Here is a 72,089-nt window from a genome sequence, read left to right on the forward strand (position 1 = left end):
TTTTTATTGCTTCACTTGTAAATAAGAAGGGTAATACATTTGTGGGATTTCAATGGGACTACGTACTAAATTGGGGAGAAACCATAACCAAAATTAGTGGTAGTTTTAGAATATCGATTTTTTGTTATTTTTATTTTTTTCATAATAATTATTTGATAAAATTTATATTTTATCAAATATTATGCTCAATTTATTAAGCTGCTGTTTTATTTTATTGATTTTTTTTATCTTTATAAAATTTTATTGAATATTAATTGTTTTGATGATTATAGCCTCTTAAATGTACGTAACGTAATCATTAATGATTTGCATTATATAGTACTTCAATAGTCAATACTCATAATTTATATTAATAACATTTCATAACTTTTAATCGTTTCAAATAAAGTGTATATAAAACTTTTGATATTAATAATTATCTTAATAATTTTATTTCAAATCTACAGTAAAACGATTAATGCCTTTAATAATTATCAATATTGTGTAATTCTCCAATTAAAGATATTTGAATATTTTATTACTGCTTTTCAATTTTGATATTTATTTTTACTTAATTTACTCTAGAGTTACTCTAGTCATAAAATGGGCAAAATTTTAAAAACTTTTAAAATATTCATTATAAAAGATAGATTATATTTTTAACGTGTTAGGAACTTATCACCACGTCACTACATCCTTTGAATATTATTGTGACAGAGCCACTTTAGTTCCATAGGCGAGTAGCAGTTAAAAATACCATTATATCCTTTGAAGACATCTTGCCTAATTCCGTTATAAGTGAATAGGCAGTTGATAAGTACCAAAGTCTGAGTCTGGCGAGACTATCATAGTAACACAGAATATGTTTTGCTGTTTTCTCTTCTTCTAAAAATTTTTTGTATATAAGTATGTGTTTAAGTTAGGTTAGATTAGGTTATATCGGATCCATTAAGGCCTATTGGCTGACCCATTGTAAGTATGTGTTTATACATACTATGTGTTCAAAACATAATGTTTTATTTCATTAGTTCGCTGAATATGACTATTCAATATTATCAAAAATTTTTTTAATATATAATTGAAAAATAATAATTCATGTTTTAATCAACTGAGCTATTAGCCCGGCTCTCTAGATTTTAAGTTATATAATTACTGTTGTGTATTATAACTTATTAATATATTTCTCTAAGCATAAAATTTCTATAATTTTAAATTTATTTAATTTTATTGTGTTATTTGATTTACAAAGATCTAAAGATCAATTTTTTTTAATAATATTTTAATAATTTTAATCATAGATTTTTAAAACTTGTGCTAATCTAAATAGTTTGGTTGATTACAATTTCCTGTTGCAAATTTTTATATTGATTACACAAAGAAAAAATAGTCACGCCATCTATTTAGTTATAGTATTTTTCACATAAAAATTTGTAAAATTAAAATCTGATATCTCGAGAATTCAGAAAAATAGTGTGGTTAGAGAAGTTGTTTTGAATAGTCGGATTTATCAAAATCCCTTGTCAAATCGTCACACCAATAAACAATTTTTTAACAATATTATTATTATTATTATAGTTTTTTTTTATTTTTATTTTTTTTTTCTATACTTTTTGAAGAATTTTTTTCGAAAATATCTATATTTTTACTTAACATTTTTTTAAATAAAGCTAAGAAATAAATATATATTACACTCTAATTAAAATAATGGCTGCAAAAATAAATTTGCTTTGCAAATTAATATAAAAGTTCTACAAACTATAATTTACTTTGTTTTGATAATTATAATTAAATATTTTTATTTTATTAATATATGCATACATGTGTGTATGAAGTAAATATCAAAAGTGCTTGTAACAATTTTCTCATTACAAAATAAAAAATTATGTCGTATTTATTAACATTTTTACAAATTGCTATAGAATTATATTTGCGAGAATACTGAACCTTGGACCCATAACTCGTGGGAACACTCATCCATTATCATACAATTAAAACAATTTAAAAAAATTTTTATCTAATAAGAAAACATATTTACTTTTAAATTTTTATACATATTTACATACCATATCATTATATTTATATAAATATATTTTATTGCTGTAGAAACTATAAAAGCATTGAGTTGTTTTTAAAAGGTTTTTTTGCGACCCCCTAAAGGTTTCCGATAAAACTATTGTACTTGATAATTCTTAGTGCAGTCAAGTTCCCTGTTTTTTACATTTGTAATTCCATAACAAAAACTAGACCATAAAAAATAATAGTTCATATCTAATCTTTGAATGTTCTAGAACTATTTACAAAATTTGCTATGTATTTGATATATGTATATATTTAAGTATATAAGCATGACCAAATATTGTTTTAAATTTTTAAATGGGTTTTTTCTCATTTTTTTTTTTTAAATTTAATGAACTTTGGCAAAAGTGTATGCTGTCATAAATTTATAGCGCGTGTACAGTTAATATTTTTTTTATCAAAACCCCTTTGAAGAGAAAACCCATTGATTGCATTATCAAAATGAAGTCAGAAACTGATGATCCGATCTACATATATACTTATATACAATACTTATCAAAATTTATTTCAGTGTAGATAAATAAATATGTAGTCATTATTAAAAACTTTTTTTAATTTAAATTCTATTTACCTTTTATATTCTTTTTTTATGAACTTGTTTAATATATATTTTCTACATTAAAAAAGTAATTTTTAATGTATTTTATCTAACTACTAGATCTCGTTTTATGTAATTATATCTGCATTTATAAACTTTTAAATATGAATTTCCATGAAATGATGAATACAGAATAAATTTAATTTTTTCAATGTTCAAACTATTCAATAAATACAGATATCCGAATTTACATCTAAAATTTCGAAATATTTGTATAATCATTTTGCATTAAATTAATATTAATACTGTTTTTACTAAATTAACAATAAATAAGTTGTGGATCTCAAAACTGGGGCCCCTTATATTACTATAGATAGTTAGATTGGAAACTAGTCATCATGTCACTGCATTCTTTGAGGATTATTGACAAACCCACTTTAGTTTCATAGGCAAGTAGCAGTAAAAATGTCATTATGTCCTGTCCTTTGGAGAAATGATGTCTAATTCCGTTATAAGTGTATATGCAGTTGATAAGTACCGAAATCTTAGTCTGGCGGTACAGAATGACACAGACTGTGTGCTGCTATTTCCTCTTCTTCGTAACAAAGTCTGCAGCTATTATCTCTTGAAATACCTAGGTTCGATAAATGCTTTTTGACTTCGCTATATCCAGTTAGAAACCCTGTTACAACTCGGATGCCTTTTCTGTTCAGCATTCAACATATTACTATAAATCTGTATTCTGTATTCTGTAAAATCGTAAAACTTTTCTTAAGCCGACAATATCTAGCATTGTCGATTCCTCGAAATAGAAATCTGTAAAGTAATTAATTTTTTGACTGGAGAATGGCGATAGTAACATAACAAATTTTCGAATTTTTCTTTCACAGTCTAATCCTAACAACTTGAGTAAAAGTCTCTTTTTGTGGAACACAAACTAGCACTTATTTATCAAACAGTGACTTTACTCCTTTTAAAATTTGGAAAATGTTTATACTTTTCTGGTAGGTTTGTTGAAATAGAATGTATTATTATTAATAGTTTAAATTATGTTATAAAACATAGCCTTATACTACAGTAAATAATTATATAAATACATAATGTATATAATATATTGAGATCCAGAACGTTATATATTCTACATACGCTGTTAGAATTGTTATAGTGCTTTGCGTTATTTATTTGGTATTTTTTATTTTTATATAAAATATTGTTATATAAAATATTGTTATATAATATTGTTTATATAATCTGTCTCCACTCTTTATCTAAGCAATGTCAAAATCTACCCTTTCATATGCTAAAACTAATGAATCCCTTTCCTATTCTCTTAATCTGAAGTACTTTATGTATTAAAAGTAGAATATACCACGTATTTCCTTCGAACAACTTAAAATTTGTTATTATAGAACTAAACTTAAAGGTAATTAGTGCGAATATTCATATATATATATATATATAACATATATATGACAGGTGATAATGAAATTGTTTTTATGACCTGTGACTTATGGTATATATGACGTTATATTTGTTAGTGAATATAGTTGGAATTCACTTTTCTTATCATATATAGGAAGTGTGTAGAAATACTTGAAGCGCATAAAATGCTCACCTTATCAGCATAGTTTTTACCCTCCTCTACAAATTGATTAACTATATTTTTGTTTTTAATAATGAAAACGACCACACATGAGGTATATGTGTATTTTTTTTTTATTCATAAATACGTCAATTTAAGAGGTTTTATAATGAAAACGTCCTTGATGTGCATATTAGTATTTGATAATTATTGAATTATGAATAATAAATTTGCGTATTTTAGTTTAAAGTAGAAAGTCAAGTACAATTTTAATAATACAATAAAATTTCCAACTATTGTATATTATGATCTCATGATCGCTATAATATTTGTACATTTATTATAGGCTTATAGGAGACTCCATAAAAATTCAAATCGGAAGATATTTTTTAAATAATCAGCAAAAATTTTATTACTAAATACATTTAAATAAATATTTTTATTTTTCCATAAAAATTGCAATATAAACTATTTACTTTGTTTTCCTTATTAAAAATCATTCATCTCTAATTATATATATTATCGCCTGATTTAGGTATTTTCGTTGCTATTACAAATTTAAATTGATGTCATTATTTTTGTATTGATTTCAAATATAAGCTAAAAAATTGTTATTACAAAGGCTGTTTTTTTTACTTTTATTAAAAATACTGATTACAACGTAAGTACGTCATACGGAATTCGATAAGAAATGTTATAGATGAGGGATTTATTATTTACAGCAAGGTAATTGACCTAGAAACAGAACTAAAAACTAGTAAATGAACCCATATTTTTTTACTCATAGTTTTCAACTATATTTATCAATCAATAAACAACTTTGCTATAAAAAATGTGAATGTGACCTACACATTCCATATGTGATTAATTTTTATTTATTATAATAGTTATAAAATATTTTTACATAAATAGATTTATTTATATATTAAAAAAAAAATTTTTTTTTTGTTTACAGGTAGCATGACTTCCGACTTTTTCCGTGTTGTTAATGAAGCCCGTCGCCATTCTTTAGGTCCATTCAGTCCATCTTTTAATATACAAACATGTCTATTCGAAGGTCTGCAAAAACACTTGCCCGAAGATGCACATAAACGTGTGAGCGGTCGTTTACATATATCACTAACACGCGTACATGATGGCAAGAACGTTATAGTATCAGATTTCAATTCCCGTGATGAATTGCTTCAAGCTCTACTATGTGCCTGTTTCATACCTGGTTTCTCTGGCATATTGCCACCACGCTTCCGTGGTGTACGCTATATGGATGGTGCATTCTCTGATAATCTGCCTATACTAGACGAGAATACTATCACTGTTAGCCCATTCTGTGGAGAGAGTGACATATGTCCACGTGATCAGAGTTCACAATTATTCCATCTTAATTGGGCCAATACAAGCATAGAAATTTCACGTCAAAATATTAATCGTTTCGTGCGCATCTTATTTCCACCACGTCCAGAATTTCTATCGAAATTTTGTCAACAGGGATTTGACGATGCAATGCAATTTTTACATCGCAATAATTTAATCAATTGCCGTCGTTGTGTTGCCGTCCAATCCACATTTGTTGTATCCGAGACTGTATCACATCCACAAGACTTTGATCCCGACTGCAGAGAATGCAAAAAACACAGAACTGTGAGTATTTCAATATTTAAATTTATTTATATTTTTCAGAGAAAATTATTAAAAATATTTCAATTATTATTTTGCAGGATGCATTAAGCTCTAATATGCCTCAAACCGTGCTCGATGTTATACAGGACTACATTGAACAAGCTAACAAGGGGTTAGCAAATTGGCTCTTCAAACATCGTGGAATTAAATTATTGTCACTGCCAGCAACAGTACCTATGGATTTCTTTTTAGCAACAGTTTCAAAGTAAGTTAATTTAAAAAGTTTATAGGCTTTAAAACAACAATTTTGAGAAGCATGGTTTAATGAACAACTAATAAATAAATTGTTATGTATATTTAATAAATTCTTTTAAAGTTATTACTTGCTTATACTAATGCTTATATTATAAATAACATTAAAAATATTATTGAAAAGAATTATATAAATTTATTTTAATTATAAAAATAAATTTATTAATTATAAATTGAATCATTTAGAATCATCTAGTATCATCTAGAATATATGCAATCATTTAATATTTTATATTAGTTTTTGCAATAGAAGATGTTTTGGGCACAATTGATAATATCTAACAGTTGAGCCCTAAGAGAGATTTTGAAAATAGAGAACATATTCAAAAAGTATAGAAATATCTATTTCTATCTATTGATAATATCTGTTTAACAGTTGAGACTTGTTATAAGAGAGATTTTGAAAATAGATATATAACTTCTGTTAATTGTTTTTTTTGCTGCATTAGTCTCTCATTCTTCAGATCTTCAGATTTTCACATCAAGTCTTGACATAATACAATATGAAACTAGTGCAGTTTTGCTTCTACATCTCCTATGTTTTACATACTGGACTCATGTGCAGCAACTAGTATCTTCAATTTATTTTTTGTGGTGCCAACTTATCCTTATCCTTTCGTAGACAAACAATATTTGATTTGTCTGTGGTCCCAATTCTAAAACAAAAACAAAAACTATAGCACAGTTATTGTTGTTATAACCCTCTGGAATCTAATTGTAAAATCCCTTTGAGGGATGGTAAACGACATTTGGGCGTAGTGGTTGACGAGTGACACCGCGACGTAGACCTGGCCTTTTTTGGAATTGCGACAAAGTATAGTATAACGCAGTGTTTTATCGTCTGTGATGAGTGGCGTCGTTGCAAAAACCCTGAGCTTAAAATAAAAATTTTAATTAAATTTAATGTACATTACATTTATTACTATTGTTTCTTCGTCTATATTCATGCTTCTTAAAATTTTTTCATCGTGTATCATTTATTGTATATAAATTATTTGTAGTTAATATCATTATTATCATTCTGCTTTTTATTTTTTATTTTTTAGAACCTTGAAGCAATTGCCAAAGCCATTTGGAAAAACTTTTGCAAGCGCCTAAACATTGATATTATATAGTTTATAAATTAATTTTTAAATACGTAATTAAATTTAATTTACTATAAAACTGGGTCACAAATATAAATAAGTTTACGAGCATAAGCATTAATTTAAAAATATCTCAATTTTTGTATGTGCTAAGAAAATTAAGACTAAATTAAAACTAAAATATAAAAATATTGTAAGAATCAAATAAATTAAGAAAGAATAGATAGTAAATTTTTTTAATTAAGTTTAACTGTTTAGTATTAATTTTAACAACGAATTTGTATTTTAAATTGTATTTTTTATTTTTATTTTTTTTTAATTTCAAATAAATAAATGATTTATATAAAAAAGAATTAAGATTTTTATTTCAAATATTTTTTTTAGTCTGGTTTGCAAATGTTTCTTCAAATATCAATTGGCAATAAATACTAAAAGCTTCTTCAAAACAAAAATTATTTTTTTTAAGTTTATTAATTTATTTTTTATATTTAATTTTATTTTTTATTCTTTATAATTTATTTTTATTTTATTTGTTATTTTATTATTTTTTCAAATTTTCTATTTTTATTATCATTTAATTTTTTTTATTATTTTTATAAATCTTTTATCTTTCTATTATTTAAATCTTTTGTTTGTTTTATTATTTAAAACTTTTATTTTTTTTATTATTTAAATCTTATGTTTTTTTAATATTTAAATATTTTTTTTTTCATTATATAAATTTTGCATATTTTTTATTTATTATTATTTTTTAATATTTTTTTATAATAAATTTACGTAACAAATTTAGTTACGTAAATAAAAAAAAACTAAAAAATATAATTTCCTTAATTATTTTTATTTTATTTACATTTTTATTCGCTTAACATTATGTTGCTATAATTTAATTGTAATTTATTGAAAATTTTTATTTGCTACTGATTATATACATTTTAAGTTTTAATGGATATAATTTATTTACAACTACGCTCAAATGTTCATATAATAGTATTAATTTTTTTTATTTTATTTTATTATTTACTTTAGAATTTCATCTTTGACGCCAAAATTAACAAAACAGATGCGTATATTGGTTGAAGAATTACTACAGCAATTAAATAATACAATACAAGCTCGAGTTTTTAACAAATTTACGGTAATTATATATTATAAATATATATAGAAATTATATATTAAATGTATTTTTTTTATGATTTACAGATTTGTGATCCACCTCATTTTGATACTACTGGTCTTTTACATTCCAGCCGACTTTATGGTCCACGAGTATCTATATTAGTAGATGAATAGTAAGTTTATAACTTAAATTAAATATTTTTCAATGCTTATTAATATTTCTATAACATTATTCCAGTGGTGCACCTCCACTTGAAACAGATGTGGATAATTACGAACATGTATTAAAAGTTACTACTCACAACGATGCGCTATACGCTTATTATTACACAGATGCACAAACTAATAAAGTAATTAAAAAAATGCTTAAATAAATCTAGTTTAATTAATAGTTTTTTTAAATTAAAGGTAAAAGTCACAGAAATATTTGATATGACTGAACATGATGAACTTGCAACTGATATGCAAGTATATGAAGGTTCTTGCGAAGATCTTCCAAATCCACATCAGCATCATCATAATGCCGTTGTCAGTGAATGGAATGGTGTAGAATCTGGTAGGTGCACAATAATAAAAATAATATAATATAATAATATATATAATATGTGATAATATATACTGTATACAATAAGTATTTTTTATCTAAAATTTAATTAATTTCTACTTTTATTAGCTTTATATAGTTCCTCTTACACGTCTCTCTGATTTCACAAATAAGTGAACATAATTTTTTTCTTTTCCAGTACAAATAATACCCTCAGCACCAGAATATCATGAAGATATCTTTTGATATCTAAAATATAAATTGAAACCCTCTTCGCTTTTTTAACTGCACATACAACTACTATTAGAAACACACAAATATATTAATAAATTTAATTTCAAAACATTTCACACACACAAATACAAAAAAGAAGCTAAATTTTGCAAAAATTAAATATAAAAAATAAATTTAAAATTTTTAAGGTAAATTGGCACATAAATTGGCATTTTTTATTTAAATTTGTTATTTAATTAAATTATTTTGTTTTAAATATAATACCGTCTGTAGCTCAATTGAAATATATATATTTTTTTCATTGCATATAAATTTAATAGAATAATGTAGATTACTAACTTATATATATTACTTTTTTTATATTTTAAAATAATAATAATTTTCCATTGTAGTTTTTTATTTTGTAGATGTCCTCAAATGTATATTTTTATATCACTTTTTTTGTTTTATTTTAAGTTTGGTGAAAAAAATATAATCTTATTTATTATTTTGTTTTATTTTTTTAATTTTTTTGTTTTGTTTTATAGTTTTAATTTTTTTTTTTTTGTTTAAATATATTTGTTTTAAAAGTTTTTATTACTTTTATTTTGATGATTCAGAAATTGTAATTCTAAGTTCCTTGTATATATTACCTTAAACATAATATTGTACATATAATTTCATAATTTTCAATAAAATAAATTTGATTTAATTAATAATTATTCTTTATTTTCCTTTGTAGATTTCTTTATTGATCAACAAACCGGATCTGCAGTACCAATAATAAATACTGAATTTAATAATGTCACAACACATTTTTCTGGAAACATTTATGAATTAAATGAACATATGGGACAAAATGTTGTAGATACTGGTATTTTTAATGATCAAAGAGAAACTAACATAGTATTTCCCCAAACCCCTGCCATTACACCTATGGCACTTTCATGCAGTAATGAATCCATACCATCAAACTCTCTAGCCGATACATTGAGAATAACGTATCAAAACTCTACGGATTTATGTATTGATATTGAATAATTAAATTAATTTTTAGATATATAAGTTAGGAAAATAAATACTATTATTAAATTTTAAATATTATATATATCATAAGTAATGTCTTAAGTATGTATAAAAATTAAATATATAGTTATTATTAATAAATAAAAAATTAAACCAAATATAATAAAAACCAAAAAGAAATTGAAATTTGAAATTTCAGAGAAAAAAAAATAGAAAAAAATAATATATACAAACACTAAAAACTTATTATGTATGCAAAAAAAAAATATTTTTAAATGCTTAAAAAAATATTTTCAGTTATTAAGCCTAAGTATCTATTTATTTATATATTAATATTAAAAACATCCTATCCAATAAATTTATGTATTTGCCATTATTATTTATATTTGAAACTCATTTTATGTTAAGTAGTATAGTATCATATATAAGAAACATATGTACCTAACTGCTGGCATATATATATGTATGTATATGTATATTCAAATATATTATTGTGTAATGTATGAATTACAAGTTAAACATAAAAGTGTGATTTTAATATATAGAAATATTTAAATTTTTATGTGTACTTTTATATAATTTAGTAATAAAGATAAATAAAAATATTGCACCTTGTTTTTATTTTAAAAAAAGTGAAATTTATATATATATATAAAATAAAAATATAAATTTTTAAATTACACTACTTTGCAGATAATAATTTCCAAAGACGAAACCTATATTTTATATAGTAAAATTTTCCATAGAATTCAATAATTATAATTTTTTCTGGAGTACCGTTTCATGTTATTTGCGACAAACATAATTTTTTTATTAATCAATTCATATGCGATGGCAATCATTTTACCTATTTGAAAATTTTATTCACAAAAACTGATATTAAAGCATTTGATATTAAAACGTAAACTATATAATATATATAATAATACATAATATATATAAAATAAAATAAATATATAAAAATAAAATAATGTGCAGTTATCTATACTTGCATTTTTCCCTATTGGATGTTATGTAGAAAAATAATAGTTTTGGCGCTAATAAGCATTTTGGAATAAGTTCAAACGTTAGGTTAGTATAAGATTTAGAATAGAAAATTAAATAAATTAGATTGTTCGACAAGAAATTATCTTTTTTAAGGCTGCTGAATGCAAATTTTAAGATATTTTTCTGCACCCTGCATTTTAATAAAAGATTTGATCATTAAAAATTTTCAGATTTGTTTTTACCATCGATAATTTGCGAAGTGTCTAATTCGCATCGAAATTCTTCCATGATAAAGCGTGGAAGAATTTTGACAACATATCCTTTGTAGTGGATATCGAGGTTTAAAATATTTTCGAGTTGTACTAATATATGCAGTCGTTAGCTGATGTGTGATTATCAAAGGTTTTTTGAAAGTTCTACTTACGTGTTCACATTATGCAAATCTATTCAAAAGTTCTTAAGTGCTTATTGTTTCTGTTGCAACTCAGTTCATCAACTAATTGTCGAGTTGAGTTTTGACTATTTTAATCAAGCAGTTTTCTATCTTGTGAGTGGTGAAATACAAGCTCAGGGTATTTGCAACAATAACGCCCGGTTTTCGAACAGTTAACATGTTGCACATTTCCCCTTAATTCCTTCTAATCTCATTTAAACTTGTTGAGTATTTCGGTTTCATCATTGCGAACACTATTATTCGAAAAAATTTACATCGTTATACATAGTATAGCTATTTATTATTTGTTTAATATATTTCTTGTGTTAATGTAGAGAGATATAAAATTACAGAACAACACTTTTCAAAGAAATTTAGCTGAGTCTATTAAAAACAATTTCCTGTGCGTCGATTTAGAATTTTGCATATACGTGCAATTTTTGATCTACGTGAAGACCGTTACCGAAACCAACTCAAATTTTGTGCCTGCTCTAAGTGCTAAATTTTCAATTCACATTTAGATTCACTGTCTACATAGCAGGGACTTTATTAAAGGTTCTACATAGTTGCAAACTTATAAGGTTTTCTACGATAATGCAATAGATCGAAAAATCTATTTGTATTTTTGAAACTAAATTATAATTAAAATAGATTATAAACTAAACCTAATTAAATAACATATCAAATAACATGAACAAATTATTAGAGCGTCATGTTTCATTTATTTTATATATCATATTTTTTATCGCACATTTATTTTGTATTGTATAATATATTTAAACAAAAATAAAATATTTAGTTTTACAACACTCAAGAATACTTCAAAAAGAAAATTAAATTACCCTCAACATTAAAATTTCCCATAGCACTCAGCTGATAACAAAAAAAATTTGTCAAAGTTTGCTGCACGCTGCTAGCTTTTAAAACAAAGTTTCACCCTTTAAAGTAAATAAATTGCATATATTTTATTTTCATAAATATATAAATTTCTTTTATTTCTGTAATTGAAAATTAGGCAACATGTTTCGTTTACCACCCAAAATTGATCCCGCTGAAGAAAGGAAACGTGTACGAGCAGATGTACGAAATAATTTAATATTTTTTGGTATTTTAGTTGGTGCTATTAGAATTGGTAAGTTAATCATGCATTTATTCTAAAATAAAATCAGTTTATTATTCAAATGATATAATTAATATCAATTATTTATGTAAAAATTTCATATAAGTTTTATTTATGTAATCAATAAAATGTGTTTTTTGTTTTTGTTGTTTCAGCTCCATTTCTTTTAAGTCGGCTAAACAGTCAATAGCCGGTCGAAGTCAATAATTAATACGGTTTAATTGTGAAAATAACTATTACAACTAATCATATTTACATTTATTTTCAAATGTTAAACAATTTAACTACCAAAATGTCTTCGGTTTAGTTTTAAGGTACTAAAGTTAATAAAGTTTAAATTAAAATAATTTTTTTTTGTGGAAGCTGAAGAGTTACGTAGCTTACGTTGAAAGGTAGTCTTGGAGAGTTTAGACAATAAATTTGAATTGATCTGAATTTAATACTTTGTAAAAACAAAAATGTTTTAAAACATATTTCTTTATTTCTATTTTATTTTGTGAAATTTATATTCCATTTATAAATAAATTACATAGTAGTTTTAAGCGCCACTTCGCGGTTTAAATAAATCTTTTGAAATATATGAAACATATCTTAATAGAGTAACTAATAAGAAACAATCACTGAATTAATTGATAAATTTTTAAAATATAATTTTTGACTTTCATAATTTGTAAAAATACTGTTACTAAATTCTTATAAACTTATGAGAATTATAAATTAAAATATATAAATACAATTTAATAAAAGATATGCTTTGGAATAGGTGGAATATAATTTAAAGAAAATTTACGTAGACGATATAAAAAATTATACGAAGACTGATGTGTAAAATATTCACATATATCGTGCTATAGTCACGAAACGATTTCAAATAAGATTATTACTATATTTACTTTAAGCATATGTAATATTAGTGTCTTTCTTTCTCAGTTTATAGTTCATTTCCATAATTACTCTCTATCTGTAAGCTTGAAAATTTTATCAAATTTATTAAGGGTATCACATATTTTCTCGTTATTTGCAGAACATTTCAATATTTATTTAAAAGTAAATTATTAACCTACGCACTGACATTTTTAAAATAGAAACAGACTAACGAAATAATTATATAAAATATATAAATGCAAATAATCACTATTTCCCGCTTTGATCAAGCTTTTTACACTTTCAGTTTTCGCACCAACGTTTTAAACTTAAAGAAACCGCTTTCAGAGCCAATCGATTAATTGAGTTACACAAAACAGAGAAAGTATGAATAAAAATTCCAAAAAGGCTTTTGAACCAAACTATTAATCAAGTCTTAATATTCAAACAATTATTATACATATTAATGACTAAAAATTGCTTCAGCACTTGAATTTAAAATTTTTAAAAATGTTGAATTCTTCGATATGTGCAATAAACGGTTTATGTGTATGCAGTGACCGTAAAACGATTAATTTTGAAATTATTTTCAATAAGGTTTGCGACAACACATGTCAGGAATAGCTTTCAAAAAATACATACAAATTTTTCTTATTTATGAGATATAAAGGCTCTTCATGACCTTATTTCAAGATACTATATGTGTTTAATGTGTTAAACTTTCTCGACGTTTAGCATACTATATTATAATTTTCCAAACCACATGTTATTTATGTATTTTTAAGTTGAATTGCTTTGAACAGCTGATATTTATTTTTGAAATTTTAATTTCCAATTTAAAAAGACGAATGCCATTAAAGTTAAAACTTAATATATAACGTATAAGAAAAAATAATAAATATAAAAATACGAACAAGGACAAATATTACTCTTAGCTAGCAAAATATTATGTGGTTATTCTAATAAATGCCATCATAGAAAATGTTAAAGATGTGCCTATAATCTTTAACAATTTAACAATTTTTAATCTATCCGTCAACTTTAAAATAAAGCACAACTCGGAGAAAAAATTAAGCACTTCAAAACGTAACGGAAATTTATATACATAACAACTATATACAATAAATTTAATATTTAAAACTAAAAAACAGTTCATTCATAGATCAAAAACAATATATTGTATGTTTATTAAAATTTATACGAAAATTAATCTTAGTACGTTTATACATTTATTTGAAAATGCATTCAATATAAAAAATTTTAATCAAGTCATTTTTTTGCTATATGCCAAAATTTGATATTAATTACAAAAGAAATTAATACACTTTTTTTTAATTATAATTACAAATAAATAATATTTCTGAATAATACAATAATTATATTCTATGGATAAATTTTTTAAATAAGAAAACTAGGTGTAGACTTAAGAAATTGGAGACTCTGATATAGCGCCATCTTACAATTTTCCAAAAATTTCTAGAAAACGTGTGAAAGAGAATTGAAAGAATTGTATCAGTTCATATAGAAACGCGCTTGGAAAAACACGCTGGTAATTGCACAGTTTCGTTAAAACGATTGACATTAGCTAAAAGGTAAAAGCTAATTATTTTTGTTTAACAAAATTAATCTCTGCTCAGTGAAAATTAAAATAATTATTTCTTACGCTATACGGTTATTAAAAATCACGAAAAAATATCAAGTACTTAAAAGAACTATTAACCGAATTATCTACGCCAATTAGTTAAAAATTGTTTCATTTTGAATTAATTAATTTTAATTAATTTTTTGCCTCCTAGTAATATAAATTTCACATCCTTAAAAATAATTAATTTTCAAATATATTGATTTTAAAATTGAACGGCATAAAATCGAATTTTCCTGAACTTTGTGTATTGTCGAAGAACAGATTCACATCGAAACTTCTGGATTGTTCTAAAAAAGTGGTTATATATTTTAACGTCTTTAACAAATTGTTAATTGTGATTTTAATTTCAAAGAATAAACTGAAAATCTATTAATTACAGTGGGACGGAAAGTATTCATAGAAAGCAGTTAATAAGTAAGAAATCGAAAAATGTCTGTGATTGGAATCGATTTTGGCAATGAATCTTGCTACGTTGCCGCTGCTAAGGCAGGCGGTATTGAGACATTAGCCAATGATTACAGTCTCCGAGCAACACCGTAAGTAAACCAATGCATTTTCAAATTAATTTTCTTTTTTATTATAATTGGAATAAGTGATTTTAAGATTTCTTTTAATTACATGTTTTGCAAATTGAGGTTAGGTGCAATATTTTCTCACTGCTGCGAATAAAATGAAAGAGAAATAAAAAGTTAGTGGTGGAAAGCGGTGATTCTGTTAAGTCATTTATTTGTTAACAGCTGTTAGGTTGTGTTGTAGAATGATGAGTTGTTGCCTTATGTGCACGTGCTAATTTTTTGACTGAGTTGTTCCAGACTTATTGGTGCTCTTAGCGTTTTATCCTAAATATACGAACACATTCATTTATCAATGTTTAATACATGATGCAAAAATTTGCCTAATTATGAAACTCCTTATAAGGGTTAACTAATTAATACATTTAAATACATTTAATATTTAAGGGATTTAACTTAAATAAGTCATTATAATATAAACTTATATAATATACATTTTATATATATAATTAAAATTTTATGTATATAATATAAATTTTATATATATAATATAAATTTTATATATAAAATATAAATTTTATATATATAATATTAGTTTTATATATATAATACAGATTTTATATATAAATATAGTTTAATATATTTTTACTATAAAATAAAAACAGAAGAAAATAATGCAACCATAATTTTACAATTTCCATTAAAACTTCTAGTGAGTTTTATAAAAAATATTTTATCTATAAACTCTTATATTTATACTTTAAAACTTTTAAATTTTTTACATACCATAATACATCATGATTAGAAAGTGAAATTAGATTATATCTCATTTACGTGAGTGCTTAATAGAGTTTTATAGCCTATTCACACCGCACAAGTAAATATAATTTTGCTCGTTTAGCTCACTTCGGTAAAATCATGTTCACACCATGAGTTATCATAATTTAGTTGCGTTAAGATATTTGTTTTTAAAGTTGTGTTTTTCAAAAAAAATGCGGACATTTATTTTGCATTACTTTGCTTTTAATTTTATTTTCTACAAATTACAATACAATTGTGATTTTGGTAGTTGTTTGTATTTGATTTTTGTCTGACTGTTATATCAAGTAGATCTTGTAACGAAGAGAGTCGAAGGACCCGAATAAGCATAAATGCAGTAAAAATTATGATAACTTGTGCAATGTTAATAAGTTAGAAAGAACTACATCTACAAGAGGGTGAAAAATCTACTGTTTTTGTAATTATGACAAAAACTTGTAGTTGTTGTATATGTTGTAATTAGGGTTAATATGAAGGTTTAGCTAAAATTAAAAACTATTCATATTTTAATAAGTTACATATGTCATAACTGATACAGATATTATCAAATCGATTAAAATACTATAGATATATTCAGATATAACTAACCTGTAAGGTTAATTATTAATTATTTACTTGATATTTAAATAATTATTAATTATTTACTTAATAATTAAATGATTATTAATTATTTATTTAATAATTAAATAATTATGATTGTTTCTCGGTAATATTTTAAAATTATATTACAGAAACAGCTGTCTTTGTTTTTTAATTATTTTTTACATAAAAACAAAAGGGAAAAAAATTGAAAAATTAAATTTATTTTTATTACTATCAATTTTCTTTATTTATTATTTTATTAAACACTTGAAATTAAAATTAAATTTTGCATAAAACTTCAAAATAATAAGAATCATTTGTATCTTGTATCTTGAACACTTATATTTCCATTTATCTTAAACACTTTGTCTACTAACCGTGTACGTCAAAATATTTATTTAAATTTTTAAAGAAGTATTTATTTTAAATTTCAAATTGATCCAACTCTTCAGCTAATGTTTGAGCGGAATACCAGAAAAGATTATAAAATCTGTTGCCTCGGTAATTTCTTAACTTGGTAATGTTGTAATGTTAGAAAAAGAAATATACTTAAAACGTTATCAATTTACCGATTTACCGAACACTTCTGAATATGTATAAACTTACAAGTAATTAAATCCCATAATACTTTTTTTTGTTTGAAGTTTGGTTTTTGTATTATAAAGTGTATTCATTACTTCACATTTGTAAAGTTGCGGGTTAGATTTTAAAGGTGTTATTGTTATCATTCACACCTATACTGGATTCACAAGAGACTTTTGTTCGTAATTTTAGTTGTCAAAAATTTTTAAAACACATCTGAAATCAAAAAACAATAATACACCTTTTTTTTTGTAAGCATATCACAAAAGAACAACCGCTTATTTTAAAAATAATATATGAAATAACAATACTGCTGGCTCAATTATTCCAACCTTTTTGAAATCGTTTAACTAATAAGCAGCTCAAATAGCATGGTTGCCAAGACTAAAAATTCTATTCTTTTTCTATTTATTATTACTTGTAAAAGGCATGAAAATTCATATTTTATTTACAATCATGTAAAAAAAATATTCTTACTAATAATTGCAAAGAACTATTATTCATTTTCGAAATTTTAACTTTAAATTTTATTACATGTTTTGCATATGTAAGCCTAACATAATTCTATTTTGTCTAGAGTTACCTCCGAAAGTAGTGCTTATTTTATTTGTTCTTTTGCGACTTTTTAACTATCCCAAAATATTTACTTTGCACATATGATATATACTTTACACATATGATTAATAACAGTTTTGTTTCATTTTGCATGAAAACTATTCATTCTTTCTTCAAAACTATTCACAATAACACAAGTTGGTACTGGACAATACTGTACTACAGTGAACTGTCAAATCAGTTTGATTTTGTGAAAATGTAAAAACTGTCAAGGTTCGCATAAAAATCTTCCTGATTTGAACTTGTTTTGCTGTCGAAATCAGAAATAATTTAAAATAACAGCTAAAATTAAAAACAAAACTCTCGTGAGAATCCAGTATTACACGCTGACACAACTATTACCCATTGTGATGCGACTAACAATTTTTTCCTATGCAACTTCACGTGTTATTCTTGTTAAACCATTTAATTTACCGAAATAACGCAGATTCGATAAGTCTATTTTCGTTAACTCTCTATCAGGTCAGCAAAGAAACGGTCTTCTAAACTTTGGAGCCGATCGTCATTTTTTTGGGTAGAGATATTAAAAGATATAGATAGATTCTAATTTTTCTTTATCATAACAACTTCTACATATGCACCTTGTTGTTATGTCCCAGAAATCACATTAACTTATCTAGGAATATATTATAGTAGAATGATAATATTTAAAATTTAAGATTCAGTTTATGAAATTTGATCGGAATTTTTATGCGAAATAGTTACTATTCCAATATTATTACTACTTTTATATGTTACATGAGATTTATAAATGGGATAAAATAATATGTAGTCATTTCTAAATGTATAGTTTTTTTCCTTAGCAAGTATAATAATATCTATGTGTTTTGAAATAAGATTATTATAATTTATCCTTATATTAACTAATATTAAGGTTTTATTTTTAATTTTGTTTATATTTTATTAACTCTCTGTACCGCTTACCCACTTGACTGCCTTTAAATTAATCAATATTGAATTTTATTTTTATATTGAAAATGTGAATGCAAAGGTTTTCTTCAAAAATTTTTAAGACCATAGCTACTTTTTCTTCGTTAGTTTATATTTTGTTTTAATTTTTTTTTAATCTTTCTTTCTTTTTATATAATTTTATTTTCTTTATATACCTATTTATTCCATTTTAATATTTTTCTTTTAAACATATTTTTTTTGGTGCTGTTAACTAGCACTTTGGCTTTCTTATTGTTTTTCTTTTTCTTTATATATTTTTTTATTTTATTTATTTTTCTTTATATATATTTTAATTTTATTTATTTTTCTTTATATATTTTTTTATATTTATTTTTTACATATATTTTTTTATTTTATTTATTTTTGTTTATATAATTTTTTATTTTATTTATTTTTCTTTATATATTTTTTTATTTTGTTTATTTTTCTTTATATATTTTTTTATTTTATTTATTTGTCTTTATATATTTTTTTATTTTATTTATTTTTCTTTTTTTGTTTTTTTTTTTATTTTATTTTTATTTTGTTTGTGTTTTTTTCTTTTTTATTTTTTCAATATTTTTTTATTTTTAATCTTTTTTACTTTTTTTTTTTCTTTATATATTTTTTTAATTTATTTATTTTTCTTTATATATTTTTTTATTTTATTTATTTTTCTTTATATATATTTTTATTGTATTCATTTTTCTTTTTTTTTTATTTTACTTTTTTTTTATTTTACTTTTTTTCTTTTTACTTTTTTTTTTTCTTTTTTTCTTTTTATTTTTTCTTTTTTTCTTTTTATTTTTGTTTGTCTTTTTATTTTTTTAATTTTTTTTCTTTTTAATCTTTTTTACTTTTTAATATTTTTCTTGTCAATATATTTTTTTGGTGCGGTTAGCTACCAATTTGACATTGATCAATTGTTGAGTTTTTATTCAATTCTAAAAAAGTTTTGTAAGAAACATCGTCTACATTTTTTTTGGTTTTACTTGCTTTTTACTAATTAATTTAATTTTTACTTATTTTAATATATTTAGATGAGTTGAGTTTTTGACTTTAATGTTTGATATGACTGAAGTGAAGGGGTTGACTTTGAAATTGATATGTAAATTATGGAACCCGAACATTTTGAGCTTGTCAAAATGTTTGGAACTCAAATATTAAGTTTAAGGTTTATTTTTGAAGTTATATTAAGTAGAACTTGTGTGAATGGTTGGAAAAATTTCACCAATCATAATTATATTCTAGTAATAAACATTTCACTTCTTCTCTTGAACTGGGAACGATCAAACATAAATGGCGCCCCACGTTGGGCGCAAATTCTATTTAATGTAACTTAACTATTAAACCTTAAACTTAATATTTGAGTTCCAAACATAACTTGTACTCAATTTATTAAGGCAATTCATTATGCAGTAGATGTCACCAACAATATATAATTAAATTACTTTAGTAAATATTGTTAAAAATTTATTTTTTTTTATTATTTATTACTCAATAAATTGTTTTGACCTAATTTTAACTCAGTTATGAATTTTGAAAATCAAGTACATAGTTTTCCTCCCCTCAAAGTTTAGTTTACCTAAACTAAATATTAATCACTCTTATTGACAATTAATATAATATTGAAATCAATTGTTTCCAAAGGCCTTATCGACCGAGCGAGTGGCGTGAAATCATGAGCAAAGTGTAACGGTCGATAAACTTATCTGTTCGTTATTACTTATTACTTTTATATGGAATTGATAATGTTTCATTAAATTCCGTTCAACAATGCATAATTGGGAATTAAATTGGCCAAACATGACACAACCGTCATCAAATGTTCTGCTTCTGCTTGCACATAACATGAAGCGTCGTTGCCTCGCCGCTATGTGCTATGTAAAGTGCCTACAATCGCAATCGCCTAGCGCTAAAGTCGTCTGTTTCTCTGTGTCTCCGTGTGCCTTTCTTTCTTTACTCTTTTTACCTTGTTTAATGTTAACCTTTTGTGTTTTTCTGTACACACTCCACACTCAGACTTTATTATGCAGACCGACGAAGAAGAAAACGAAAGATTACGTTGTGAATTGACATTGCTGTATAAATTGTTAAAAGTTCGAAACACGTTTTGTCTCTTTCTTCGAACCGTTCTTTTCATCTTTGCGTTACCAATGCCGGCTGCAAGTTTCTTTTTTTTGTTGTTTTGTTTTTATTTTCCTTTCAAAGCGATGAATCAATATTTCAGCACAAAAAGCAGCAGAGCAACGTGTGTGCATGTTTGATTATGGAAACCTCTAGACAATTCCGCCGTGCTTACATGATGTGGTGTTGTTTTTGTTGTTTTTTTGTACTTTTGTGTCTTTTTATCAATAAATATGATAAAATATCTAACGGTTTGTTTTGGAAGAGTATTTTCTAGAAAGTTTAAAAAAAATTTTTATTTTTTTATTTACAATTTGCTTGTACTTTTTTTTTTCGCAAATGTTCTGTTCACTAAGCAACGAATTTGTTTAACATTTTCATTTCTATGGCACCTAAGTGGTTGATTTCTATTTGGTTTGATGCCTTATTTGTCTATACTCATTATAAATAATTTTATAGATAAATTATATCAAAGCAATCAACTGTGAAATGCACTCTAGAACTGCAGCAGTCGCAGTGGCAGATGTGTTCCAATTTACAATGCAATGTTCATGTGAGCCACACGCATACATTGACACATTCATCAACTGTACAAAATGCGCGCATTATTTATTACATTTTAAGATTTTTTGTAGTTCTCTACTTTTTTAGTAAATTTTATATGAAACACAATAAAAAAATTAAAAAGTTTAAAAAAAATAACATTTAAAAATTAAAAAAAAAAAACAACTTAAAAAAAATACCTGTTGATGTCATCAGTTTACGCCATATCAGCATCGGCCGTCATTTTAACAGGTCGAATGAGGTGAATCGAAGGGAGAAGATTTACTTTAATTTCTCAGTCAATTTAGAAAAAAATAATTAAAATAGAATAGAATATAATATAATATAATAATACATTGATGGCATGAATATTTATTTGCATAGCAAATATGTATATATAATCTAATGTTTAGTTTATAATTAATGATTTGCATTTTTATTTTTATTTTGCTTTATGTTAATACCAGATGAGCAGAGATCCGAAGGGCCTTTCGGCGCTTTGTTAAAATAATATTTATTACTGTGACTTGGAAAACGCCATATTTTTCCGTATTCAAGATAATTAAAAATAATTTTTTATTGGCTTCACTTATGAGCATACAACACATTTTGTTGGACTATGTGCCAAAACCCATAAAAATATACTATAAATCTACCAGAAAAAATCTCAAAATTCCTTGAAACGTTAAAATACATCTTTGGATTTCACTGATAGATTTCATATCTCATGTGGTAAAAGACAGACGTATTTAAGAGCACCTTAGTGTACCAATTGATAACTTCATTGAAACATCTTTCATTTGCAGAAAAAAGGTAGAAAAAGCTTTAAATACCATAGATCTTAAAAAAATATGAATATTCTCGAGAGCCGCTATGAAATTATTTTTGAACCTTGTAGACCCAATTTTCATATATCGACGTCTATTTAAGTATTCCATTAAAAATTAAAATATATTAATTTAACAATAGCCATAATTTTTTCTTTTAGAGTAGCAAAAAAATACTTGCAACTTATAAAAGAAAATATGTGAAGCAACAATAATGCTCTTAAAAAATTTTTATTTAAACCGATATTTACTATACAGGGTACTAGTATCCATCCTAATGATGACTATAGATTATAGTCAAAATATTGATTTAAATAAAATTTTTTAAAAACCAAAAACTAGTTTTCAAAAAAGTGTATTATTTAACTATTGACCAATTAGCCCGTTAAAGAACAAAATTATTATTCGAAGTTTTCTTTACTTCATTTAACGTATTTTTAGTAAGGTCTTTAAGAGAATAAAAGTTTTGAAATGATATACAGATATTTAATGTTGTACATATTTCGTTAACAATTGAATTAACTATTTAAACATCTCTTGTTGAAGTGCCGTATTTAATTTATAATCACAAAATTTATAAAAATGACTTTGTCGTTATATTATACAAGGACCTTCATTCAGATAGTGACCCAATAATTACAAAAATAATTTTGATCACTCTTAACGTAAATTTGTTTTTATATAATTTTCATATCAAAATATATTACATTTTACCTTTTATTTCATTTTTTGTTTATTATACACCATTCACGTAAAATCAGCCTCTAAATGTCCATTAGCAGATTCAAATGTATTAGGATTTACTACTCATAACTTTAATCCCTTCAGAAGACTCGAACAGATTTACTTAACTATTTATAATAAAATAAAATTTTGAGATTGTTTGTCCCATATTCAGATTAAAGATAGAGAATATTGATCTATAGCAGATTTTCAGTCAATTCTATGCATCGTATCTAAAGGAATTCTTCTACTAATATAAATATATAATGTAAAATATAAAAGATATATATTTATACAATAGAAAGTTTTCTGTCCATCTATCGGCCTCCATTCCCATATTAATGCCATATAATTCCATTAAACCCAATTCCAGGTTCTGTTCAACCGTTGTTATAATGTATCTAAAAACACAATATACTAGATCTTATCTAACAGACCATTCATTTTTGATTCTCTTAGTGCAGCACCTTCTGCCTTTGTCACTAACCATTAGAGGCACATGGGATTTCAGTACTGCTAAGTTCAATTATACATATGCACATATGGTATTAATACTAAAATTTTTTGTTTAGCCGGAGTGGATGGATATTTAGGGAGAATAATTAGTTGGATCTAAAGAAGGTGATTAACATAGCGTATCACTCTTAATTTATTTGGATATAGAGTTCGTAAAAACTTTTATTGCAACATATATCCCTTATTTAATTTTTATATTGCCTCTAAAGAAATGAATTCAGTTGTAAAAATGGTTTATACTAAATATAAAATGTATTCCTTTATCAATATTTATATATAATAACTTAACAAATTTGTTAGTTGACTCATAGTAATTTCATATGAAGCATAATTTTAATAATATAATTTATGAACTATTCCAGATATTGTATTTAATCATATATAAAATTTTTTAAAAATGTTATCAGTGAAAGTAATCGTTTTCGAAAAAAATGATGAATAATTGATAATAGGAAATGCTTGTAATGACCTTTAAAGATAATTTCATATTATCCATTTTATTTAATTGGTTGTTAAGTGTGTTCGGGAACGTGGGCGATTTAAAAAAGATATTTTTTGCACAAATTTTATTTGCTGAACTTATGTATATATTTCGTGATTTCTTCCAACACCAAATTCAATAAAACATAATAATGTAGAGTGGGCGAAGTGAAGAGTAACAGTGTTGGGTGCTGCGTCATATCTATTAAGATTTATATAAAGAAAATATGTACTAATTTAATTAAAAACAAAATCACAAACAAAAAAAATTCTGAGTAATAATATCAAACGATCTCACAACTCTTAAAATTTAGACTACCCACTAATAATATTTTTCTTTGACATTTTTATATCTATTTATGGAAAAATATATAATTTTTTTGTCACTTGTTTATTTTTAAAATTTTAGTATTTAATGTTTAATATACAGTTTAATTTTTATTTTATGATTGAGTCTTTAGGAGATTATTAAATATTTTGAAAAAAAAAAAATTGTGTTCAAGACAACGAAATGCTTTAATTCTCTCTTAAATTAGCGACGTTTGAATAAGTATTTGTGCATATCTGTCAAACAAGGTGTTATTATAAGCTTTATAGACTTCATATTATTATGATATATTATATATATATATGTATACTATTACTCATATACGAGTTTATCATATGAATTCTGTAATATATGTTAGTGACTCTAAATTAATGCTATTTTTAAATAGCAAATGTTTTATATCTTTAGGAAACATACATTTATGTAAAAATTTCGAAAAATATTTACATTTCGAAAACAGAAAAAAAAAACAGATTATGAAAGAATCTTTATATTATTTTATTAGAAAATCAATAGAAATATATTTATAGTTTTTGGAAATAAAAATTACTCGTAAAAATTTTAGTGAATATAATACGGGATTGGTTAGGAATGTAAGTGCAATAAGTTTATTTTCAACAAATAATTAATAGAATATAGTTTTATTTATTTATATAGTTACATAGTTTTATATATATAGTTTACATAGTTTTATTTTATTTAGTTTTAGATTATTTTTTTATTATTCGTAAAATGTCAAGTTCATTTATAAAAATATTAAATAAATGTTATACAGAAAAACTTATGTTCTTAAGATTATGATATGTAAGAAAAGAAGAAAACCGATATCGTTTATGTTGAACCATATTTCCGGCCTTTTGGAGAAACGCTGTATATTACCAGCTAAATCTTTGGTCTAGTAATTATCGAGTGGTGTCCGTACACAAATTTATACCTGGTTGAACTATATTTCCGGCATAGTAGTTTTGGTAGAGAAACGCTGGCAATATATGTTTAATCTTTCTTCTAGTAATTATGGAGGATCGTTATACGGTCAGAAATAGAAAAATGTTTGTTTTTTCCTCCTCTGTCTTATCGTTACTGTATCTGTAGTTGTAATTAGATGCAAATCCCATTTTTAGATATGTTGTACTGTAAGACACTAAATGATGATGATACCTTTTCGAATAGAGATTTCATTTCTTCCAATTGAAAGAAACATCTGTGGGTTTTTTAAATTAATTAATAAATGTCCAATTTTAGTCTGTTGAGTATCATGAACATGTTATTCCTCCATTCCAATGTTCGTCTATTTCCATTTGAAACATAATCTGTTTTTAACTATTCAACCTGTTCATTTTCGGGAAGAATTGATACAGGAGCTCATATCTTGAATAGATCGTCTGCGTTATGAAAATAAAGAAAAAAATTAAAGTGTAATAAAAGAAACTTTATATTAATAAAATGTTATTAGCTCTTTCTTCCTGTATTTTATGTCGAGTATTGTACTATGGTTTTTCACAGACTCAAAATGCTTTTAAAAAATTTAATATGTAATTTTTTATTATCTTAGAGAAATATTCCATTTAAACAAAACAAAAAAAATATATAGTTTATTAAAATGGTGAATACTAAACCACATTTTATCTACAATTTTAAATTATACATACATTTGTATATAATTGAATTATCAATATATGCATATTTTCTTATATAATTTAAAATATTCTCAAAACTTGGCATTCTCTAATTAAATTTTTTATCAATAAAATTAATATTTTATATATATTTTTCTAACTACACAATCACGTGCTTATTTATTAAGTTTATCTGTAAGTTTTACATGACCGCTTATATAAAGAGATTACATGACTATTTTTGCGCGAAAAATAATTTTTTTAAAATAGTTGTTAATAACAGAATCAACCATAAAACCGGTTTTAAATAAACACGATTTAGCCGGTAAATAGTTAATATAAGTAAAATAAAATGACGTCACTGTACATTTTACTCATAATTTATGAGCCTAATTTTCGATTATTCATTGTGAGACTTCAGCGACGCATGAAATTATTTTAAAAAAATTAATGTATGTAAAAAATATTGTATCTAGAATTTTCGGTCAAAAATATTTATTCAAAGTTATTCTGCTCACAATGAAACTTTAAAGTAAGTCAATTATTTGGATTTAGATATTCCATATTAGTAGTAATACTTTTATTTGTTTAAAATATTAACAGGTTAATTTTGGCAATGATTTTTCAGCTCACCATACTCAAAAACCTTACAAAAGGTCGTTTGAAAGATCTTTTGTAAACTGGCAACAGTCTTTTGCGAGACTGACAGCTCTTTTTGGTCTTTCTAAAGAGCAAATAATATATCTGCTATTAATCGATCAGGTTTTTCAATTGTCAGCTTAGGTTTACTTTGTGTTTTTAGTGTATAAACCTTTTCTTTTTGCACATTCTTTCTTTTAATACTCATAATATTACCCTGAATTTTTTTGTAAATAAAGAATCTGGTTCCTCTTGTTCGTGTTCTGCGCTTAACTCCACTATAGTAAAATGAAAACGATTTCTTGTCGGTTTTCCTATAATCCGCCCATCTTACTTCTTCAACAGCGAGTATTTTGAGGTAATATCTGCGTTTTTCAGCAGCTATTTCCATCATTTTGAGTGATGTTGGCATAGTAAATACGTTTCATGTTCCAAATCTTGGAACTTTTGTTTATATAAAATAAAATATATAAATATTAATAATTAATTAAAATTTGTAAAAATGGAACAATTATTTCTAAATTCATTTTTACTATATAAACATTTTAAAATATATATTTAATATATTTATATATAATATATATATTTGTTATATATTTGCATTTTAATATTTATAAATATTTATTTTACATTGATTTATACATATATTTATATATATTTAACCTATAATTTTAAAACTAATTAATTTTTTTTGCCACTGCTGTGTTAAAGCAGCAATACCTGCTACCATTTCTTTCATGACACAAGTTCAATTTAGTAAATAATTATTTATGTATAAATAATAATAATAATGGAACATACATCTTGCGGCTTTCCATCAAATTTATATTAAAATCCAATTGTCAAATTGCATGTGGTAGCGATTAGCAGGTCTTTAAGATTTCACCACGAAAGAAATAGAACAAAATAGCTTTCTACCACGAATTACAAATTATAAAACTTTTTTTAAAGACTTTTTTACCAGAATAGCTAAAATTTTACTAACGGTTTTCTGATCGATCTTACAAAGTCCTTGCGAAAGACTTTTAACGATTTTTCCCAGGATTGCCCTGTAAATGTAATGAGCAGTTCTATTAACGTTTGACATTGAGAAAGCTTTTGATAAAGTTTAGCATGTGGAATTGGTTACGAAAATGCACAGCCAACATTTACACCCCAATTTATAAACATACTTGGAAAGTTTCTGATAAATTAAAAAAATTCGAGTTAAAATTAAGAATCATTCTTCCTTCATCGGGCTAATCGAATCTGGAGTTTCGTAAGGTTACTTCTCAATTTATACCACTGACATTTCCATATTGATACACTAATAATACACTAATGTGACATGTAAACTATATTTCTAAAACTAAAACTAAAACACATCAAGACAAAAAAAGCAATTTTTACACAAATCCTAATTCATATTTAAGCCTTCTTCAAAAGTAAATAGCTAAAACGGATAGATAGAATGTCCATATATTCTAGTCATCGGGCTATCTTTGCTGTTTGATTGTATCGGCCTTAGTAAGACACTTAATTCTAAGCTGTAGAAATTCCAAAATTTCCTGATAAGTCAGAAACTCTGATACACATAAATATCTCGCTATTAAAACCATTAGCATACCATTGGCAAGGTTATTGCGTTTAAGCCCTTCAGCAAAATAAATGGTCATCCCAACAATGGTTTAATCCCGCTTAAAAGAAGCGAAAGTGTGTCTATATTAGTTGTGTCATACAGAAAAAGATTGATTGTGCTGCAAGATTGATTTCTATTGTACTTTTCTCTATAAAATGTGAGTTTCTTATCTTCATATAGAATGTAAGATTATCAATGGGACATTATTTAGATAAAAGTGTTCTAAAAAAGAGTTTAAAAATGAGCGAAAGATCCTATATAGCCGTTTAATATTATTTTCAAATATTAAATAAACGTATTATATGTACACTGTACCGAAGGAGGACTTGTTTACTATTTTTGTGGAGAACCTCAATATATATGCTGTACTCAAACCTTCTTTGATAAATTTAAATTGAATATCGAAAAGATTTCTAAATGCTATTTGTTGTACCTCGCGGAGATTTATTTAGTATGAAACATGATTGTGTGAGTGTGAGTGGTAATAATAGAGTAAGAAGAAGAAGGGGTGTATGAGATATGGAAGAGATGAGGGTGAAGGAATCCAATTCAAATAAGTGTGTTTCGTTGAATTTGTTTATTGCACATATAATGCTTGCTTATAAGGTTCGTGATTATTCAATGACTGATTTAAGATCTGCGTACTCTCCCGTGCGGTTATTGATTACTCTGAAATTAGATAATGCTAAGAAGGGTTATTGTCGGTTTTCACATATAGCTTCAGGGCTCTGGGCCTTATGTATTTTTTGACCGGATCTATTCTACTATCTCTTAGCTTGTCATTCGTGCGGATGTACCATGTCACTTTGAAGAGTCTTCGGAGAGCCTGATTTTGAGCAACTTGTAGCTTCAGGATGCTAGAGTCGGTAGCTTTGCTATATGCGACACACCCATAAAGTAGCGCTGGTCTAATTATCTGGCTGTAGATCAGCTTTCTGTTCTTCGCATTAAGATTGTTGCATTTGAAAAGCGGTGGTAACCATTGAAGTGTTTTTGCGTAACTACTTTTTTTGACTTGTATGTGCTTGTGCCAAGTGAACTTATTAATATGTATTAAATATAGTTTTATTCTATTGTCATTTCTTTATAGATTTAATTACTTATAATTATATATACAATTATGTTTTTTTTAGATCTTTCGTGGCATTCGATGGAAAAAAACGAATTATTGGAGTTGCTGCAAAAAATCAGCAGGTCACAAATATGTCAAACACAGTCTGTGGCTTTAAGCGTCTATTAGGTCGCAAATTTAACGATCCGCATGTTCAGCGTGAATTAAATAACATTCCAACAACAGCCGAAGCACGCAATGATGGTAGCATTGGCATGCGTGTAAATTATTTAGACCAAGAACAGCATTTCACACCCGAGCAATTAACAGCTATGCTCTTTACGAAGCTTAAGGAAACATCAGTTGAGGCCTTACAGGCCCAGGTAAATTGAAGAGTTATCAATAGGCATTATGGTTTTTCTAATATATTTTATTTTTGTATACTTAAGGTGAACGATTGTGTTATTACTTGCCCCGTTTACTTCACGAATGCTGAACGTAAAGCTTTGTTGGATGCTGCTCAAATATCGGGATTGAATGTGCTACGTTTGATGAATGAAACAACCGCTACTGCATTGTCGTATGGTTTCTACAAGCAAGACTTGCCGGAAGATAAACCGCGATATGTTATTTTCGTTGATTGTGGTAATTCATCACTGCAGGTCAGTGCGTGTGCGTTTACTAAGGGTAAATTAAAAATGATTGCTAGTACCTGGGATCAAATCGGAGGACGTGATTTTGATTTTGCGCTAGCTGAGTATTTCACTAAAGAATTCAACGAACGTTTCAAGTTTAAAACCAATGCACGTGCACGTTTGAGGCTGCTTACAGAAGTCGAAAAACTGAAGAAACAGATGTCAGCGAATAGCACAAAGTTGCCATTAAATATTGAATGCTTTATGAATGACATTGATGTTTCTTCAAGCATGCAGCGATCTCAAATGGAAGAGCTATGTGCATCACTGTTTCAACGCGTCGAACATACCTTTAGAAGGTTGTTACAAGAATCCAAATTGACACTAGACGAAATTCATTCAGTAGAGGTAGTCGGTGGTAGCACACGTATACCTGGTATTAAATCCCTAATTGAAGAGGTTAGTATTTGCTAAAATTGTTGTATATATTATGAGTTATTATAGCGGGTAAATACTTTTGGTAGGTTTTCTGCAAACCAGCTAGTACAACATTGAATCAAGATGAATCAGTTTCCAGAGGAGCCGCATTGCAATGTGCAATTATGTCACCTGCTGTGCGCGTACGTGAATTCGGTGTTACAGACATACAAAATTATTCTGTAAAAGCTAGCTGGGACGGTGAAGGTAATATGGCTGGCGGTGAAATAGAAGTATTCCCAGCTTTTCATGCGGCACCTTTTAGCCGTCTATTGACACTTACACGCAAAGAACCATTTGTAATGACAGTGTCATATGCACAGCAAATCCCCTATACAGATCCAATTATTGGTAAATGGTATATTAAGGATATAAAACCAAACGAGAAGGGTGAACATCAAGAAGTTAAAGTCAAAGTTCGTATTAATCACCATGGCATTGTATTGATTTCAAGTGCATCACTTGTAGACAAAAAAGAAGTAGAAGATTTGGGAGCATCAGCTGGCGATCATAATGCCCCAGAAACTGGTAGCGAAGAAAATATTGGCGAATCACAACAACAGCAACAACAGCCACCAAATGTGGGTGAGCCCATGGATACTGCTCAAGAGGTGAGTTTTAAATATATTTTTTTTATAATTAAGTTAAAAATATTTATAATATATATAAATAGTATGTATGTACAAATTATATCGGTGTTAGTATTTCATGACTTTTTATGTCATGGTTATAGCAGTTGAAATCTCAGTTGTTTCTTTAATATAAAAGAAAGTATTTACGGTAAACTTAAAATAACGCTAAATAATAAATAAATAGTCTTATTATTATATGTAAATGTAAAAGTATGCTCATCACATTATTGGTTTATTATTATTTTATTTCATGTGAACATTTTAAAATATATTTTTATTTTGCTTTGTTTATTTTATAATTGTGTTATATTTTTAATAGTAACTTTGTGATCACAAAAAGTTTTTTCAGATATGTAAATTAATTAAACTTACTAATTTATTATATAACATCTTATAGTTTATTTATTATATGTAATTAAATAAAAATTATTTAGGTTGTATACTAAAAATTAAAATTATTTTTGTAGTTCAAGATTAATTTAAGTAGCCAAGTTTTTATATCATTCACATTATAAAAGAAAAAAACGTACTTAAACCTAATTCACTTGTTAAGTGATTGTTTTTATTCCAACTTTGTAAATATTAACTTTATAAGTAATCCTTGTACTAGTTAAGCTTAATTAACCTTTACCAATTTTAGTCAAGCTATTTGTATTAGATATATTTTCTTGTTAAATGAAATAAATGCAGAAAATGATTCTTTATCTCATACTCAGCAAGATATTTCTAACATTTCAACACAAATGTAGCTGATAACCCTTTAACTAAAATATCTCAAATTGATTTACTTTCTATTCTTTTATATAGTCTCACAAAGTTATTTAATATGTAATGCTAGATTAGGTTAGGTTATACCTGCAATCACAGGAGGATTCCATTTAGGTCTATAGCCCCATTGTGCTATCGTATTATTAAAAACTCAAGCACTAAACCCATCTAGAACCTTTGGGAAAGCTTATGATGTTATTTAAAGAGAGGCCTTGAAGTTAGTCAGGATCGTCAGAAAAGAAAGCTCTTAAAATTTTAAAGTGAATGTGCCGAGCAGAAATAAAGCAGGTGGTACTTTCATCATCCTCACCACAACTGCATCAGATATAGTTGCAAGGGAGATTTAGTCTTCTAGCATGGTTAGCTAGAATATAATGACCTGTTAGTAAGCTTACTGCAAGACTGATATCTGTACGGAACATCTCTATGAGAGAGCTCGATTTTCTTCTATTAGTATGTGGTCAAATATGAAATGTTACTCATACGACTTCTCTCGTTTATTATCGTAAAAATAAGTTAAACTTAGAAGCGTGTTGTGAGATAAGCAGAGATGATAGGTACATATATATATATATATATATATATATATATATATAGTTCGTGTATATCGTTTACGTTTATCGTTTAATTGATCGTTTAATTGATCGTTTAATTGATCGTTAAATGAAAGCAATTAATAAAAAAAGAGAAAAATATATGCATTTTGAGATAAGATTTCTTAAAAAAACGGATGGGCAATTTTGTAAAAAATTAATTTTAATAACTTTTGAACCCAAACGAACAAGTTATTCTAGGTCATTTGATGAACAATTACTTTTCTACTATACTATTGACATTTTTGGGTTCCTATATCACTTACTAAGAAAAATAAACCACTTTTTTTTCTGTTTTTATCATTCTTGGTTCAGATCAAGTAATCATCTGCATTTATAAAATTTAGCAAGAAAACAGTTAGTATATATAATTGCTATTAACTTCAAAGTACATATTGTACAAATAATAAATATTCTTTCTAACAATACTAGTAAGATATTTCTAATACAAGTTTGTTATGGTCATCGCTCTCTAGTACATTTTAAGTAAACTGATTTCTTCTTAATAATTAATTATTAAACAAATAGGAATAATGTCATTATTGTTATTTTTATTTACATATAATTTATGCGTAGGCTTGTTATGAAAATGAGGATTATAATAACCAAACAACAGCCTCATCACCTGGAGGACAAGGGTGGGCTCAGCGGGTCAAGGGCTGGTTTAGTTCGGTACGTTTGCTATAAAAAGAAATCAAGCAATTTTTCTTTTTTGAAATTCATTAAAAAAAACTCATTTTAAATGTTTTATTTTTATTTGCTTTTGTTCAAAAACTTCTTTAAGTGTAACGAAAGAAGACCGCTCATAAGCCTACCCTGAGTGCTCCACCATACATTATTATGTTATTATGTTAAGAAAACATAAGTTATTATAATAAATTTTTAGAACAATTATTTTATATTCTAATAAACATATTATTTTTTGTTTGTTAATTTTTTTATAAAGTTTGAAATGTGCAAGTGTGATGAAGCGCAGTTATGTTTTTTTATAAACAATTAATGTTTCTTAATTTATAATAACTGCAGGGCTGTTGCTTGAGCTGTTTCCTTTTTGCATTCTTTTCTGTTAATCTAAAATTTTAAATGAATTTTTTATTCAATATGATATTAATGTAAATATATTTATTGTATGATTGTTTTAGGGCGGTGAAAAGAAAAAGAAATCAACGAAACTTATTGAACTTCCTATGGATGTAAAAACTCATGGTTTCTCTCCAGCTGATATGAATAATTTAATACAACAAGAATCAAGAATGATTGCTAATGATGCTAAAGAAACACAAAGAGTTGACGCGAGGAATGCTTTGGAAGAATATGTCTATGACATGCGTAGTAAATTGATGGTAAGGCATTTAGAATTGTAAGACTATATTGTTGTATATTACTATTAAATAATCAATACTTTATGTATGTATTTTATTAAAAGACTTGAAAATGTTGTTAAACAAACTTATTTAATTTGTATTATAAACACATATTACATATTGGTTGATTCAAGGCCGCATTAACATATGGACTATTTCACATGAAGTGAACTTTAAAAATGTTCTTTTATTTTCAACTATGTTTAAGCGTTTTATAGTTTATACATATGTAATGTAATTGTGAGCCTTTTCCCAGTTAGTGCATCTGAGCACTTTTACTCTTTGATAGCTGGGGAATTGCTGCACAGTCCCACCCATCTTACTGAGTAATTTTAGTGTTCCTCATAATCTTCGCGATTATAACTTTTAAGAACACATTTAAATTTAATTTAATTTTAAATACTTAGTACTATTCTTTGTAGAACTTGAAATGTTATTCAACGTTATTGAAGCAGCAAATATTTTGATTTTCGAATATACGAGTAATCGAACAAGTCTGTCAAAAATTTTAAAACATCCTTGCAAATTTGTTCTTCGAGTTGCTTGGACATTTTTCAAAACTTAAGAGTTCGATACAAATGTTCCAATTCAAGTATAATTGTGCTGGACAAATATCTAAAAGCAATATGTTTCTTTCTTACAGTTTCGGAATCTAGCAAGTAAATACTAAATAACTTTACTTTCTTTATAGTCATGGTATGTGGCAATGTTTATGTCGGGACAGAAGAGCATTCAATGCCTAATATTTGTCAAAAATCTTATTTAGACTACTTTTTTTAAAGATGGTTTTGTAACATAGGTCTAATTAGGCTATTATATGACCTTAAATGAACTTTTATGTACAAAATAGCCACTTCCACCTAGTCTAGGTTTGAATTGTTAATTCGTAGTCTCAATTGTTTAAGTCTAGCAAATACCCTCCCAGTTTATTTCTCGTTTGGAAATAATAAATAAATTATCTGAAAGCACTGAACCTTATATAAATCAATTTCGTTGACATTTCCATGTGTAATCTAATATTCTTTGATATATTATAGTATTTTGTGTATATGTATATTTAATTACTACTACTAGTCTACTCTATAAGTAGAATTCTAAGTCTTTCCTTCTTGAATAGCAGAATTTTTTATAACAGTTGCTTAAAGTTTAATCCTTAAAACAGGTATAAATTTCATAGTTTATATAGGTATTCATAAAGTGCTAAGTTATAGTATATAACCTCTATATAGAACATAAGTTATGTAGTACTGTATATTTTAACTAAAATTAGACTTTGTTAGATAATTTTTTAATTTATAAAATATTTTACATATTTTGAAAAATTTTCTGGTACGACCAAAGCTACGTTAAGCAAAAAAGATATTCTAAAGATAAAAAAGATGTTTCTCCGAAGCTTAAGCAAAACACTTATATTTTTACACTTATTTTTTAAATTTAAAATATCCTTGATTATGACACACTTTTTAAAATTAAATTAAATATAAGACAATTGATTCATTTTGTTTGATTTTAATTTTAACTTATAATAATATTATTAATTTGATTAACTTTTTTAAATAGTAAAATATTATTAGATAAAAAATTTTAAGTCTTAATTAAATATATTTTCTTTAATTGTTTATTCGAAAATTATAGCTATACAATTATATAAATTACAATTTGTTAGAAATAATGATTTTGAAGTTCTCTTTGTCTCTAGCAGTATGTACCAAGTCTCCAATTGTTCTTGCCCCAGTCCATTCTCGCACATTCTATTTAAAAAAAAATATTTAATACCCAATTGCTTATATATATTAACCTACAAATAATTTTCTCTTTAAGGATGGACCACTTGAACGTTTTGTGAAGGAGGCGGAACGTAATGCATTATGCTCTGAACTAACTGAAGTAGAAAATTGGCTTTATGAAAGCGGTGAAAATTGTGATCGTGATACTTACGTTTCTAAACTTAAAAGCCTCTACACTCAAACTGATCCTATCAAGGAACGTGCAAACGATTATGAAAATTGTCCAGGAAAATTCGACGAACTAATGCAGGTTATCAGTTTTGCACGTGCCGCCATTGGTGAATTTAAAAAAGGGTCACCCAAATACGATCATCTAACCGAGACGGAATTCATTAACATTGCTGAGGCTGTTGATAAAACGCACGCTTGGTATGAAAACAATTTAAGTAAATTTAAACAAACTCCGCGCACTACGGACAGTCCCGTTAAAGTAATTGACATTTTAAATGAAATAAAAACACTTAAAACGTGCGTAAATTCCGTAATTAATCGTCCAAAACCAAAACCAGCAACTAAAACACCTCCTAAAGAAACTGGAACCGATCAAAATGGCGAAGACACGGAAAAGCATGATGCGGAAAAGGGCAATAGCAACAGGGCACCTGAAGATCCTACAATGGATGTGGAGTAATTGTAGGCATATAGAAACTCTAAAAGTTTATTAAGAAAGGATTCGGTGTTTGGCTGAAAACGCTGTTAACATAGGGCAGAATATTATATACATTTTTTAAAATATCTTTACAAAATATAAAAAACAATCGAAAAAAAAAATACGCAACATCTTAATTTTAAATTATTGCTAATAAATTAACAATTTACTTAATCATTAGAACAAAGAAGATCTAGTTGGCGCCACAAGAATAAACAAAACAAATGTTCTTTTATTAATTGCGTATTTTTTAAAAATTTTTGTTTAAACAATATTTATAAATATGAGTAATTCCAATTGCAAAAAAAAAAAAATTATTTAACGTTTCATGAGTGCATTTAATGTATTTCTCAAATATTGTATTATTATTTTTTTGATTTGTATTTTGTTTAAATATGTTTTTTTTTAAATATATTTTTTTCTTATATGGATTTTTTTCGACTCTTGGTTAATTTTTTGTACAAATGAAATTTAAATTTAAGAAACCACTTCAGTTTTTCTTTTGTTTTAATTTAGTACTATCAAATTAATTTTAGTTTTAAGCTGGATTTAAAATATTAAATTTAATAATTATACATAAAAAATGCGCATAATTATAAATAGATTTAATTCTTGTGGACAATTAAAAATACATTTCCTTACGCATTTTTTATATAAATAATTTCCGAATTATATATACCAATACAACTGCATTAACTGTTATATTACAATATAATATATATTTTAACCTCGTAAAAGTTCACAATGTATGAATTGAGTTTTTCATTAATGTTCAACCATTTTCACTTTCATAACAAAAGATCGATTGTCCTTTGTTTAGATAAAATTAAAGGAAATGATAAAATTAAAAAATGAATTTAATACACAAAATGAAAAATGTATTTTTTTATTTAAAAATGGATTTAAATTGCGGCATAATCGAAAAGAATGATATGAAGCTTATTGGAAGTATTTTTCTATATTATTTAACCATCCACAGCGCTTAAACACTGGTACTGTTGTTACTAATTGTAGATTAGGTTTTCTATTAAAAGATATGTTTTTTAATACAAAGATGCTATGTTAAATACCACGATCATTTTATTTAGTCATATGAAGATATATAAATTATTCACTTTTCATAAGCTTCTTCCGTTAATATCTTGTTCACACAGCAAATCATAATTTTGTTTGTCATTTTTGTAGTTGCATCCGTAAAAGAAAACGCCGAATCGTGGGACAATATTTTTTGTTTTTGTTTTTGTTTTATTTTAAGAGAGGCTCAGTATTGTTACACAATTTTATTATTGCAAATTACGAATTTAATTTTGTACAAATTAAAATTCAATCGGATTGTAATTACAACTAGATTTAGTTATGAAGCAAGCCGACTGTGTTTTAAATGATCATTTCGTAGACACGATCATTTTGAGTAAACACGATCTAGATACACATTGAAAAATGCCTAGTTTGGTGTTGTCTATAAATTAGTGGAATAATGGAACAGTATTTCTTTAAAAACGAAGAGAATCTTAATGGCGCCAGGCATAAAGCCATAACAACGATTCATTTTTCTATGTGCGGGTAAACATGCTTTGAACGGATATTGGGTTGAACAAAAGTAAGTATTGCCTTCAAAAATGGAGTTGTGACATACCCTATTATAATGTGCGATTTACGGCAGTTAGAGTAAATAGAAGTCATTGATATATACGGATAAGTTTTCACCAATAAACACATTGAGGGCGTCAGTACTGAGAGTTGGCTTAATATATTCGAATATTTTAGGGAAACTTGATGTATGATAATTCTCTTCCTTAGGTGATTCTAAAACTAATCAATCAATTAAATCACAATTAATCAATTTAATTGTATTTGATCTCTGCTTATATTGTATACATCTTAAAAACACACTTTACCATATATAAATACAAATTTATATATGGAATAAATATAAATTTGTGTGTACATTATTAATTTATATAGAATTACTCTGATTTATAGAGTTACATAAATTAATATATTTTTTGTAAAAATTTTACCGGGTCAAGGTCGTTAAAAAGCTTATTAATAAATAGGTCGTATTAACAATTAATTATTAGTAATATTTAAAATTAAAATTAAATAAAATATAGATTTATTTATCGTTAGTGGTCAGAGCTTGAAATATTTGTAAACTATCGTCGGAATGTCAATCAAACAGTTGATTCTACTGTGAACAAGAGTTTTAAGTAGTGATTAGGGCACATTTTAGAGTTGATTTCTTAATAATACAATATAAGGGAAGATTTATACCTACGTTCAAAATTGTTCAAATAATATATATAGTTTATAAAGTACGATAACACTATCATTATATACATCACAATACAATAAATATGGAAAATAAATGGGATTCATGTATGAACCATGAAAATAGGCAACTCATTTTTGTGAGTTGAAAATATATAATATAGATGAGGTTATTCTTCTTTTGTATATATTAAAAATGTTGGCCCATACTTGTTTGCTGTCTGTTGCTTAAACATATGTAGGTTGATAGAATAAAAGAAGTCTAATTAATTAATTGATAATATCGGAGAATTGTAATCGTGACACCGACGTATATTTAAACTCTAGTATTTATAAAAGACATTTTGAATTTTTTGTTGCTTCCTAGTAGTGTAGATTTAATGCAGTCATTTTGATTTTAGATTCTATTTAGGTAGGTAGGTAGGTTATACCGGCTATCACAAGGGATCCATTTACGCCTATACGCCCATATACGCCCGTATAAATAAAAACTTAATGGTTAGAATTACTTAGAATCTTTGGCAAAGCTTATAATGCTATTCAGAGGGAGGTCTTGCAGTTTACCAAGATCCTCGAAAAAGAAACCCCCTAAAGTGATAAGGCGGCACCGCACATGTGCTAGACAGAAATAAAACAGATGGGAGGCATTTTCATCGTCCTCTCCCCAACTGTGATAGGTATGATTAAAAGGAAGATTTAGTCTTCTACCTAAAATGCAATGACCTGTAACACATTAGAACTATCTTTCTGTCACTATCTTATTAAGTTGAAAACGCGAATCTATCAATCTATTGTTAAGATTGGAGTATATCCAATATATGCATTACTGATTAATGAATTATGGCTGCTGGTTTATGAATTATGGTTAATGTTTAACAACTTTTTAATATTTAATTATTAACATATTTAATACTAATTCAAGGTACCTTAATTGCTAGTTAATCTCTTACTTTAAAAGAGCTAAAAATAATTTCACTATAAAATCAGAGACCTTAGCAATAAAATGAAATGGAAAGGCAATTTATCAATTTATTTGCATAAATAAAATCTATTTATTCCAGTCTGTGCAGAGGGCTAGGCTAAATGATTATCTTAAAGAATATTAATCACATGAGGATGGCAAAAAATTGTTCGTGCCAAGAAACAAAACCCAAACTGACTGAGATTCTATGTTAATTAATTTAAATTAGTTTTAAAACAATAAGCAAAAAATAGTGAAAATAAAACAGAAACAGAAATAAAAAATATGAATTAGCATAAAATCCAATCTGAATGCAAAATCACAACAGATAATTAAGAAATTTGTCAAGCTCTGATAAAATAACTGGCTCTCAAGCGAAGAGGCAGCATGACCTAAATCTGACAGCATATTGGAGTACGATTGAGAGTTACAAATCATCCAGCGCAAAGCTGTTGGACCGTAGGCGTTTTTCTTGAAGCGTTAAACTTTTGAAGAATGTTTTGCTTATCATGCTTCTGAGGTAGCTCTTCGTGGATTAGCACGTTTATGCATGGGAAGATACAGACAAACTCTTTGTTTATAAATATTAAATTGGCAAATAAACAAATTTCAATTTAATATCGAATTTGATTTAGGATTTGGTACAGATCAAGACTACTTAAAAATTCAGCAGATGCTCAGCTTATTAGAAACAAAAAAAAAAACATTTAATAAAACAAAAAGAAGAACTTTTAAGGCGTTGATCTATCGATCGATTGATAATTTAAATTTACATTAAAAGAAAGTTTTCTTTTTGAGTTTGGTTGGTGTTCTGTTTTTAGTGAACACTGAACTATAGTCGCGTTAAGATGGCTAAAATACAGCTCCTTAGTGTGCTGTTGGTGGTCCTTGTAGTCATCACAATTTTCTCAGCAATAAATGCTCAACAAAATCAACCCAATAAGAAGAAAAAGGGTAATCAAAATCAATTACAACAACAGCAACAAGTACGACCACGTCCTAAACCAACCGTTACGGACAATGGACAGTTACCGAGTCAAAATATTAAGAAAAAACCAAGTAAAAGTAAAAAACAAAAACCAAAAATAAAATATGTAATCAAAAATGTATCCAACCTGGGAAGCATACGTGGGCGAGTGTTAAAATCACAATTGACTGGTAAAAAAATAACTCAATTTGTGGATATACCATATGGCAGACCACCAGTTGGCAATTTACGATTTAAGGTAACATCGGAAACACAATAGATTTTGATATAACAATATATATGCTCTATTTACGCAATATGTTTATATAGCCCCCAGTGCCAACAGAGCCTTGGGATAATGTTTTAGATACATATAAATCACATCCTGGTTGCCCTTCGCTACAAATCATAAACAAGTTAAAGTCAACAAAGAAAAAGAACATAAATCTTGAAGATTGCTTAAGACTAACTGTTAGCACAAAATCGGTAAGTATGTCTTGCGCCCACATAGATAAACAAAATTAATTAACTGTTCATATACAGTCAACAGAGAATGCACCTGTAATGGTTTATATACATGGCGATTTCCTTTATGATGGCAGTAGCATGGAAGCTGCTCCAGGCTTTTTGTTGGAAGAGAATGTTGTATTGGTTTCCGTACGCTATCGGCTAGGACCATTTGGTTTTCTTTCTACTTTATCAGACGACATACCTGGCAATGTAGCAGTTCAAGATGTTATATTAGCATTAGAATGGGTACAGAAGTATATAAGTTCCTTTGGTGGTGATCCACAACGAGTAACACTTTTTGGACAAGTTGGTGGTGCAGCTTTGATAAATGTTCTGACAATGAGTCCAGCAGTAAGAAATTTGATTTCAGTTATAAATATGAATATAATTAGACCTTTCTATTTTAGGTACGTGATGGTCTATTCCATCAAGTAATATATCAATCTGGTTCTGCTCTTTCACCCGCTTTTATAACCGATAATCCCTTAACTGCTACACAAGATATAGCTAAGATAGCTGGTTGTAAAATTGTGAATACGGTCGATGCAATCAATAAGTGCATTCGGAAGCTGAATACTACAGCTTTATTAGATGCATTTAGTGCACATGGTGATGCTAAATCAGCATTGGGTATTGGGTCATATGGTGGAGTACAATTTGTTATAGGTGGTCCATCCGGTATTTTACCAGAGCATCCTGGCAAATTATTGACATCGAAAAAATACAAAGCATATCCTACAATTGGTGGATCTGTTAAGAATGCTGGAACATTTATTTTGAAAGGTGAGCTATAGATGATTCTATAATAATATTTTTAAATTTAAATAGTAGATGACTAGTAGAATAGTAGAACTTCATTTTGTTACTATGAGAAATGTAAATTTTTCGAACTAAAATTTTAGTTGAATTCGAATATTTCTATTATTCTATTAATAGATCTCTTATTATACCGCTTTTATATAAACACGGTTTTTAGTATGGATAATAGCAGAAATTATGTGACTAACTTTTAAAGAAAGTTACTAGAAACGTAATACCTACATAATTTGGAATCTGTTGCGATATGCTTTCAATAAAATTATTTTACAAATGTCACCCTTTTAGAGAAATCTATCGAATCTAAAAAAATCAAGCCTACCGATAAACTTAACAATATTTCTTGATTGAGGACTCTGGACTTTATTCAGTTTAATTTTCTGGCAACAAGTTAGATTAGGTTATACTAGTGATCCCAAGGGATGCACTTAGGCCTATAGGCCCATGGTGTTATTGTATAATTAAAAACTCAAGGATTAGAACCACTTAGAACCTTTGGCAAAGCTTATAGTGCTTTTCAGGGAGAGGTCTTGCAGTTTGTCAAGATCCTCGAAAAAGAAACCCCCTAAAGTAATAAGGGGGCGCTGCGCATGTGCTGAACAGAAACAACGCAGATGGGTAGTACTTTCTTCGTTCTCTTCACAACTACGACAGGTATGGTTGAAAGGCAGATTAAGTATCTTAGCATGGTTACCTAAAATACAATAGCTAGAAAAATAGTGTGTGATACAATCATGAGCAATCAAAATAGTTCAATGAAATCTAATGAGACCGTTTAAGTTAAGTGAAGTGGATTTTAGAAGAATTTCATTTTGTGTTTTGTTTGTAATATATACCTTGTTGTTTTATAGTGATTTGGAATTTAATATTATATAATCTTCTTTATAGATATTTATGTTGATAATTTCAATGAATCCATCATAGATGATAAATTAGATGGAAAGGGTTACATACAGTATATCATAACTCAAACGAATGGTCCTGATCCCACACTTGCTTGGCAGAAGTTTGCTAGAGATGAAATTTTCACTCCAGCTGAAATAAATAATGGAATGTTTTACACACTAATTCCTGGTTTAGTTGATGTACATATTATCTTTAACTTGTAGTTTAGAATTTTTGTGTAAATGTTTCATATCTTTTTTTCAGATGTGCAGCACAATTGCTTTTAAAAACCCTGTACTACTTTCGATGCAAGCTAATGCTCGCAAGCTGGCCAATAGCACATACTTATACACATTTGACTATGAAGGTGAATTGAATCGTTACTCCACACAGGAAGATGAAGAGGGTCTTATGCCCTTTGAATTGGGTGTCTCATTAACTGATGACAATCTGTATTTGTTCCCATGGCCAGGTTATAGTCATATCAATTCAAATAGAGATCTGAAAGTTGCAAAGCGTATGATAGCTTTGTGGACAAGTTTTGCTGCAACCGGAGTCCCAAAAGCACTTGGTATGCCAGAATGGCCCGCTATGACCGATGAAACTGGTCCATATTTGAAAATTGACAGAACCGTTACTATTGGTGATAATTATTTGGATGAATTTAATGTAGCAGCAAAAGACAATCAAATGGGTTACAATTTGGTAAATGAGGAGTTCTTCGATAGTTTGGTGGAAATAACAACAGATGATCAAAATAAAGAAACCAATTCCGAAGGTACGTAAGAAAAAAAATTATTAATTTAATTAAAGTAATGTATATAATTTTATTTTAAAAAGGGGAAAAAGATGAAGAGGAACATCATGAAGAAGAACAGCAAGAAGAAGGGGAAGATGATGATAATGACAGTGCAGAACACGAGAGAGGTGCAAAAATTATATTTACTGTGAAGAAAGTCATGTGAATCACTTGATACCATTTTAAAAGTTAGACAATTAAGGTAGAAAAAAATTCTTGAATAAATTATTTATTTATGTTTTTAGTTATATAAACATCAATACTAGAAAATATATATGTGAATGTTTTTTTTTTGTTTTGTTCTCTATATATTGCTCACATGTTTAACTTTCTCATTCAAGTTAACGCAATCGACAATAAAAAATCTGCCATTAATTTTGTGCTAAAACTGTGTCAGTTGAGTGCTTGAGGTCGTTATCATTTCTTCTGAAGCGAACTTAGCTAAATTAATTAAGTTAAATTATGTATTCTTTTCTTTTATGGAAAGTGATAGCACTCAGCACTTAAAATTATTAGAATAATTTAAAATATTAATTATGATAGAGTTAAGTTGTTAAAATATTTAAACATCTTATTAGTAAAATTATCTTAATACAGAGCACAGAGTTTCTGGGTTCTCATTGATTGTTTTTACTCGGATATATACAACAACTATTTAAACTTCAATATTTTTAATTAAAAATTATTTTTGTGGTATGACAAGAATTCTATTTCAAATAGAAAGTTTAAGTTACACATTGTATTAAGATAAGATAAGAGAAAGAACGGGGTACTAGCTTCCATTTGAGCAGAGCACTGCGATCATGATTGATGTTTTGTGCTTCAACAGACCCTAACTGAACAGAAGACATTCCGCCTTCCGGATGAAGGCTAAAATTTCGGCCGTTGAGGACCTCCTAATGTCGAAAGGGGAGAGCATACACATTGTATTAAGAGAATGATTAAATATTCTTTCCGCTTTCGCCTATTATAAACCAACCGTAGACTGACAGACAATATGCATCAATATCTATACAATATATTTATACAATAAGCGATCTACAATAAGCAGGTATACAGAAATGTTTTCTCCATATAGTAAAGTGAAATTAAATAGTATATAATATAAATAAATAAAATAATAATAATATATAATAAAAATATATATTAATAATATATAAAAATAATACATAATAATAATATATAATAATAATAATAATAATAATAATAATAATATGAAATAAAATAATAATTAAAATAATAGTTATCTATATAGTTGTAGAGAAGATTAAATATATAGCTAGGTTAAAATATATAGGTTAAAATATATAGCTGTAGTTAATGTGTTAATTCTAGTTTATAGAACAGTGTAAATGCAAGTTTTGTTTATGAAAAGACAACATAAATTGCCAAAACTCTAAATTTGAATAATCCAAATGGAATGTAAGTTGGGTTTGTGTCTTAATACGTAAGTTTACAGTCCAAATTTAACATTTGTAATTTAAAAATTATATGTGGATACTTATAAACAATAGATATTTCTAAAGATCACTGATGATAGATATTTGGCGATATACGAAAGAGCCATATGGATTCAATTAAAAATTTATTTCGGAAATCTATGATCCTGGGAACGGAATGAATGGCAGTCTGAGTACAATAACTTTGGTATTTTAAATCGAAGTCTACCTAATTAATATCTGCAGTATATATTAACTATCAGAAAACTTAAGATACAAAGGTATGATTCTCATGTCACACACTTAGAATGCCATTAAAATGTTAAAAACAGTCTCGACAAATTCTGAGCAAAGTTTAGGAGATAGTAAGTATGTTACAAAACCTGACAGTACCAGTACAACTGTACTTCATTTTAATGGCAATGAAGTGGCGGACGAATTGGTAAGGGAAACTAGTTTAAGGTAACGATATGGGCTAAAACCAATTCGTGCAGTCTGCCAAAATCTTTTCATGAATCTAATCAGAATGCACTTTACCAATTAAGCAAACCATAAGTGGTTTAACTGAGAAGGTTTCGGATATACCAAGTTTTTATTCGCAAACTACTCAGAGCAGAAGAGCGAATATGTTCTAAATCGAAAGAGATGGGACTTGCAAACAATTATTGTAGTGATAATTGGTCACTTTTAAGGAATATAGGAGAAGAATTATTCACAAAGAAATTTTTAATAAATCAAAGTGGGCAAACATCTATCTGGAAAAGAAAACGAAATTCTTTAGTAAATATGGATAGGGTAAATACAATAGTACATCAATAGACGTAGCGTCACGAAGAGATAATGTTTGAGCTCATCAAATACTACTATTAATTAATAATGGAAAACTTTATTAGATTAGAAATTGATGAACGATCTCAGCAAACAATAATTTTTTTATTGTATGAATATATACAATATAGACAACTTAGCCACGCTACTGATTTTTATGCTACTGATTGTTATATATGAAATTAGATTGTTATTAATCTTTTTATTAGCAATTTATGATATAAAGCTATGAAGATTTAAAGCACAAGTCTTGATATTCAGCAGACGTAGTAATGACAAATCAAATTATAAGACAATAGGGGACTACGATGTAATAGATAAATACAATCGAGTAATTAGGTTTCTTTATAACGAATATTGGAAAAATTCGAAGAATATAAAATTGTTTTGAAAAAGTAGCAATTATTAAACTTATAAAACTATTGACACATGGAACCATCTCTAAATCTACATTTAATGGAGTGTAGAGTATATACAAATGATCCAAAATTACCATCGAAGTAATTTTTATAGAACTACAAATTAAAAAATTGGTTGGACAAATTTTATTAGTTTATAAATATTCAGGCCTATTCTGAATCGCAAGGGAATGCGAGTTTGTTCGCTGTTCCCAATTCCCCTATTCTGAATAAATTTGGTATGTTCCCTGTTCCCAATTCCCCTATTCTGAATCGCATGCGAATGTGAGTTTTTTCCTAATTTTGCACAAATTCTCTCGCTACCAAATTGTTGGGGAGACAAGTTAAAAAAGTATAAAAAATAGTTTAATTTAATATAAAAGTAACTGAAAATGATCAGATTTTTGAATATATTTTAATAAAATTATTATTATAATAAAATTATTACAATTAATTTAATATTTTCAAAGTTTTATTTTTTGATTAGTTTTCCGAATATATTTTAATAAATTTAATATAACAAAATTTTCATTTAATATATTTTATTAAAATTATTATTTTAATAAAAGTATAACAAATTTGAAAAATTTAAATTTTTATTTATTTATTTTATTCACACGGGTTTTTTCCACTAATTAAAGTGTTAACTATTGTTTTTAAAACAATAGAAAAATGAAAGGAAACCAAATTCTGAAATAAGTGGATTCCTAGAATAAGTTAAAATAAGTTAAAACTGCAATTATGTTCAGGTAAAACATTGCTTCTTTTTTATTGTAAGATCTTTATAGGTATAAACTAGTATTAGTTCATTAATTTAAGCATGAAGGACATTTCTATCCTAATTATATAAAAAAAGTAAATTATAATTTACGCAAATTTTGTATAAAAGCAGTGAATGTTTGAAAATAAAGACATTGAAGAATTGATATCATAACGTAAGGTTGTTTTTTAATTAGTTTAAAAGAGAGTTAAAAATTTAGAATTTAGCATTTGGTTTATTTTGCTCATGCATAATTCTTTTTATATATTTATTTTACTCATTAAAATAAAAGTTTCTAATTGTTTATTATTTACTCATAAAATAACTTATATTTATTTCCGATAATTTGTGCAGCAAACAAATAATGCGATTTTTACATTTAAATCAACATATGATACGCAATTCTTTTCTTTGTTTTGCTCATTTTCTCACTTTTCGTCATTAAAAAGTGGCATGGTTGCCAAAATTTAACAAAACAAATTTGAAATTGTTGTTGTTCACGAAACTGCTGTCTCCCTAGCGATTCAGAATAAGGGAGCTGTGTGTTCGGGAACAGCGTGCGAATAGGGAGTTTTTTCGCTGGGAGTATTCAGAATAGGCCTGATTAATAAATGTCACCGCCAATAAATCCTTATTTGGTCGAGTAGTCGAGTACGTGATCCAAATTATCTTAGGTTTTTCTTCGAGAGTGGTGATTTCGAAAAATTTTTTATTTTGGGTGAACGTCTTAGATATACAATAAAAGAAAAAAAAATAATAAAATGCATACACCTATTAAAAATTAAATTGAAAGATACTTAACTTTAACTCCATATTTTATCTCTTTACTATAGCTCTTTCCATAGAATGTAACTACATTTTTTATTATATTTATTTTATTTTATTTTATGGTAATAATTCATTATTTAAATAAATTAAAAACAACTTCCTTAAAACTGTAAAAATGATTTATTTGACAGAATTAAACTGTCTCACGCCATCAACTTACAGTAAAATAATAATTAAATATGGAACCACAATTAAGTGCTCTACTGCCCTATTAGAACACCACAGAACAAAGAGAAATTTCGGAAAATAATTAATGTATTCAACGGAATTATGCCTTAGTCCAATAAAAAGCCAAACATGAGAATAGCTAATCCTACTAATGACGGTAAACAAAATCTGCTACTAGGCGTTTGGAATAAAACAAAATAATAGAAAATAGAAGAATAACTGAAAACAAATATTAAACTAAGAAATGTTAACAAAATTTAGAATAAATAAAGATTTAAATATTTACAATATTTCACTTAAAAATGAACATAAATAAATTTATGTTAACTTATGTATGAGTTTACGAAGTAGGTTTCGTAAATTTTCGAATATAACTTAAGTATCATTATATTTTTTAAATAAATATAAGATTATAGTAGAAGGAAATAACAGCTTGTTTCATCTATAAACTTTATTTAAATTAATAAATTATTGTTATTAGTTTTCTATTTAATACGTTTATGGTAGCAGTAAGGCAGTTATTGTTAATTAAAATCATATTAAGGAACTATTTTTGGCTAACAAGATACATTCCAAATTAAATAGGAGACTTTAAAAATAAGGATTTGTATGAGTGCCATCTATTGGCTATTATATGTATTAGTAATGTAGATCCCTAATTAATTTTTTTTTAAATTTTATGATATTGGAATTAAGAAAATCAGAATTATTGCGCTTAAAGCTTTTCAAGTAGGTTGCTATAATGCTTTTACCTGCTTTTTGTTTAAGAGTGCCATCTATAGGCTATTATATGAATTAGTAATGTAGATCCCTAACTAATTTTTTTTAACATTTTATGATATTGGATTTAAGAAAATCAGAATTATTGCGCTTAAAGCTTTTCCAGTACGTTGCTATAATGCTTTTACCTGGTTTTTGTTAACGAGTGCCATCTATTGTCTATTATATGTATTAGTAATGTAGATCAATAACTAATTTTTTTTAACATTTTATGATATTTGAATTAAGAAAATCAGAATTATTGCGCTTAAAGCTTTTCAAGTACGGTGGTATAATGCTTTTACCCGGTTTCAGCAGTTTTCCGAGAAGGTAAAATTCACAGTGTCCAATAAGGTGAATAGAGAATATAGTATAATGCATTTATTAAAATGCCTTCATAATCAGCAATTAAAAAAATTGCAAATTATTAGTTAATCTGTGGTGTGAATCGATATGTTATTTAATTTCCGCTTTGGTGGCAGAATTCCCGTTTCTATCCTAGTATCGTATCGGCATTGTTTTTTTACCCCACAGCCGATTATAAAAATCTAAGTTTTAAAACCAACTTGCACGATTTATAAAGAACATAATTAAGTTCTATGTTTCGGATGTCTGTCAGGCTTCCAAACGCCGGAACATTTCTAAAAAATATTGCTGTAAGAATATTAATATGAATGTATTGTTATGGAGTATTAGTTCCTCTGTTGAGGCAGTTTCTGAGCATTGTCTAGCTGATTCACTCGCAATTTAATTTCTTTGTAGTACTCAGTGTCTTCGAATACAGATTAATGATATTATGTATTGGTAACTCACTGTTCTCAATTCCGTTATATATTTTTTTTATTAGCTTTTCCGTAGATCATGCGTTTATAACAATTATTTTAATATAATTTTTTTTCAGAAAATATCCGTATTTGTAATTCAAATAAGGATACTTTTAGATATGTTTTATATAGGTAGCAGTTGAAAGTTCACATTTTATCTTTTAGTGCGATGTGATATATGGTTTATTCATTATAACTCAATAAGTAAAGTAATCATTAGTTGTAATTATTGAAATGATTGAAAGCCGTGACTCTTATCTCACCAGTCAGATGAAACTTCATATGAACGTTTTAGGTGTAATTCTAGACCGACTACTATAAGATAATTTAGGTCAGCGATAGCTGCGCAATTGAATATAAAAAACGGTTTCAGCCAGGAATTTTCTATATAAATGTGATGAAAATAACAACCTGATTAATACATATAATAATTTTAATCTTCTTATCATATGTTCTCATATGCTCTATGTATTTTTAATCAAGGCTACAGATGGTTATTATATATTGGGTATCATGAAACAGTGAAATCTTTGAAAACTGGAAGAGATTAACAAAATAATAAAAATTAGTTTAACAAAATTAAAATAATGACTTTAATTTTTCATTTTTAATAATTTGATAATTTCATACTAATGATACTTTTACGGCTGCCCTCGTTTATTTAATATGCAAATTTTATGTGGAAATAAAATAAAATAAAATTTGCTATAAACATAGAATCGAAATGATCACAACTATATTTAAAAACAAATTAGTAACAAAATAGAGGAAATCATGATCGAAGAAGCTGAAACTGACGACCACAAGTGAATGGCAGGTTAAAAGTTAAAGTTTACCTGCTTGATTATAGGTTCAATGGAGCTTATTTGGCAGCTGTAGAAAATTTACAATTCAAAATACCAATGATCAATAAAAAACGGTTTAGTATATATGTACATATATAAAAAATAAAATATGTAAAAGCATAAAACTAATTTACTAGAATCAAAGGTGACGATATTAGTTTTTTGGAGTTTCGGTACTCGTCTGCAACTTTCATTGGAATTCAATTATGAACTGAAATGCCAGTGGCAACTTTCTGTCAATTTATTTAGTTTAAAAGTGAAATGACAAAATATGTTTAAATATAATTTAAAAATTTAATAATATATATTGAAAGTCCAAGCGTATAATTACCATCATATTTAACTAATGTGGGTACATGGAAATTCCATTGGTTTTAATTGATCTCATGCAGCAAACTATCTGTCGAAATCATAACGTAAAGATGAACCCGCAGGCTTTTAATTTATTCTAGTCAATATTTGTGTTGCCAGTCATTTATTTAAACCAGAAAAATATTTATTTAACAATTAATAATAAACAAAATAAAACAATTTAGTATAATGTACCCCGCAAACAGAAATATACAATTAGTCGGAAGCGGAGAAATGGGGCTATTTAATTTTTACCTGATATTTTTTGGGTGGTTTGTTTTATCTAATGATGCCGTGAAGTGATATTTGCATTAAGCTGTTTAAATAGATACTGGCATATCCGACTACTCAAATTAGCTATTGATTGTAGTGAATCTTTATTAGATAGAAGTTATATTAAAAAACTATTATATATTTTTGATGAATATTGATTTTATTTCAGTAATATATACATGTATTTTTTATTTTATTATTTTTTTTTATGTATTTATTTATGTTATATATTTTTTTATTTATATATAAACTTATATTTTATGAATAATGTATATATTATTTATTTATGTATTTATTATTTGGAAGAGTTTTGACAAAATATACGTACTTAACAATAACAACAAAAACGAAGTACCGGAAGGAATACTAAAACACAGTTCAACAATCTCCAGGTAACATCACATATGTGAAGGAATTTGCAGATTAATTATTAGTACTAGTGACTGGACGTTCAGGCAACTTTACAATTAAAGAATACACTATGAAAAAAATTTTAGTGCTTAACAGATTCTTAAAATTTCAAATAACTTTAGGTGTACATTTTTTATAGGCTGTTGTGACAACAAGCATATATGATAATTAATTCAAATAATGACAAATAATTCATACAAGAACAGTTCCAAGCAGTTAATAAAGTATATTATGCATATATCGTGTTATAGAATTCATGACTATCATTACAATAGACCCCGTACTGTAATTTCAGAGTGATAGTTCCAATAGACGAGTTAGGATTTTTATACAAAAAATACTACAAGAACTATTTGATCGAATAAAGGGTTAAAGGGACAGTTATGAAATTGGACCCTTTCGCAGTGGAAGAAATGAGTTGAACTCATAAAAGAACAGTGACTAATCCGTAATTCATACGTAATGTCAAAATATCACAGAAATAAGAACGTCAGTAATCTCCAACTAATAACTGAACTAACCAAATGAATAACTGATAATTACTGATAACAGTAGTTATCAGTAACATAGTGAATGATGTTATCGCTCCGTAGACAGGAATGAAAGCGTGTGATCAATATAGTTAAACCTCACTTGTTAAAAATAATTATAATAATGATTGTTTTTTAATATATGTACAGATATATGTACAATCAATTATAAAGAATTGATTGAGCTAAAATAAATTATTTTTTATGAATAGTTACAAACTTTATAGAACTCTAAAAATACAACAATTTCATTTGACTTCGTTAATTATTTGAACTTTTCATTACAAAGAAAAGCTACATTCTAAAAAGTATTAAACAAATTTTCTATATTCTATAGACCTATATATTTGTGTAGGTTACTTTAGATCCAAGTCAAATAATTTATTTTTTATGTCAGTCAACAAAATTATAAGTTCTTTTTTTGCACACATTTTGAATGACATGTCAGTTCTATATATTTATTGTATATTACACATATCATTAAAAGTGATTATAATAGATGTATCGATTGACTTCAGAGTGATAGAATCAATATTGACGCTATAGGTTCTCTCTTTCAAACCCTGATAGAGCAGATGTGCAATATTATTTGTTTTCTCTACTGAACCGTATATGGTACAGTACTCAGCCCACCTAAGAGGTAGTACTTATTATTAGTACAGTAAATATATTACACAATGATAGATGCAACCAACTCCTATCACTTGCTTTGCTATTTTTTGTTAGTGTCAAAACCAAAAAGTACGCTTAATTTTTTTTTTTTTACACTAGGTGGAAAGCATCTTCCATATGAGACTTGAACCCACTAAAACTATAGCTCAGGAATGCATAGGGAATAGATTCCGAATAGATTCAGAGGACCATGCATGTCCGAGGCTGGAAATCTCATTTCAGAATACTTCCAGAAAAGGAATAAATTATTAAAAGGTCTAAATATATCTAAGCCATAAAAAAAAATTGTATACGGTTTTAGAGGTGGGTAATTGTAAATGAAGTTAGAACAACTAGGTTTAATGGATTATTTAAGAGTACAATCTATGTAGGGGGTTACTATAACAACGGTTATACAACGGGATTATTCTTCGTGCTAGCATTGGTCTGTCTTTCTAAAGTGTTCTGTTCAGCTAGCTAAATTGAGGCTAGGGAATCCCTATATATGGTGCAATTGATGTTATATGGAATCATGTAACCAATTCATTGGAGCAACAATTTAAATAATTTAAGGTTTACCGATAAATACAATTACATCTTGTTCATTTTAGATGTTGTAGGTAGGACCATAAAGTTTTGATTACATTGACTTAAAATGTAATTTTATGTTAGCAGAATTGTTCTTTTGATGAATTTTAATATAGAGGTGAAAATAAAGTCATAAAAATCAATTACTAAAGTATGTAAATCATTTTCACCTATATGTTTTTTAATGACCTCATTAAAGTCATTGAAGGGAAAGACTCTAATAAATTATTAGGAAGTTGTAGAAATAAAAAAAAAAGTATGATCATACAAAATTGGATCCATAAAATTTTGCTAAATAGTTTCCATCAAATTTAGGTCCACCATATTTAACACCCTCACTTAATGTAGAGTATTTAAAGCAGTTTGTATTTATACTGAAAATTAATTTTACTTTTACAAAATCTCGTAGAATCAGAAGTGCTGACATGGAGAAGAAAAGAGAATGATGGAAGCAATAATGGCCAGCATATTTGCATATCAAATCGATAACCGTGCTTAATTTCTGTTTTATGTTCTTTTGTTTTTCGCTATTGACCGCGGTGTCTTTTTTCTAGTCAATTTCAGTTAAATGAGCCATCATCTGTAGATTCTGTAGAAATTGGTTAAATACGTTTAAAAAGACTAAGAGTGAAATTTTTCTTAATTCTTTATATGGCGAGGGGAGAATGCAAAACTTATGACTTTTTTTCTAAGCCAAACTTTAAACAAAACCGGAGACTTAAAGCGTTTTCTTTTTGGTGTGAAAGGGTCAGTCTTGCAGCGGTTTCGGAAGTGTGCAGTGTTTTGCAATATAAAAGTTACGAGAAATCCATTTTAAAACTGTTTGAAATTGTTTGAAATTTATAGAAAAATGTTCGCTACTAAATATTTGAAACAATTTGTTTTTGTCGTTTCGGTCGTTCAGATTTATGGATATAATGAAGAAACTGATACAATAGTAAATTTACCTAAGCTAGGTTCAATACAAGGAAAAATTTTAGAAACTTCCTGGACAAAACGCGAAGTGTTACAGTTTGTGGATGTTAAATATGCTGAACCACCCACTGGAAAATATAGATTTAAGGTGGGCTTTAAAAAAATTATTAATTTAAAAAAATAATTAATTTTAAACATACTGTTTCTTAACATTTTTTTATGGATTTCAGTAAAATTATAAAAAAATTAAAATATAGACTTAAAAAGAAATTACATAGAAAATAGCAATAAGTAATTTATTTCTTCGTTAAATACATAAGACAGGTGATCGATCCTTCACAGATGATAAATAACTATAATATACAAATTGTGTAAAAAATAATTGCTTAATAGTAGTTGTGATTAAATAAAAATTAAAATATCTATATATGCACATAAATAATAAGGAAATATGCAAATGAATTAAAATATTGTTGAAAACGCACATTCTATAAAAGATATATCCTGTTTTTAGAGTGATAAATGTTTGATATGCATGTCGCATTATAAAATATCTGGTTAACATTTTAAATAAATTTACAATTCGGCTTACAGAAATTTTATTAAGTATTTAAGTTGTATTATTACAGCTATTAATAAAAAACAGTGTCATTTATATGTTCAGTACTGAAATTTGCAGTCAGGCCCGTAGCTATGGAGGGCTAAAGCTACCCAAAATGTATCGAAGGACTATGTGTTATGTCTGATTTCTGATTCTGGCATAAACAATAGTTTGTCTTAATACCAACTTAAAATTTAGAATATTAAGCTATAAAGTTCATGTATGGACCAATATATAGATATTGATTTCAGATTGAATAATAATTGTCTTTAGCTCTTTCATGTTACGAGTGTTAACGTAAACCTTGATTTTAAAACAAGCGATAATCAAAAGTTTATTAATATATTTATTCTTGATAGCCGTTTGTTGTTATTATTCTGATAAATTTTTCGCCTATGAAATTTCGTTTTCAAAAATTTGATAACTCCATATATTGTGTGAATCATAGTGAAAATTTCAGAGCTTCAGATTATTCAATAAAAAAAGGGTTTTGTAGAAGAAGATTTTAATTAGTGTAGCACTCTACATTATTGGGTGCATGCAAGAACAGTTAACGACATTGTCGCAAATATCTGCAACATTGTATGTCGCATGAAGTACCATTCTGCGTAGGACATTATAATGCCAATAATCTTATTTAAGTAAAAGTACAACAAACTGTAACTTTTTGGAAATCTGATAATTTTATTGAACTATAAGTGAATTCTCTTTCTTTTATAACCAACGATGTAGGTTTATCATGAATTTATATAATTAACTGCTAAATATTTATTATATGCAATAAATATATGTGACATTTAAAACTATGCGTAATGCAAAAAACATTATTAGTGATTAAAAGTTCCAGTGACTCAAAGTACAGCGAGCGCAGAAGACCTGTGTATTATAGGTCGTGTACTACAGGATTTTATAAGAAGCATTCCGTATTTCGAGATATAAGTTAGTCATATTTAAAATCCAAACCATTGATTTTAATTTTTTTATTATAAATATGTTAAGAAATTATATATATTATTATTTTATTAATACAATATTATTTTAATAATATAATATTCTTAATATTGTTAAGAAAATAAATACATACTCATCAAATTTTTGTAAAATCTGTACCTAATCAATCACAAATGCTTGGTAATTGTTTTTGTTATTAGCTGTTTTTTCTAATTTATTGAAATATTATTCAGTTTTTTTTCATATAATTATGGAGTGCTTCTTGGTCATATAATGTATCATCTGATCGGTGAAGTCCATTCCAGCGTACCATGTGACTCATTAGTTTGTAAAGCGTGTATCCTAGTCAATTGTATTTCTTTTTCTTTTATCGTTTTAGATACGATGTTGATATGTAATGTTTCTTAATGTAAGTTGCTAATGATTCTTGATCATTTGTTCTTTAAAATTTTCCATAGACATGTGTTCCGATATATCTGCAGTTCATTGCAGACAATATTTGCAAACAACAATGATTTAAATCTACATAGTTAGTTGGTTGGTTGTAGTGACATGTTATCAGATAACCTTTCATGTACCTCAATATCTCAGGGATTTTTAGTTATTTTACTACCAGTTTCCTCACAAGAAACCATTCATCCCATTGAATTTAGTTAATTTAAAAGATCTTTTGACTTTACCGATGAACTGTTTGATAAGCTGTCCACATAGCACTCACAGAAAACTTTAATTTCGTCGTTGCTTGTATTCGAGTAGTTTCGGGTAGTTTTTCCATATGTATTTATGACTTCCAAAATTATTTCTTGCATTCGCTACCTTTTATTAACATCAATTTTTGCGTTAATTTAAGTTTAAAGAATACTGGAGAGATGCCCGAATTGATTAACATCTTTAATATATATCTTACTTACTTACTTATCAGCCATTACAGACGTGAGTCGTCCTTGGTCGCGTCGAATAGCCTCCGCCAGCTTCCCAGATCAGTAGCCTGCTGTCACCAGTTGGTAGTACCGAGCGCCCCCAAATCGTTACTTACAAACAGTTACTTAATTTGAGTGAAGATTATTTTTAACCTCTTCTCATTTTTGCAGACAGTATTATACTTGCGACTGCATTAGAATGTGTATGCTTTTGAGAGAAACCACTTGAACAGTATATTCTATATCTTCGAATTTAATTTGAAGACCCTAGTCGATCACAGTGGTCTGCATATCAATTATTTTGAAGTTGTTTTAAATTAACAAGCTAAATAGTGAACATACAGTGTTCTTCATTATATTTTTATATAAAGGAAGTGCTAATAATGTACAATTTACTGATATATATTACTTTAGTTTACTATTGGAAAACAATCCTCCAATTTTTTTTATTTATATTTTTTATTTTAAAAATAAAGACAACTGAATACATCATATTACATAAGACACAATTTAATGCCATATCATACCTGAAACATAGAAATCAACCAAGTCCCAATTGGAAACTAAAGATATTGACTATCAATTTAATGTATCTTCGAAATATGCAATCCTGTATATAGTGAGATTCTTACTATAGCATTGTAACTACATTGATTCAATACAATTTAAATTAAGACGCCGATCTTTCATAATTATTAATCTGTCCAAAAAGAAAAAAAAATGTATACATATAAGAGTTTATTGATTTCGTTATAGTTCTACAAAATTTATTACATATATATATATTTAGCCTACTAAAACATGCTTAGAATATGTTATCCTGCATATTTGTATTAGTTTGTAATTATAATTTTTATTCTATATTATGAATGAATTCTATACTTCAGAAATTTACCAGGACTATTGCAATCACAACCGGGATCTTCAATTTAAAACTATTTAAGTATTGTATAAAACTACTAGAGTATCATTACTTGATAATCAGAAATTTTGTCAGAAAGTTGGTTGAATTATCAACTAACGAAAATAGAAATACGGAACTTGTAGGTTTTTAGGGAAAAAAATGAGACCGCAACTTAAGTACTGAGAGCTTGTATTGGGAGTAACTTACGTTACTGGTGCATAAACGAAGGATATAATTAGCTTAGCGTTTTATATCGGATGTAGAAAAAAGATTAAGTAAATTAGGTTTGATACTACATTACTATATATTATAATTCTATATTTACAAAAATAGACTTAGAGAAACATTCTTAATTAATAATGGCGGCGTAGTATTAAAAATTAATTCATGAAAATTCTTTCTATACAATAATTTTGTATATCAATGCATAATACGTATATTTATATACATGTATATATAAATTTATATATAATATACCATACGCTAGAGATAAAATAAAAATACTTATTATATTATCATATACATAAAATCAATTGACTAATCAAATTAACAAATAATTTTCTTTACGACAGGCTCCACGACCCATTGAACCATGGGAGGACATAATGGATGCTACTGCAGATAAAATAGGTTGTCCATCAGTTGTTTCAATGGAATCATTGAAAAAACTTGATGATGTCTTAGATATTGAAGACTGTTTGTCAATGACTATAACCACACCAAATGTAACCGGAAAATATCCAGTATTAGTGTATTTGCATGGTGAATATCTATATGAGGGAAGCAATTCTGAAGCTCCAGCTGATTACTTTCTAGAAAAAGATATTGTATTAGTAACACCGCAATATCGTTTAGGACCATTTGGATTTCTATCAACAAAAACTTCTGAAATACCGGGAAATGCAGGAGTATTAGATGTATTTTTAGCACTACAATTTATAAAACATTTTATTAAATATTTTGGTGGTGATGAACAACGAATAACTTTAGCTGGACAAGTAGGAGGTGCAGCTATAGCGCATCTATTGACATTGTCACCAATGGTAAATCAATAAAGTAATTTTAATAATTTCAAATTAATTATTATAAAAAATATATATTAAAGGTGCAAAAAGGTTTATTCCATCAAGTGATCTACCATTCAGGTTCAGCGTTAATGCCAATATTTTTGGAAGATAATCCACGCAAACATGCGCAAGAAATAGCAGAAAAAGGCAGATGTAAGATGAAAACAGTACGAGATTTAAATGAATGTCTCATGGATATGTCTCCTTTGGAATTGTTATCGTCTTTTATGGAACATGCTGTAAATATAAAAGATTACCAGTAGTAAAAAATTATTAATTTGTATACACTTACAGCTAGAAAAATCTGATTTAGGTGTAGGACACACGGGTGGTGTGCAATTTACTATTGGTGGTCCAAGTGGTGTCTTACCGGAACATCCATATGATCTCATGTTAAATACAACAAACAAATATCCTGCTATGGGCGGTTGTCCAAAAAATGCCGGAACACGTGTTTTGAATGGTAAAGTTGTTTGTAAATGACTAAAAATACGATTTGAATAATAAAAATATTTCTCTTTATAGAAATTGTGGAAAATGATTTTGAGGGTAAAATACCGGACGACGAGTATACAACATATGACTATATCGACCATGTCATACGCCAAGTTGTCGGTACGGATAAAACTATGTTGCTGACAAGTTTTATAACTCATGACTTTTTTAATCGCAAACTAATGGAAAATGGTACTTTTAGTTCATTAATACCACGTTTAATCGATGTAAGTATTTGTGTTTTATGTTATTTATGATAACTGATTTTTTAAAATAATTTAGGTTGCTGGTACCTTAAACCATAAGTTACCAGTATTGCTAGCTCTCAATATGAACAACAAGCATATGCCACAAAATACTTTCCTCTATTCGTTTGACTATGAAGGTGAATTTAATCGTTATCAAGACATGGATGAAGAAACTCATATGCAAAGCCCTTTTAAGGCTGGTGTATCCTTGACAGATGAAGCTTTATATCTATTTCCATATCCCCCCCATGTCACCAAGCTCAGTCCACCTGACGTTGCTATGGCGAAACGCATGATAGATTTGTGGACTTCATTTGTAATCGACGGAAACCCATTAGGATCTCATCGTGGCGGTTATTGGCCACCTTTGACAACACTTTACGGCCCGTATATGAAAATTGATGAGACATTTACAATAGCAGGAAATTATTTTAAAGAATTTTCGGCAACACTTTTTGATGAAGAGAATGGACATAGTTTAATAAGAGAAGTGTATTATCAGAGAAGCCATCGTGTAAATAAAAAAAAATATATGTTAGAATATCGAAAGAATTTGTATGGCCCAAGAAGTTCTGTTAAGCGACCCAATAGGAACAAGATTCGTCTTTTTAAACATTTTAATTGAAATTCAATTGTTATATTGTAGAAAATAAAACGTATTTCGTATAATAAATGACTTGCTTTTTTAATGCTATTAATACAAAATATTAAAGAAAATCAATAACGATTCGATATATATTTAATAACGATTCGATATATGTACATGTGTATGTATGATTTATTCCAAACAAAGAGAGGGGTACATAAAATAAAATAGATAGAAAATAGAACACAATAGAACAGACACATTTTGGGAAGTTTCCCCTAAAATACAAAAATGTAATATAGCATATTTAATCAATTAATATTATATGAATCAAATAAATAAGCTATTGAAATTCAATACATTAAAAAATTTTAATCAAAAATATTCGCTAATGTACTAGGCTGTTGACTACGTTTATGAGCCTTTAATAATAAGATAGTTCATAGGTATATACCGTCTAAAAAAGCTATAATTTTTTTTTTTAAAATTATTAATACTAAATAAAAATTGAATAGAACATTGTAATTAAAATGAATAAATGAATTACAATGTCTCTGTTAACAGCCCTCGGTGCCCATAAGTAGTCCTCAAGTACTACCGCGCCCAACGTTGTTTAATAATAAATTTAATAACATGTTATATTTGTTGGTAAATGCATCTAAATAAATCCAAGACAGCTGTTTAAATAGTAATAAAATTAAATGAAATAACAATTAATGAACTTTCTAAATGTATAAAACTATGAATGTGAAACTATCAAATCCAATCACTAATAACGACACCTGATATAACGTCCAATTTGGAACCTTTTATAGGGATCTCGAGATATTCATACAGCGACATATTGGGTTTTACTACAGTCAACTCTCACAAAATCTGTAATTTTACTACTGGCTACCGGTTATAACGATTGTTTCTCGTTATATCAGTGACAAGTGTAATAAATATATTTAATGATATTAAAAATTATTAAAAAATATATTTTTATTAATGTATTATTAAAAATATTCTTCAGCTGCCACTTTTCTGTTAGGAGCATTCTAAACAACCTATTACTTAAAGCAAATGCTGGCCACCTACGATAGAGGAACAATTCGATGTTTTTTTCTATGCTTAAATTTTTTTTAAAACAAATTTCTGATAAAATAACAAATGAATACATAAAATAATTGAAAAAATTATAAATATGAGCAGTATTTTCTGTCTTCTATTTTATTTGTTTAATTTATTTATAAGTGAACAACAACTATTAGTTAGAACATATGAATTGATCCGGACTCTTCTACCATAAGTTGTTATAAAAATATTAAGACTATAATATCAAAAGTATTCATAGGCAACTAAATTAAAATCAATTTAAATAATTAAAGCAACCAGAAGATATTTCTCTTATTAAAAGGTAAATGAAATGCTCAAATAAATTTTTTAAGGTTAGCAATAGTACATACTTTATAAAGGTTCCTCTGGTTTTCTGGTACGTACTTATCTGAAGTAAAGATGCTATGTTAAAATCCCTTACAGAAATTATATATTATTGCTTTGTAAATAATAGAAATTCTTGAAAAACTAAAACTATATATGAGACTTCTGCAAAATATGGTAGCAATTAAACATATTCTAACATTTAAATTAGCTATCTTTTCTTTTATATATAATTAAATAAGTTTATTTTTCTTTATTTAGTTGGGTAAAAAAAATCTAACCAAACAGATGCATTAATAAATGCACTAAGTACACAATTCACTTTAAAAAACCAGAAATGTAAACCAGATTCTCGAAATACTTTCATTAAATCTATATTGGAAATATCCGTATACAGATTGCCCATAGGCAATCATATTATACAGTAGCATTATAATTTTTAATTTAATTTTTTAATGTTTGAAATTGAATTAAAAATTAAAATCTTTTTAAAACAATTTCAGTTAATATAATTAAATTTTTATTTTATATTGATTTACTATTTATATGTGCATATAATATAATATACTATATTTTTTTATTACTAGAAAAACTATAAGACACAATTCATTCCTATCTAGATTAATAAAAAATGCATATTAATTACTTTACTCAGTTAAATTTATATCAATTACGAATCTAATGACGATATAAACAAAAAAAATGAAACAAAATAATAAAATGTAAAATTTGTTTCTCTTTTCATTTGCTTTGATCATCAATCCAAATAGTTGTGAAGAATAAAAAAAATAAATCAATTAAATAAAATAACAAAATTTACGGTTAAACTTATCAATTTGTATATTAACTCTGTGCATAAATATTTTAATTATAAAAAATAAACAAAAAAAAACTTGGAGATGCCGGGGATTGAACCCGGGGCCTCTCACATGCAAAGCGAGCGCTCTACCACTGAGCTACATCCCCTGTTGGATAATCTAAACTCAATGCACTTCAGGTTCTCCGAGAAAATAAATTTACTTCAATTTGATTGACGAATTATTTTTATTTTTCGTGACCTACTCAAACACAATTCAAATTATTTCTCAATGTTTCCAAAATTATTTGAAAATATTTACATACATTTATGTATGTACATAAGTACTTGAATACAAGTAGATAATATTAATTTAATTTGCTTTAAATCACATTTAAAAAAAAAGATTTTCATTTTATAAAGTAATATGTTGAGATACATATGTATCTTTTAACAAATATTTACGTATATAACATAAAAGAGTATACATTCATTTTGTCCATGAGAGTCACTCCACACTACAAATATGAACGTTATTTCTTTTTCTTCCAAGTTTTGCAAATACTTACTATACTTAAAAATTTTTACTAAATATTTAAATATTTAATATTACTATTAAAATTTAATATTAAATTAAATATAATATTAAATATTAAAAAAGGTCTAATAAGCTTTTAGTATTAATTAATATAGAAACTACATTAAAACATTTTTATACAATTCTGAAATTGCATTTCTAAATAAGGAAATATGTGTATGTAACATAGTATGGTCAGTATATATTGTTTTGGAATTTTTATAAATATTCATATATACATGTTAAGAGTATTTCAACCCTAATAAATGTATTGGCAGTGCCGTAGCAAAATGAATATTGTTAGTTTTGTACCTAAATTTAATTATGTTACATGCTGAAAAACTATAATTCTCATTGACTTGATAAATGTTCTCACTTATATAGTCATTTTCTGTATGGCAAAGTTATCGCTTCTCGGCCTTATGGCTAAGATCAAAGTGTAGTATCTGTTCTTATCAGCTTAACATCTGATAGATCCTCCATCGGAGGACAACAAATGTTAAACTGATTTTTGGAATCAGATGGAGTGTTTAGGGGCTTGCTCCACCTCTGTCGCGGGTTGGCCCGGTATTGCAGTACAGCCGGGATACGGCCCAATTATTAATACATTCAAAAATTAAAATCAAAGTTAATTAAGATTGAGAAAAAGTGATGAGTGAATTCACTTTCAACTCAAATTATTTGTACATTTTTGATACATACAGTTTCAAAGATGCAAATAAGAACGCAAGGAGTATTGTGTTGTCATTTTGAAGCTATAGTAAGTTGCACACATATGGCAATAGGTTTTTAATTATTAACTATAATTATATTGGTAAAGTTTTGTTAGACAATCCATTATGGAAAGCAGTGTGTATAGCTTGTCTTTATGTTAGGATGTTGAGAAGAATTCAAACGCATTTTTGCGATAATTTTATAATACTTTATAATTTAAAGTGTATATTTATATATAATTTCATTTTAATCAAAGCTACTTTTACAATATAATATTACAATATATGATATACACACAGCAGAAAAAGTATGCGGTCACCCATAAAATTTTTTCTTAAATTGGTTTTTTTAATTGATTTTTTGGTTTCTGATTTATTTTAACCAAAGAAACAACAATAAAGTTCTAATATAGAAAATCAATAGTTATTCTTTAAAAAAAAATTTAACACAATTATATGCAAAAGCAACAACTTTTAAAACAGAAAAAATCTACAAATATTTCTTAATATTTACATTAAAACAATTAAAATTCACAGAAATCTTAAATTTAATAGCCTGTGGGATAAGCTATGCTTTAATAACCTTTTTTAAGCGTTTTTGCATAGACTCAACCTGTTTTACAGTATCCTGTGCGTTTATTTTTAGCCATTCTTCCTTCACGACGGTTCTTAATATGTCTTTGTTGAAAATCGTATGCTGGCGAATCTTATTTTCCAAATGAACTCACAGATGCTCTATGGGACTAAGGTCTGGTGATTCTGGTAGTGTTTGAAGTTGCCTGAGAGCATACTACAGCAACCAAATTCGTACGATCGCTGTTGTATGCTTAGAGTCGTTGTCCTGCTGAAACAAAAAAGTTGCCTCAAACACAGTGACGACTGCTCTAAGGTGCGGAGGTGTGCGGTGAACACCCTAATATAATTTACAAAATGTTAAATAACATAGGTATATAAATTTATTAAGTATCTTTACATCAAGAATTATTATTATTTATTACATTTCCATATAAATATATATTTTTAAAGTTTTAGCAAAAACAATTAAATATAATTGTCTATGAAAACTCAATTAATTTGCTTCTGTTAGCCGCTATACTTGTTAGTTGTGCTCATATATTTGCAGCTCAAATCACAGAACATTTCTATTATATTTCGTCTCTCCCCTTTGTGTGCAAAGAAGTTGGCCGCACATTCATACGTTACATATGAACAAAATAATGTGCGTGTGCTCCCGTTCGTAATATCAGAAATAGAGATTTACATATATAGTGGGAATTGTATGAGAGTAATTTTCTGTTCTATTCGAATATCAACTGTATGCATACGAATCCAACATGATGATTTGCCAAAGTGGTTGCATGAGCGGCTGAAGTTTGCAGCTCATCTCACCATACATTTCTATCACATTTCGTCTCTCCCCTTTTAACAGCAGCACCCACGAATTTCTGTTCTTATTGTGCGGGGTACTTGTGCGGACATTGCAAGTGGTTTCGATTTTGTTTGATCACTGCACAAACATGTATGTTTCTAAGTACAAACTCTTTTGTTTGAAAAAATTTGGTTTGATGTTACGAGAATTATGTGAAGTTTTGTTTCTTCCATATTGATATAATATTAATCTTGTATATAAATTATTAATTTAATTTGTTTAATATGTTATTTTGTTAATGAATTGTTAATATAATATTGCGCGAATATATTGTTGCCTTATATAATATAGTTATTATTAATAAAAGATCTCATATATTTTAATATAAGTGGTACATGTAAAAACAACATTAAAGAAGGGCCGCACACCCTTCCAGATAGGGCACGCGTCGTCACTGCTCAAGCCCTAACATACTGTCATTTTCTTTCAAATTTATTTTTAGAATATTTACATACACATATTTGTCCTTTGTATGTTGTATAAATTCAAATTAACCAGCACTATTACTTGCTATACACTTCCAAACCATTATGGCTTCACCACCATGTTTCACCGTTGAAATTAAGTTTCGTTTCTCATAGACTGATTTGCTCCACCCAAGTTTCCTACCTTTGATTTCAATTATGCAAAATTAATTGTCATCGCAGAAAATAACTCATTTTCGGAACTTCATAGGTTTATTTACATACTTTCTGGCAAAGCTTAATCATTTTGTTATATTATATCTGGATATGTATGCCTTCTTTCTTGCATGCTTTTCTTCAAAATTATCGACACGATTGGATTTACTTTCACTTGAATCATTATGCAAAATCTTTCTCTATCTGACAGAATAAAAGGGCGAGCAGTGCAAGGTTTAGAAACGTAATTACCCGTCTCCTGGAAGTTATTTATAACTCCCCGCACAGATGAATTAGAACTTTATTGTTGTTTCTTTGGTTAAAATAAATCAGAAAACAAAAAATTAATTAAAAAAGTTAATCAAATTAAGAATAAATTTTGTGGGTGACCGCATACTTTTTCTGCTGTGTGCATATCATATATTGTAAAAGAAGTTTTGATTAAAATAAAATTATATATAAATATCCACTTTAAATTATAAAGTATTATAAGATTATCGCAAAAATGCGTTTGAATTCTTCTCAACATCCTAACATAAAGACAAGCTATACACACTGCTTTCCATAATGGATTGTCTAACAAAACTTTACCAATATAATTATAGTTAATAATTAAAAACCTATTGCCATATGTGTGCAACTTACTATAGCTTCAAAATGACAACACAATACTCCTTGCGTTCTTATTTGCATCTTTGAAACTGTATGTATCAAAAATGTACAAATAATTTGAGTTGAAAGTGAATTCACTCATCACTTTTTCTCAATCTTAATTAACTTTGATTTTAATTTTTGAATGTATTAATAATTGGGCCGTATCCCGGCTGTACTGCAATACCGGGCCAACCCGCGACAGAGGTGGAGCAAGCCCCTAAACACTCCATCTGATTCCAAAAATCAGTTTAACATTTGTTGTCCTCCGATGGAGGATCTATCAGATGTTAAGCTGATAAGAACAGATACTACACTTTGATCTTAGCCATAAGGCCGAGAAGCGATAACTTTGCCATACAGAAAATGACTATATAAGTGAGAACATTTATCAAGTCAATGAGAATTATAGTTTTTCAGCATGTAACATAATTAAATTTAGGTACAAAACTAACAATATTCATTTTGCTACGGCACTGCCAATACATTTATTAGGGTTGAAATACTCTTAACATGTATATATGAATATTTATAAAAATTCCAAAACAATATATACTGACCATACTATGTTACATACACATATTTCCTTATTTAGAAATGCAATTTCAGAATTGTATAAAAATGTTTTAATGTAGTTTCTATATTAATTAATACTAAAAGCTTATTAGACCTTTTTTAATATTTAATATTATATTTAATTTAATATTAAATTTTAATAGTAATATTAAATATTTAAATATTTAGTAAAAATTTTTAAGTATAGTAAGTATTTGCAAAACTTGGAAGAAAAAGAAATAACGTTCATATTTGTAGTGTGGAGTGACTCTCATGGTCAAAATGAATGTACACTCTTTTATGTTATATACGTAAATATTTGTTAAAAGATACATATGTATTTCAACATATTACTTTATAAAATGAAAATCTTTTTTTTTAAATGTGATTTAAAGCAAATTAAATTAATATTATCTACTTGTATTCAAGTACTTATGTACATACATAAATGTATGTAAATATTTTCAAATAATTTTGGAAACATTGAGAAATAATTTGAATTGTGTTTGAGTAGGTCACGAAAAATAAAAATAATTCGTCAATCAAATTGAAGTAAATTTATTTTCTCGGAGAACCTGATGTGCATTGAGTTTAGATTATCCAACAGGGGATGTAGCTCAGTGGTAGAGCGCTCGCTTTGCATGTGAGAGGCCCCGGGTTCAATCCCCGGCATCTCCAAATTTTTTTTGTTTATTTTTTATAATTAAAATATTTATGCACAGAGTTACTATACAAATTTATAAGTATAACCGTAAATTTTGTTATTTTATTTAATTGATTTATTTTTTTTATTCTTCACAACTATTTGGATTGATGATCAAAGCAAATGAAAAGAAAAACAAATTTTACATTTTATTATTTTGTTTAATTTTTTTATTTATATCGTCATTAGATTCGTAATTGATATAAATTTAACTGAGTAAAGTAATTAATATGCATTTTTTATTAATCTAGATAGGAATGAATTGTCTTATAGTTTTTCTAGTAATAAAAAAATATAGTATATTATATTATACGCACATATAAATATGAAATCAATATAAAATAAAAATTTAATTATATTAACTGAAATTGTTTTAAAAAGATTTTAATTTTTAATTCAATTTTAAACATTAAAAAATTAAATTAAAAATTATAATGCTACTGTATAATATGATTGCCTATGGCGCTCTGTATAAGAATATTTCCCATATAGATTTAATGAAAGTATCTCGAGAATCTGGTTTACATTTCTGGTTTTTTAAAGTGAATAAATATATTTAACAAAGTTAAATAATTTAACTTATTGTGTACTTAGTGCATTTATTAATGCATCTGTTTGGTTATTAAAGAAAAATAAACTTATTTAATTATATATAAAAGAAAAGATAGCTAATTTAAATGTTAATATATATTTAATTGCTACCATATTTTGCAGAAGTCGCATATATAGTTTTAGTTTTTCAAGAATTTCTATTATTTACAAAGCAATAATATATAATTTCTGTAAGGGATTTTAACATAGCATCTTTACTTCAGATAAGTACGTACCAGAAAACCAGAGGAACCTTTATAAAGTATGTACTATTGTTAACCTTAAAAAATTTATTTAAGCATTTCATTTATCTTTTAATAAGAGAAATATCTTCTGTGTTGCTTTAATTATTTAAATTGATTTTAATTGATTTGCCAATGAATACTTTTCAGATTATAGTCTTAATATTTTTATAACAACTTAGAAGAGATCGGATCAATTTATACGTTCTAACTAATAGTTGTTGTTCACTTATAAATAAATTAAACAAATAAAATAGAAGTCAGAAAATACTGTTCATATTTATCATTTGTTTCAATTATTCAATTTATTCAATTTTATATATTTATTTACCAATTTTATATTTGTTCTAGAAGAAATTTAAACAGAAAAGAAAACAACGAATCGTTTCTTAAGTAATAAGTTTTCTTAGAATGCTCCTAACAGAAAAAAGACTGCTGAAGAATGATTTTAATATATACATATATGTTTAAAATAATATATATTTAATAATTTCTTATAATATTAAGTAAAATATCTTCATTTCACTTGTCGCTTGTATAACGAGAAAAAATCGTTATAACCTAAGGCCAGAACTAATATATTATTGAATCCTTTGAATTTTAGTGTAACAAAACCCATATGTCACTGGATGGATATCTCGAGATCGCTATAAAAGGATACAAATTGATCGTTATTAATGATTTGACTTGATATTTTCGTTCCAGTGCCATATTCATTTCGAAATTGCGGTTATCACTACTTTATTTAAGTTTAATGTTATTTATACAGCTTAAGTTTATGACTTCTTTAGTTTTATCCACCAACGACGATAGCATGTGATATATATCGGTTATCATTCTTTCACCGAAATTAAGCATTTACTATTTTATTGATGTGAGAATGAATTCATTTTTACAAATTTTTAATAATAAAATGATATAGATCTTTTCATTACTTTTATTCATGTTTGATCCATTTGATTTAGTTCTTAATTTATTTACTTTGCACATTTATTTAGTATTATTTTAATTATTTGAAAATTAAATATATGAAACAATTATATGAAACAATTGCCATAAAGTTTCATTATACATAATATAATAATGAATATAATTTATTAGTTTGATTATTTTAATTATTTATATTTATTATTAGAAAAAAAAAATTATTATTATTAAATTACTATTAAAAATTGTTATGATATGTATTATTATTTAATATTTACTTTAAAATAAATAACTGATTTCATCATGATGAATAAAACAATTACCAATAGATGTGGTCTTCAATTGATGAAATTAATTAAATTTATTAAAATTTCATTGAATTTTAAAAACTAATTCAATTGTCATTTTTATATAAATTATATTCTAGGGTTTTCAGCTGTAGCTTTACTATGCATTTGAAATATGCATTCACTATGCATTCTGTAGTCAATATTCCGACTACAGAAGGGATTATGTTAAGTTTGGTCTTCAATTATAGTCTGGGAGTCATTTTCTAGAATAATATGATGTAGAAACGATTTCAACAATCTTATAAAGCCATGCATCCGTAGCTCTCACATCTGTGCTACGTTTCGCATAAGACCCTCAGCAAAACACGTTGTGCACTATATGCAATCTTAAAGTACCTAAAAGGTGATGTTATTCATTTAGTAAGAGAGTGATCTATTTCAGAAGTACTTCGAATATTATATGTGGGTTAACTCTTGCTTGACTTTAACACTTCAAATTTTAAATGATTTCAGCTAGATTGCTATGATTTAAATCAATAGATTTAAAGATTGCATTTATTATAACAATATGATATATAATATTATGAAATGATAAATTATATCACATTATATTATATCATAAGTATTACGAATTGCTTATGATATGATATATTATGATATGCTAAGATATGTTACATCATATTGTAATATAGTATTGCAACTAATAATAGCATTAGTCTAAGCCTTCGGCAACTCACAAAATTGCCTTAGCTGTAGCTTCATATATAGTTTTACTGGTTTATAAATAAAATAAAATAATGAAGTCACTACTATTATAAGTTGCTTCGTTAATTTTAAATATAATATTTTTATTAACAGTTAGAAACGCACTTCAAATCCTTTAGATCAATCTGCCTTACAACTTTCCTGCTTAAAGTAGTAGAAAAAGTCGTGAATAACTATATGAGGAATACTACATTTTAAGTAACTTCATGATACAAGTGCCAACATGCCTATAGGGCAGGTCAGTTGACAGAAACGGCCCTACATCAACAAAGTAACACGATTCAGGACAACATAGATCAGAAAAAAATAGCAATTTGCACTTTCTTAGATATTGAAGGAGTCTTTTATAATACATCGCATGAGGTTATAAACTCAACTCTTTGTAGAAAAGGAATCAATGGGACACTTTCACGCTGAATGAGCAATATGCTCCGCACCAAGCATTGCCAGGAGTACTGGCAATGTTTTTGCAAACGCTTCCCGATTTGAAGAAACTCTCTAATCCAACTAAGGGGCACAATAAATATTATAGGTCGCAGTGCACCATCCTTTTTCTTAATAATAATATTACTAGAAATATTTTTGTACGCAGATTTAAATAACATTATATAAATCATTTCATTCTTATTTATTTTAATTTATATTTTTTAAATAATATTATATGTTATGAACAATAATTTGTGTTTTATGCTTCAAATAGTTTAGCCAAACCGATTGCGGTCATATGGAACATTATGTGGTTGTTCGTAGTCTTGTCTTCTATTCTGTGAATAGTCGTTTGAGTTTGGATAGTTGTAGAGAGGCGGCCGATAACCTTCATAATTAGGATAGTATGGATTAGTACGTTGAGTGGTAGTAGTTGTAGTGGTTCTTGGAGTTGTCGAAGTGGTTGTGGTTGTAAAATATTCAGGATATAAATTGGGTGTTGGTATTCCTTCTCCAAAATGATAATCCAATTCTAATGAGTTCTCATTAACATTCGAAATACGCACAAATGGGCCGTAGTCTGAAGTTACATTTGGCCAAAGATTTGTATTACGTGGTGTTGGATTATTATACTCGGCAAAGCTAACCCACATATTAACTAAAGCAGTAGCAATTTGTTTATCCTTTGCGTTAAGTTGGCTTACTTCTTGCGGATAAGGATATAAGTAAATATTATCATCACTAAGTGTTGCATCAGCTTGATATGGTAAAGGATTTGGTAGATGTCCGAAACGATGAAACTCGCCACGATAATCAAAGCAATATAAATAAGTTGGATACTTTCTATATGTGTAACGTATAGAATCAATAATAGGGCCGCGATACAAAATTAAATTTGTTAGCTAAAAAAATTGTTTAATACATTGTATTTAAAATAAAATACTACTGACAAACCTCTAGTAATCCTTGTGCTATGCTATATAACTTAGGATTACGTATATCTTCTTCTGTAAATATTTGCTGCAATGCTAGATTCTTCCACAATTGATGATGTCGTGGTTGTGCTGTGTGTTTAAGCACGACATTTATAAAGTCACTTATGTTGCGTGAGCGCAATTGTTCCAATTGATTATAAAATCCTATTGAAATGAGAATAATTAAAATTTATTTAAGAAGTACAGATATATGTATATGCAAAAACCAACTTGACAAAATAAATGCGCCTGCATCCTTAGTGACACCCATAATCACTGGATACATATTATTGGCAACAAGTGCTGCAG

The 72,089-nt window shown here is 26.9% G+C and overlaps 5 protein-coding genes and 4 non-coding genes across 13 annotated transcripts in view; 6 read left to right on the plus strand and 3 right to left on the minus strand.

The window, feature by feature from the left end:
- Positions 1-5,130: 5,130 nt before the first annotated feature.
- On the plus strand, positions 5,131-10,136 carry LOC119668595 (1-acylglycerol-3-phosphate O-acyltransferase Pnpla3). Of its 2 annotated transcripts, none has more exons than XM_038078160.1 (7): positions 5,131-5,813; positions 5,891-6,057; positions 8,216-8,324; positions 8,390-8,478; positions 8,544-8,655; positions 8,714-8,861; positions 9,805-10,136. In XM_038078160.1, exons 1-7 carry the CDS (start codon positions 5,136-5,138, stop codon positions 10,101-10,103), a joined length of 1,602 nt encoding a protein of 533 aa, XP_037934088.1. In that variant the 5' UTR covers positions 5,131-5,135; the 3' UTR covers positions 10,104-10,136. The 2 variants fall into 2 exon arrangements, with proteins under 2 accessions (XP_037934088.1, XP_037934097.1); XM_038078169.1 differs by lacking the exon at positions 9,805-10,136 and adding an exon at positions 9,049-9,216.
- A 4,720-nt stretch (positions 10,137-14,856) lies between these two features.
- Positions 14,857-36,806, plus strand: LOC119668662 (heat shock 70 kDa protein 4). 4 transcript variants are annotated; one of them, XM_038078249.1, is made up of 8 exons: positions 14,857-15,084; positions 15,517-15,673; positions 29,728-30,028; positions 30,095-30,739; positions 30,805-31,368; positions 33,327-33,422; positions 33,893-34,093; positions 35,936-36,806. In XM_038078249.1, exons 2-8 carry the CDS (start codon positions 15,567-15,569, stop codon positions 36,530-36,532), a joined length of 2,511 nt encoding a protein of 836 aa, XP_037934177.1. In that variant the 5' UTR covers positions 14,857-15,084; positions 15,517-15,566; the 3' UTR covers positions 36,533-36,806. The 4 variants fall into 4 exon arrangements, with proteins under 4 accessions (XP_037934177.1, XP_037934185.1, XP_037934202.1 ...); XM_038078257.1 differs by having other exon boundaries at positions 14,857-15,041; XM_038078265.1 differs by lacking the exon at positions 14,857-15,084 and adding an exon at positions 15,335-15,432.
- A 3,824-nt stretch (positions 36,807-40,630) lies between these two features.
- LOC119683226 (glutactin-like) lies at positions 40,631-43,945 on the plus strand. The gene is made up of 7 exons (XM_038096897.1): positions 40,631-41,008; positions 41,080-41,235; positions 41,293-41,610; positions 41,667-42,042; positions 42,964-43,160; positions 43,225-43,738; positions 43,843-43,945. The coding sequence occupies exons 1-7, from the start codon at positions 40,631-40,633 to the stop codon at positions 43,923-43,925; spliced, it is 2,022 nt and encodes a 673-aa protein (XP_037952825.1). The 3' UTR covers positions 43,926-43,945.
- Positions 43,946-53,799: 9,854 nt separating this feature from the next.
- LOC119672881 (glutactin) lies at positions 53,800-60,163 on the plus strand (the record flags this gene model as incomplete). The annotated part of the gene is made up of 7 exons (XM_038084041.1): positions 53,800-53,829; positions 54,317-54,475; positions 58,276-58,746; positions 58,809-59,009; positions 59,065-59,233; positions 59,296-59,492; positions 59,548-60,163. Coding segments are annotated over 7 exons (1,818 nt in total), but the record flags the coding sequence as incomplete, so codon positions are not given.
- A 2,252-nt stretch (positions 60,164-62,415) lies between these two features.
- On the minus strand, positions 62,416-62,487 carry Trnaa-ugc. The gene has a single exon. It is a non-coding gene; the product is annotated as a tRNA-Ala (tRNA).
- An 813-nt stretch (positions 62,488-63,300) lies between these two features.
- On the plus strand, positions 63,301-63,496 carry LOC119673645. The gene has a single exon (XR_005252159.1). It is a non-coding gene; the product is annotated as a U2 spliceosomal RNA (small nuclear RNA).
- A 2,963-nt stretch (positions 63,497-66,459) lies between these two features.
- On the minus strand, positions 66,460-66,655 carry LOC119673646. The gene has a single exon (XR_005252160.1). It is a non-coding gene; the product is annotated as a U2 spliceosomal RNA (small nuclear RNA).
- Positions 66,656-67,468: 813 nt separating this feature from the next.
- On the plus strand, positions 67,469-67,540 carry Trnaa-ugc. Its single transcript has one exon. It is a non-coding gene; the product is annotated as a tRNA-Ala (tRNA).
- A 3,484-nt stretch (positions 67,541-71,024) lies between these two features.
- Positions 71,025-72,089, minus strand: part of LOC119672941 (glutactin-like) — a 6,687-nt gene continuing 5,622 nt past the window's right edge. The window contains exons 5-7 of the mRNA XM_038084114.1: positions 72,012-72,089; positions 71,761-71,945; positions 71,025-71,708 (exon numbers count right to left, since the gene is read on the minus strand). The exon at positions 72,012-72,089 is cut by the window's right edge and continues 85 nt beyond it. Of these exons, the coding sequence (XP_037940042.1) occupies positions 71,082-71,708; positions 71,761-71,945; positions 72,012-72,089 (890 nt within the window). The 3' untranslated portion in view covers positions 71,025-71,081. The remainder of the gene's footprint in view (positions 71,709-71,760; positions 71,946-72,011) is intronic.

Source organism: Teleopsis dalmanni, chromosome 1, assembly GCF_002237135.1.
Source record: "Teleopsis dalmanni isolate 2A chromosome 1, ASM223713v2, whole genome shotgun sequence".
NCBI classification, from domain to species: Eukaryota; Metazoa; Arthropoda; class Insecta; order Diptera; family Diopsidae; genus Teleopsis; species Teleopsis dalmanni.

Bases quoted from the DNA above. Each gene is read 5' to 3' on its own strand.
- LOC119668595 (XM_038078160.1), top strand. From the start codon at position 5,136: ATGACTTCCGACTTTTTCCGTGTTGTTAATGAAGCCCGTCGCCATTCT. The intron at 6,058-8,215 runs GTAAGTTAATTT...TATTTACTTTAG, and splicing joins TTTTTAGCAACAGTTTCAAA to AATTTCATCTTTGACGCCAA. The intron at 8,862-9,804 runs GTAGGTGCACAA...TTTCCTTTGTAG, and splicing joins ATGGAATGGTGTAGAATCTG to ATTTCTTTATTGATCAACAA.
- LOC119668662 (XM_038078249.1), top strand. From the start codon at position 15,567: ATGTCTGTGATTGGAATCGATTTTGGCAATGAATCTTGCTACGTTGCC. The intron at 31,369-33,326 runs GTGAGTTTTAAA...ATTTATGCGTAG, and splicing joins CCATGGATACTGCTCAAGAG to GCTTGTTATGAAAATGAGGA. The intron at 33,423-33,892 runs GTACGTTTGCTA...TGATTGTTTTAG, and splicing joins TCAAGGGCTGGTTTAGTTCG to GGCGGTGAAAAGAAAAAGAA.
- LOC119683226 (XM_038096897.1), top strand. From the start codon at position 40,631: ATGGCTAAAATACAGCTCCTTAGTGTGCTGTTGGTGGTCCTTGTAGTC. The intron at 42,043-42,963 runs GTGAGCTATAGA...TCTTCTTTATAG, and splicing joins TGGAACATTTATTTTGAAAG to ATATTTATGTTGATAATTTC. The intron at 43,739-43,842 runs GTACGTAAGAAA...AAGAACAGCAAG, and splicing joins TAAAGAAACCAATTCCGAAG to AAGAAGGGGAAGATGATGAT.